Here is a 66,388-nt window from a genome sequence, read left to right as displayed (position 1 = left end):
CATAAAATTGTTTTTCATTGAAATTTGAATTTTCATTCAATTTTCATTGAAATATCAATATAATCGAAATATGAAGATTGTTTTGAATGAAGCTTTCCTTTTTTCATCACATTTTTTTATTATTCGAATTAAATTTCATTCTTCACTGTTTATTTTTATTTATGATTCATAATAATTATAGAATATTTAATTTAATAATTAATGAATAACAAAATAAAATTATAATAAAAAATATAAAATTAAAAAGATATTAAAAAAATTATTATAACACTAAAAACTATGACGAACAAATTATAAAAAAGATTGAAAAATAAAAAATAATTATTCTTTCTAATATTATATCTCAATACTATTTTCTAACAATATTTACTGTAGAAACTTGGTTTTAATATTAAATTTTAATATAAAATGTAAAAATAAAATGAAAAATTATAAAAAAATTATAAATTTTGAAAATTTTTATCCCATATTTATGTCTTTTTTGTTTTATATTAGGGTTATTCCATAACTTTCTTTTGCACGCTAGGAATGTCTTTAACTAGCTATTTTTATATAAACATGTAGACTTATTTACTAGCTATTTATGGCATCAGTTTCAGAGCTCTTTTAAAGTACATTTCGTTAATGACACAATCTCTTTTAAAACTTTTTTCTATATTCAATATAAATAGTCAAAGCAAATATTTGCAGCATGTTATGCTTCATTGCTTTAAAAAAAGTTATAGTGCAAATGATACTGCAGATTTTGTATTGTTTACATATGACTATTACAAGTCGCAATTGATTTAAGAGATTTAGAGCTGGCAATTTTGATTTGAAAGATGAAGATCGCAGCAGCCGCCCATCAGTAATGGATCTTATCAAGGCCATATTCACTGAAAATCCACAATAGATGCCATTATTATTTAAACAGTATATAATCACCTGATTAGAGAATATGTAAATCAATGTGAAGTTTGTGTTTCACAGCTATTGATGAAAACCGGCCTTATGAATTACATCTTTATGTGTGATTTGCTTGCTTAGTGATATGAAAGAAATTTCTTAAAGATTCTTTTTTAAAGATACTTGTCATTGGAGACGAAACTTGAATTTTATATCAAAATATGCATTGAAAACTTACTTGATCTAAAGATAAGAGATCTTCAACTGTTGCAAAACCTGGACTTCATCCGAAAAAAGTTCTTTTTCTTGTTCATTTGCTGGAACTAGAAAATCTAATCTACTATGAACTTCTTCCTCAAGATGAAATCATCAATTCTGTCAATAATTATAATCAATTTGATAAATTGCAAACCACCATAGCAGAAAAACGGCCAGAATTGGCGAGTCGATGAAGTGTCATTTTTTATCATATTAATGCAAAATGCAGTTTTACATGCATTAGCTGTAAGAGAAAAGCTGTTGCAGTTTGATTGGGATATTCTATCACATCCTCTGTATTTTTCAGATTTTGCTTTATCCGACTATTACTTGTTTCTGTCATTAAAAAATTCTTTTATGATAAACAATTCCAATCTGTAAACGAAATCAAAACGCATCTCGAGGAATATTTTGCAAGTAAATCCCAATAATTTTGGAAAGAGGAAGAAATGAAGCTTCTTAAGAAATAGAAAAAAGTGATAGAGGAAAACGGTTCATATATAATATAAATATCGTGTATTCATTTTGTATCAAAAAAAAAGAAAGAAATGGAACCCTAATATATTTTCGAAATATAATACATTTATAGAATGTAATTATGATTTCAAATAAATTTTGAATTATAATTTTTTTTTAAATTTTCATTTAGTTCTATAATTTTCATTTCATTCTATAATTTTTTGGATTTTCTAAAGGGTTAATGATATTAGCTGACTCATTGTTTGTAAAATTTCTCAAAAGAAATTCTCAAAAAAATTCCAAACAATCCCTTTATTATTTTGTAAAGAAATAAGTAATAATATACAGAATTCTTGGACTAATATAGATATATTATACTTAGAAGTCGTATTGAAATCCTTGAAATATTAAGAGGAAATATTAAAGCTCTTGATCTTTTTTTTATTCGTAATATTAATCTAAACATTCAAAAATATTTTTTAATCGCATTGCGTATATATTTGTTTTTTTAGGCATTTTTATTTTATCAAGTATTTGCTTAATGACAGCGCATAAGAATCTATACAATTATTTATTTTTATATTATTTATATTAGCATCAAGCACATTTGTAAGCAATATTATAATATTTAATTGATTTCTTTTAGAAACTTCTTCTTCTTGAACTATTTCAAATCTTAATTACTAACAATATTATTTATTTAGATTCTTTATCACATTCTTTATCATTTTTAATTAATTAATAAAACAATAATATCAATTATTAGCAAAATTAATTTATTTTTTACATCACTTTGTGAATCTAGTATTTGAATTAGTATTTTCAGGGCAATAAAAAATTTTAAATTTTTAATAACTAACAAAAACTTTTGATAAATCTTAAAAAACGTGTATTATTTTTTTATTTTATTTATATTACATTACGTATGGCTCTATTTGATACTTATCATAAAATGTGGCATAAAAGGAATGTAAAAAAACGTTTTTTTAACGGTGTTTAACATGTTAAAAAGATTCTGCGCGTACTTATAATATTAATATATATTGTAACATATGTATGCTATGTATAATATTGAAATCTTTTATTAACATGTAATAATTATCAGTTTTTTGCTAGTTTAAGTAATGTATGGAATTCAATCATGAGTTTTTGATGATGGTTGGCCAAACATATTTTAGAATATCTTTTTTAATATTTAAAATAGTTTTCAAGTTATTAAAAAAAAATTTTTAATTAATGTTATTAATATTTCTTCAATATGTTTTAATGCCTTTTTAAATAAAGCTCAATAAATTATTGAATTTAATAATAAAAAAATATTTATAAGTATCTTCAATTTTTAAAAAATTGAAATCTGAAATGAATATTTAACAAATTAAAATCTTTTTTTTCAACTTTTGTCTCATGTTAATATAAAAATGCATCTGTCTTAGTAGTCTATTAATAAAAAATATTCAAATTATATTTCTCTCTATAAAGTTCTTAAAATAATTTTGCTAATATTATAATTGCTTCAGTAATTTCTTCCGATAATCACTAGAAATAGAATATCTTTTATTACCATACAATTATGCAATAAAATTTATACAAGATTAATATCATTGAATGTTAATTATATAAATTTATCTATAATTTTATTTAATATATATTTTTTGACATTTATTTTATAACATATATAATATTTTATTTTATTTGATATTATTTCTAAAATTAATTCTAAGCTATATATCGTATAAGATTTTCAATCGTAATAGCAAATAATTAGCAAAAAATACTATTTGCAAAATCTGGTTTTGAAATAAATTCAATAAGTAAATTCAGTATATTTTTGAATTCTTTTTCGATTTCCAATTTGCAGATTTCAATAATTTTTTTTTCTTGAATATTTTTTCTATAATTTATTTTTTAATGAGTATCTTATAAGATAAGTAGAAATATTTAAAATAATTGAATTATGTTAAAATAATTGTTTATGTAAAATAAACAAGCCAAATTTTATTAAAGAGTTTATCTAAATCCATGTCCATTCTATTTTTGTTAAATTGTTTAAATTCTTTGATATTACTTGATAAATATATTTTCTTAAAAGCATATGTAGATAAAACATTCATAATTACATATATTATTATGAATTTTTAATATTAATTTATATTATTTTGTATATGTATTTTATATGTATTTATTTATAATTAGAAAATTTTTTCCATAATGTTATTTTTGTATATTTTAATGAATTTATTGTAACTTGAATATAATTGATTTCATTTCTGATTTTAATTATATAAATTGTGTTTAAAAATGTTGGATTTTATCATAAAAATATCTTATTATATAATTGTGTCTTGAAACATAATTTAATTGAAAAGAAACAAATGAACATTGAAAAATATATTCATTAGAATATATTTCGAATATATATCGAATTCGTTTTTATATTAGGGAATAAATTATGAAATAACTTAATTATTATAAAGAATACGCAATAAGAAAGGATATATTTAATAAAAAAAAAAAAATAAACTGTCTTATATAAATATTATAGATGTGATATCGATATAAAAAAACTTATTTGCACACAATTATCTAATCTACTATATTATATAAATATATAATTTACTATATCTATATCTAAAATTTACTACATCGCATCACACAATGATTCAAAAAAAAGAGGAGAAAATAAAATAGAAACAAAACAGCAATCAGTAATGGTTCATATTGAAAACAAAAAGATATAAATCATATTCTTATACATGTTATAAATTCAAGATTTTAAATATATATTCATTAGTTAAATAATTTTGATGATGATTAAAATCCATGATTGAAATCTATCACAATCCCATTTTGATGAAAGTTAAAAATGACTTACAATTATTTTCATGCCAAAATATATCCAAATAAAATAAACATATAATTTTACAATTTTTAAGATTTATTTCGACGCAAATACATATTACTTTATATAAATATTTTTTTGAACAATAGTTCAATTTTTCTTTAAATAAATGCATCGTTGAATGTATATAATTATGTGTATAATTTTTTTATTGAAATTTCTAATACTTAAATATTAATATTATCAGTTTCAGTAAACATCAATTTAATAAAATTTTTTTTGTAATAATTTTTCAATATTTTTTTACTTTAATAAATTTTATATTTTTTAACGTGCTTAGGAGAATGAATGATTGTTTATGTAACATCGAATGCTTAAGTCGATTAAATTTTTCTTTCCCAATGGCAATTTCATTTGAACAGAGAATATTATTTTATCTATATCTATATCTATATATATATTTTAAAATTCTTTATCTTTCTTTTTCTTTATTTTATCACTTAATTCATTAGTTAAATAGTTTTGATAATCAATCTATTTTTTAATTTTTACTAATTTAAACATGTTAATTATTATTTTTGTAAAATCGACTAATTTTATATTTAGCTTCATGTTTTATATTCAGTTTTTTTTTAAATTCAGATTTGTAAAGTATAAGTTTGTATTTAATATCTTAAATTTTTTTCTTCGAATAATTGTCATAGCTTATAATGTAATTTTTGGTATTGTTTAATTTTTCTTGAAGTGTTTTTGAGAATATAACGTTAATTAATTTTCTTCGAGTATTACATTTATTCTTAATGAATTTATTAATACATTAAAATAAATGAATTAATATTTAACTTTTATATTTTAACTATTAACAAAATTTTTGCATTAAATTGTTTTTGATAGATGAAAAAACTAATAAAATAAAAAGGAATAATTATTTTGTGTAATATAAACAAGCTTTTATAATTCATATCTTAAAAGAACTATTTAGAAAATCTAGAAATACAAAATAACAATAACAAAAAAAAAGAAAAATTAGAAAAAAGTAAAAATTAAAATATTATATTTTATATTTCAAAAGATTTCTTAATTGCAAATTATTCCAATTAAATTTTTAATTAAATAATATTGTGCTTTATACCATTCTTAACGCATATAAATAAAAACTTATTGAAAAATATTTTATAACTTAATATTTAAAGAATTACAAATATATATTTTCATTTTATAAAAATAATAATTTTTGATTATTTAATTCATTTTATTAATTTTACATACATCTTGAAAAAAATAAATTAGAATCTTTTATAATCTTTTATCTTTTTTTAATCTTTCTTTTTATTGTTAAGATTAAAAATAGAATAATTTCAAAACGATATATTAAAAAAAAGAAAAATAGTGAACAATAGAATTAATAGAAATATTAAAAAAAATTATTTCCATTAAAAACTATTGTAATTATAATAAAATAATAAATATTTTGTATCTATTTATTATTTAAATCAAATAATAATTTTTATAAAAATTTTATTTTTTATTTTATACACATTTTTATTTTTTTGTCTTGTTGAAATATATTTTCCCATCATTCGATTCCATCAGTCTGAAACAGATAAATAGATAAATACTATATGTTTCAAAACTTTTATTGATTTCATTATCACTATTAGATTAATCAGATTTTTGTCAAAGCCAAATTATATCATGTGATCTCTGTTTAATATAGTAATGGCAATGAGAATAATATGATTTTTTTCATGCGAAAATTCAATGTAAAAAATTAAGCATTTTTAGTGCTATTGCGTATTGTTTACACACTAATCTAAAACAATATAACTGCATAATAGCTAGATTGTAGTTGTTCTAAATATAATTCATAATAAGATAACTATGATACTTATTTGTATTGTTCTTTTAATATTATATATTTATTATATATTTACTATATATTATATATTTAATATTATATATTTACTGTCGCAATAAGTTCTTTTTATTCCCCGCTGTTTTTTGTTCTTCTTCTCGCTATTCTTCTTCTTTCTGCTAGTTAGCTTGGAACAAGTTCCGCTTCTAATCTTGTAGTTGGCTGATCTTTCAATTTATACAGGCTTTACAATGAGGAATGACAGAACATTTGTTCGTTCTATTCTCCGCTATTTTGCAATTATAACAGTCTTTTTTACAGTCTATCGTTTATGCATTTCTAACATGTCTCTTCTCCAGGCAACTAAAACTAAGTTAGCACTAAAACTTTCTTCTTTTCAGGTCTTCCATCTGTGCCGAAATCCAGCCGATGCACAATCTTCTGATCGTTATAATGTTCTTTGGGACTGTGATTAAATATTTATCCCAGACTGTACCCATTCTTTGGATCATTATTTTTATCAAACTTATTTACATGTCCTTGGAACATCTATCGACAGCGACCATATCATATTGCTACCATATACACAATGACAGAATCATAAGAAGCTCAGCTGTTTTAATAGCTTTGGCTATCTTTATCTTTAATTTTCTTTAAGTAACTGGCCAATATCGGTCTTGGTTGCGGCCTGAGATTTCTAAAACTATTCCATTTACAGCTTTTTTTGAACTTATCTTTTTCTATTTCTATCAAGTTATTTCTTGGCTTAAGCATATGAGATCTTGAATTATGGTTATGAACGTTACAATTAAATTGCACTTCTTTATTTTGGATGCCAAATTTTTCCCTTTCCTTTATCGCAGAAATTGTACTCTTCTTTTCACTCCTCATTGGAATAATTTTACTTGGTTCATCTATGCAAACGTTTATTACATTAGTTCGCACTTTCCGCTATTTTTTTTCTTTACCACTGGTCAATTATTTTAGATCGGCGGTTTGCGCTGTAATTCCTCGCTGCATTTGTAATCGCGCTAAAAATTGGCACGTTCATTTCGGACATTTTCATGATTTATCTTTCTTTCCTTGTTTATTTCTTTCTTTATAGTAATGTAAAATGGATGGCTTGTATTCTCTTCCTATTCGTTTACTTTTTTCTTGAATTCGAAGAACTTCTGATCTATCAATTCTCATCCTTTTCATCAAATCGTTTTTGTTTGATTATGTTTTGATTACATATCTATGCGCGAGAAGGAGCATCATGTGACCATTGGCGAAATTCATTGTAGCTAGAAAGATAGTTTTCGATTTTCCTTTATTGTGTTTCTCTCGTGCTCATAGAACATCGATTTCTTTTTGCAGATCCTTTAGTTACTAAGCTGAATATTAGGTCTTTAATTATGTAGCTGTCAATGGTTTCGCCATCTCTATCATAGCAGTCTTTTCATTCAATTATTTAATAATTTGACTTCTGTTTGATATCTAATTATATTTTCTCTTTTGTGTCTTCAGGAAGAAGCATTTGTCTTCGAAGAAGGCACTGGTATCCCACAATTAGTGATGATCTTCATCGTGATCGATCAATTGAATTGTTTCTAATAATCTTGATTTGTACAATGTATTTACCTGTCACTGGGAATCTTTTTTTCTTCCTGGATCGATTCAATGATTCAATGATTTAATAGACAGTAACTCGTTCTTTTTTCCATCAAGGCTTGTGTTACAAAAGAGTCTTATATCGATTGTTGTTAATTTAAAGTATTTTTTATTTTATTTATTTATTTATTTAATATTGAGATTGTATAAAATATTTCTTTTGCTAGTAATATAATAAATATAAAGGATATATTATTAAGATTCTGTTTTACGTTATATAGAAATGGATGAAGTGTAAAGAATGAAATTATGGTAAAACGAAAACTTAAAAATGAGACTATTGTTTTTGATATGCATCCTTTTTTTCTCAATGATTGAATAGTTTGGAAACCATTTTTGGGTATAAGCATAAAAATTTATTCACTGATATATTTAAAAATTTCATTAATGATAAAGAATCCAAAAAAAAAAATCTTCGACTTTGCTATAGTTTAGTATTTTCGCAGTTATTTTGCTACTATAGATATTTGTAAAAGATAGAATATTCGGCTGATTGCTTTGTGGATCAATTTGATGACTAGTTTTAATGTTATTTATTTAATTATCAGAACAATCCTTATTTTACCAGAATTATTCTTATCCTATCAGATTTTTCTATTTTATCTGACAAATTTTCAGATGATGACATTTGTATTACATAATATTTAGATCATAAAAATAATTATTCAATGAATCGCTATCTCCTCAACATTTTTAATATTATGAGCAACACTCTTTTTGAAAATAATCTCTACCATTATTTTATAAAATTATATTATAAAATTTATATCACACAATATCACACAAGTAATTATAATTCTTTTTTCTTTCATCTTTCTTGCTTTTACATTTTTAATTGATTGTTTTTTAAATGTAATATTTCTAATATTTTTAATCTTATTTTATAGTTCCTATACTTCTACATTGTCTACATCATTTGCAAACAAAAATTAAAACGATATCGTCATTATTATATTTATTATCCTTTGTATACATTTTATAATTCAACATTTGATGAGTAATCGCCATCTAAACGGAAAGCTCCGCGTTTAACACAAGATGAGAAAATAACTGTGCCTTGGAATCCATATAATTTTAAAAACTTTACTGGATGAAAATTGAATATTTATTAAATAGATAGAAATTTTTTTATAATATATCTCATTTTCATTAAATGAATGGAAAATTCTTAATAATTTTTTTTTAATAGAAAAATTGAAAATCTATCTAAACAATATTGAAGATTTTTTCGAGATTTATTAGCGAATTCTTAATTGTTGACATTTTTAGTTCAACAGATGTCAATTTTTTTATTGTATAAATATAGAAAATATAACGGAAATCAAATTGATATTTGATAATATTTCTGGATTAACAAAAATTAAAAATTACATTATTATATTTGTTCGTATCCGCAATATTGATATTGATTTGGTTGGATATAAGTTGGATATAAGCTAATGATTATGATTATGAATTAAGAAGTGTCTAGGAATTGATTAAATCCTTGGGATTCGACGAAATGAGATGTAATAGCCGAGAATTTATATGAGCCTCCACTTATATCAGTATTGTAAACAATTTCTCAAATGTGAAACGCGTTTCTCCTATTGTACGTAGTGTCTTTTAACTGATTTAACGGCACTTTCTCATAAGCCACCGAAATGCGGAATATATAATGATATAAATAAAATGATATAAATCGTCAATCAATACTTTCTGCGATTGCAAAATCATAAATTAATTGATTTCCTCTAAAAAAAACTCGCAAATTCGGCGTAATTTATTTCGAGCGCCCACGAAATTGATTCTTCTCCGAATAGATTTCCCGACATCAACCCCGACGCGAAAGAAATCTATTCAAGCAGTTTTTTTCAAAAAGATTTATAAGATCCCTAGTTAATTCTAAGTGAATTATTTTTGTAGTTAAACACATAAACACGCACAAAAATAGGCCTTTATCGTTACTTTAGTCTGAGGTTATTCCTTAATAAGAATCCGGCGTAATCCACGCCTGTACTATAAAAGGATGCCTGAACTCAAGAGCTAATTACAAGGGTAGATAGCCCATTAATTAGTTTGTATTTCTGGATTCTATTGCATCATACATTTACGCAGTACGTTTCGTATAGTGTTCCTAGCTGCAAGTGGCCAATACCGTCTACGGATTGATGACAAAACGGACTCATAACTAATGTGTAAGCAGTTCGTGTTCGCAATGCACAATGAGCTTAGTAATGAATTCTTCTTAATAATATAATAAAATATCACTAGTTATATGGCATATCAGCTTGACTAAGCCTTTCACCTACCTTGAAGAGTCTCTAATCGTCAAGGAAGGGATTCAGACACCGTAATATGCTAAGCTATGCGATTTTCCTATCTGCATTTATATTCGCGATCTTGTGTAAATATGCGCGATTGTGAAGAACGTCATCCTAAGATGGCGTTCTTTGCAAAATCGAGTTCGAGCATACTGAAAAGATAATTCGGTTGACTCTTAGATATTGTAGAGGTTTTTGTGAAGCTTGTCGATCAGAAACCGATCGATAGAATTTTAGATAATATGCAATAACTCGTATCAAACGCATATAATTAAAATATTTGTGGAAAGTCACGAATTCTGAATCGCATTGTATCGTTATTATCTTATAAATTAGGGTAACTTCACTGATAATAATTTGATTGTAGGGCCATTCAGCGGTCTCGTAATAACAGTAGGGATTTTTCCATCAAAAAAGCGCATCTTGTAAGGCAAATGGATGCATTTCTTATGACAAAAAATCAGCAAGATTTTTTTTGGACAGAAAATTCTGCTGTGGTGCCATTCACTTCGCGAAGCGACCTGTTTTTGCAATACACAATTAGCAACGAACGTTTTCCAACAATTCGGATAACCTTTAATCACTTACTTCAATAAATTTCACTTGCAAATATAATGTGAGAAGATATCCGTACCTTACTTGCCAATTCTAATAACAATAATTCTAATAGCTCCACACAATTCCAAACATGGCAAATTTATTGTTTTAAGGGGGATAACAATTTTGCACATAGTAAGTGAACTGTGATTCCTGAAGCGTCGAAAACTCATAAATATATATACCATAGGCCTCACCATAGGCCCTTTCTAATCCATCGCAAAATTCAAGTAATTTCAGTATAGAATCGTTACTTAGCGCACACTGTAAAATAATATGTTTTAATGATTTAAGATTAGATAGATGATTCTTGAATTCAGTATAAATATTTTGAATACCGATTTATCCTACAACAAATCTAATTGCTTAAGTGTTTGAAATAGTAGACTCACGAAACTAAAAGAATCAAATATCCACGCTGTTTCTGACAGAATAGTTCGTTTCGTAATTCGAAAAGCTAATGGATTGATTATTTCAATAATTAAATGTTCCAGAGCTGGTTTCCAACATAGACCAAGCGTTCAAGGATTTTTCTCTGTTTGTGGACTAACGAGTATATAGGATTCTCGACAATTGAGGATTTGTTTGAGATCCATTTTCGCAATTTTAAGATAATCATAGAAAAGTATCTATCTCTTTTCTAATTGTAGTTGCCTTTTTCACGGTGTTCGCGTCTGAATAGAACATCATCAATATAAAAGTCTGAATTGCGCTGTTGGCTAAACCTATCTGGTCCAATATGAGCGTGGCTGAATAAAGAGCCGACATAGTATCATATGTCATAGTACTTAGTTTATACATTGAAAATAGGTTCTCGAGAGATTTCTCTCTATAGTATGCGTTGCAAGGGTTGCTGATGAGGTGATACAAGTATTTATAGAAACATTTTTCTAATATCAGTGTTTAGAACGATGTAATATATGCGAAAGCGGATAAAAATAAAAAATCATCCTGGATTATCGATGTGACTTGCTGCACATTATTCAAAAAAACCCTGTTCGACGATTTTGCAGAACCATTGAAAACTACTTTGGTGGCTTTACTTGCGGTCTTAATAATTAGTTGCGAATTTGACGTTATTTTAGTCATGTGACCCAATGTAGTATATTCCCGCATGATTGCCACATATTGTTCATGTAATGCAGATAATTTCGCGAATTTCCGTTTCACATTACGAAATCGTCTTTCTGCCATCGTGCGAACAGTTCGTGCACTCGTTTGATGAAGAGAATATTAACAACATAGTGTCCATTCGAATCTCCTTTTATTGTTTTCAAAAATGATGACCTTCGCATGAATGATAAGCTATTTTTTAGTATGTGATATATTTTAACTTCCAAAATTGTGTTAATTATTGACTGAATTATTTGTTTGTAATTACACTGTAAATTTGTGATTCAGAATTTTGAACTACCTTGATCCATTCATTGAAAACTTAATTTAATTACGATTTAATAAGAATGGATAAACTTTTCAATCTATGTTGTCCCACGCATATAGTATTTCACAATTGATTGCCAATTATAAGATTTACGTCTCATAGAATCCAAAATTGAGAATTCGCTAAGATGACATATCATAAGCATCATCATCATCATCTCATAAGATGGGATAATTTCTGAGATTCGGAAATTAGGGATGTTAGAAATAATCCTATCAATCAATAGATATGATAAAGAGATGCGAAACCTGGTGCATCTAGAGATCTCTAGTTCAACGCAAACTCTGCCGTATACCACTCGCTTCAGCAGTGGTTCCCAATACCCGAAATAAATGCTTGACAGGGTAAAGCGTGAGGCACTTCGCTAATGCCTTTATGATATTCATTTGTGAGTTTTGATTTAATAATGCTCAACATTCCTGTATCGTCAATAATATAGACAATTGTAGTTAACAGCATGACGCATTCCGGTTCATCGATACAATATCGTTATCGCAAAATGTGGAACGATACTCATGGATCTCCTCCGTAGTAGCCTTAGTGGCCTGAGTCATTTTGGCTATCTTCGTGTGAATATGATGCTAAATTTGGTTTATACATTTCGAAGTATGACAGAAATATGCAATCACTCATTGTTCAAATTTAACAAAAGCCATAAAAATAGGAAGAGACCTCCTTTAGGGAACTTTTCCGAATAAACTGCTCATAAATTTCAAAAACAATAAGTACTCGCAAATAATATTATTAATTTTAAAACGATTTTTGTTAAGATTTGAAATGATTAAATATGATTAAATATATTAAAATTATTACCGTAATTTACTTTTTTTCTTATAATAATTATTAATTTGGTTATTTTCTAAATAAATGGGAAGTAAGAAAAATTAAATTATTAAAAATAATAAATTATTAAAAATGATGAATATGTATTGCAGATTAAAGATATTTTATAATGTTAAAAATTCCGTTAAAATTAGAAATTCTTTTGTTATTTAGTTTTCTAAGGATTTTTTTAATTTTGGTATATGAAATAAAAAAAAAGAAAAGAAATGATGGTCATTTCTTGATCGGTATTTATGTGAAATTGCAAAATATAATGTTTTTTTATTTTCTTTTGTTGTATTTTAATATATTTATTTTTTCTGAATTATGTTTTTTATTCATGTATAGGTTTTGTATATGACAATGTGTAATATTCTAAAGTATCAGTTTTTTTGAATAATTAAGAATATATTTATATCTATTGATATTTTAATATGAATTTTTAAACTGGAATTTTTAATGAGTCAATTTTGCTATCTTTTGTCCAGAATATATTATTTATTATATTATTATATTATTATATATTATATTATTATAAACATAATATATACATATATTATAAATGGAAATAGATCATTGTGATTGTTAATCAAATTTTATTTTATTTTTCCAATGATTGCTTATTGATTTTTAAAAAACTTTTTAATTTCGTATTTGTGTTTTAAGATTTTTCTCTAAGATAAAATTACAAATCAAAATATAATTTCAATTCAGGCTCAATAATCTATTAATTTTTGTAATTATATTATTTATGAAAATTTTTAATTTTCGGTATAATATTTATTCACCGAATTAAAGTTATTACTTACATATTGTATTAAATTCTATTGCTTCGACTAAATATATGTTTCAATATATTCCAATATAATTATTTTATTTGAAAAATTTTTATTGGATATTCTAAAGTTTTTTCAATTTTTTTCATATATTTTCTAACTTGTGTTGTTGAATTTATGTCGGACTAGGAGAAGCGAGAAATTGCTTTGTCGAAGAGAAATTAATTTATCGTAGAAAGGGATATTATAATTTTCACTCTATGATTATTTATGAAGGAAACATAGGAACATGTATAATATAAAATATAATATAAAATTTAATTTTATTATCCATTAAGTAGAAATCCAGAAATAAATTTTCTTTTTTTGGGAAAAATAAAATTACTGTAAAAAAGTTCTTAATGTCATTTTAACGAAGTTATTTATTTAAAAAAATTTTGTATTATACCGTACACTGTATCAGGTCTTTCGCTACGGTATTGAACACTCTATTTCAAATTAATGGTGCAAAATTTAAGTATAACTTATTAGTGTAAAAAATTATATAATATAAATATTAGTCTAATGTAAAAAATTTCACTACTGCTCATTGATTATATTTTACTTTCTATATAATTAATGTTAATTGATTGATTTTATTTTTTATAAAGCTCACATGCTTCATTTCGCTTGGGCAAAATATCACTAATTGATGAGTTAATTTATTCAGATTTATTCAATTAATAGACAAGTTGATAATGGCCACTTTCTCTTTGTAAAACATCTTTTCTTAATAAAAATAAAATGATATCTGAAAACTCTTGATAGATTCAAAAGTCTTCTTCTGGATGGAGATTTCATTTAAGATCATTATAATTTGGTTTTTAATTACTCTTCATAAAAATAATTAATTTATAATATATATTTCCGATTATCAATTCCAAGATAATATATAATCTTTGTGTTGCATCTTATCGATGTTAATATTAATAATTTTGAAGATTCTTTTTCCAAAAAAAATATGATCTTGTTCATATTTATTTTGAAACATATCTTATTGAGATATATTTATTGCTGTATTATTCATCGTTTTGCTATTTTGAATTTTCATAATTTTAGAGATTATTATTAGGATTGTATAAAATTATATTTCGTTCCTCCAAACAGTTTGAAAATGTTAACATATTAAATTCCATGGAAATGGATATCTTTTATGATGAATTTTTCATATGAAATTTTTCTATAGAATTTTTTTTAGTTTTCGGATTTGACCATCGCCAAGTTTGTACGATTATAATTTTATTTGGAAGTTTTTGAAAAACTTTTATACTATAAAAAAGAATATCTTTTCATTTATTTCTTTTATATACAAAAATTTATGTAATGTAAAAAATTAAAAGTATTTTTTATATTTATCGTATTTTACAATTTAAATATATATATATGTATGTATATATTATATATATTTTTGATTTGGAAATCAAATTACGTCCTTTGAAGAAATTTTGTTTCAATTCTTATTAGTTTCTATTAGTCTCTATTAGTTTCTTAAATTGAAACTATTAGTTTCTTCCTAGAGCTTTTTCAATGCTGATAGGATGATATATAGACAAATTGCTTAAATCATATAATCAAAATAATTTTAATCTTCTTTTATGTCAGACAAACTTTCTCAGGCTAAGATTTTCTCAAATAATTTAATTCTAACTTCAAATACTTTGATTACACTTATATGAATACCTTTCTCGAGCTTAATTTAGTTTTCTCTGTCGTATTTCTATTAGCTGTTTTTAAAGATCTATGATAAGAGTTTGATACAAAATTCTTTTAGTTTTTTTTATATTCTTCAGAATTTTTTTAGAATTTTTTCAATTTTCTTTTTGTTTTTTTTTTTTTAATTCTTTTTCAGAATTCAAAATTATGGCATTTAGAAACTTCTCTTTTTATTGTTCTTTATTATTTGTCCTTCTTCTAGTGCTTTTATAATTTTTCTTACGATTTTTTTTTCAATGTCATTTGTCTATTAGTAATGAAGTGTCTTACTTTCAGTTACTCAAGAAGAATCATTTTTTTTTTTTTTTCAATTTTTTTTGTATACCTTATACTCATAAAAGATTTTCTTAATATCAACAAATCTTATATTTTCCATTCCATTATATTATATTATAAATATATATTATAAATTCATTGTAAAATCATTTTTTTGGATTTCTTTCTTATCTTACAACTTATTTTTATCTTGCAATTTCAATTTATTTGCTCTATTTTTTTGATTTTAAGAAATTAAAATTATTATTTTTAAATCATATCTTTGATTTTATTTAATAAATGGTCTTGGTAAATATCCTTTTACCATTCTCTTCGGTCATCATAATAAATATTATCTTTCCGATAATCGATCTTTTAATATCTTTTTCACATAAGTTTTACTATTTTTTTAATTTTTAAATTTTGTTTAAACTTTTTCATTTTATTCTCTACTTTTTATATTTTTATTTAATCCTTGAATTCTTTTCTTCTCCTTTCTTCTGATTTCTGTCCTTTTCTCTCTTTTTATCTATTTTCTAGATTTTTTTTTCATTCTTTAACGTATCATTTACATGAATACCAACTGAATTTCTATCATTTAAAATTTTTTTGATAATTTTTTCTTTTATATATTTGTGAAATAGAAACAATCAAATACTTAATAATATCATAGTTAAATTATTAATTAAATTAGTTTTAGAAAATCATTTTAATCTTATATAAAACCATATATTGATTTATTAACAATTTTTTAGAAATTGGACTTTTGTGACACTAATTTCTCCATTTAATAACTTTCAAATTCTTGTATGAAAAATTCCTTTCTTAAAAAATTTCTGATAATAATTTTTTTTTAATTTTAATTAGCTCTTTTTATTTTGAAAACTTCTTTTCATAAATTCATAATAATCAGTTTTAAGTAAGAATTATTATAAAAAATATTATTTCTTCATGATTATTTTGTAGACTTTGTAAACAATTTTCAAATATTTATCCGCATAATATAATCTTATGTTAGTTAGAATTTTAATTATTCTTAAAATGATTAAAATTCTAATTAAACGAAATATATTTTCGATAAAACATTCTTTTCAAACATTATTCAATATTAATTTATTGTATCTTTTTTACAAAAGTATTTTTATTATTGTAATTAATTAACCGAAAAAGAATTTTTTTATTACATTTCTCCTGTATTTTTGTCTTTTTTATTTTTTATTTTTTTTATTATTTATTATTACCTTTAGTAAACTTAAATCGATCTAATTGTAATTATTTTGGATAAAAATTTTAAAAATTTTACATTAATAAATTTTTTTTTTAATTATCTTTATCAAACATGAGATTAAAAATTACATTTTTCTTCACAACTCTAAAACAACTACAACAAAAACTCTAAAATATAATAACTATATATTTAAATAATCTTATATTTTATTTTTTTTTTGTTATTTTTATTATCTATTTTTTTCTATTTTATCAACATTTTTACCAATTTTTCTTTCATTATTTGACAAATATTCATTATATATAATATTATTTTCTCCAATTTATTGCATATTTTGCATTTTTTTTGTTCATTTTTTATCTAATATCTGTTCTCATTGCCTATGCAAGTTTATTGGTTATTTATTTTTTAAATTTTTCTTTTTCATGCATATCATTTCGAATTATTTCATCGATTTTTTATATTTAATAATAGTATATTTATTTAGATTTTGAATTTAATGTCTTCTTCTTATTCAAATGTTTTTTGCAATCTTCCTTCCAGATTTTTATTCTAAATGTTTTCTTATTTTGTTTTCTTTCTGTGTCTTTCATAATCTTTATTTCTCTGATTTTTCTTTCTTAATCTTAATAGTGTGTTATAATAATTATATAATAATATGTTATAATAATGAACACTATATTTTACTTTTTCTTCGAATTTCATCATTCACATTCTAGTTCTCTTATTAATCTTTGTCTCTTATATTATAAAGTAACTTGATTTTCTCTAGATCTAACACTTTTCTTGTATATTTTTTCTGCAATATCTCGATTTTTTTTTCTTTTCTTGTAGATATCCGTAGATATCCATATTTATAATATATTTTTGACTATGATTAAACATTATCATTCTTCTTCTGAAATTCCCTTCAAATATTCTTTATATATGGTTTATTATCCCATTTATATATGTTTTTAATATGTTTCTTATTTTCTTATTTTATATTTGTTATATTTTTTGAATGTGCAATCTAGATATTTAAAAACGATATTTACTTTCTTCATAATTTGATTATCTTATTTCTATCTTATTGTTTTTTCTTCTTCTTTGCAAAAAACTAACACTTATTTTAAATTTGTAACATTTAGTTTTAAATTCTTGTTATTAAGAAATTTTTGTAAGAATTTAAACATTTTTTTCACTTTCTTTTTATTTCTATTAGCATTAATCATGTTACAGTTTTATTTGATTAGTATAATCAAGTTCGTTTTCGTCTGTAGGTTTGAACTTTTCTATTTGAACTTTTTAATAATTGTCTATTTCTTTCTTGTTTATTGTTTTTAATCTCTCATTTTTGAAAATTCCTTCATTTTAAATTTTTGCTAAGTTTTGCCTTCTTGTACTCTCTAACAACTCCATAAAATATTTTTTCTATTTTTGTTCTCTATTATTTTATCAATTTAAATTCTCATGATTCTTGTCTGACCTGTCCATAACATTTCATTGACTTTAATTTCTTAATCTTCTTTTTTTTTTGTTTCCTTTCCTCTTCTTCTTTTTTTAAACAATCTTTTTTATTTTTTTTTATTCTTTTTCGTAATATTTTATCTTTCTTCCATAATCTTAATGTTTTCTTAAATAATGTTTTATTATTTTTGCATTTTCTATTTCACCATTTTCTCTTTTCTCATTCAATTTTGATTTTTTTGTCACATTTTTTTATCTTCCATTTCAAAAAATTTTTTTTTATTTCTTTCTGCAAGTTTTTTATTTTAAAATTTTTTTAAAATTTTTTATTTTTCTCTTCTAACTATATAAACTTTTTTCTTTAATATGTTCGTTTTTATTTTTTGAATAACGGTTTTAATTTTATAAATATTTTTATCCGAATTTATAATAAAGTGATCTAAATTCGATCTTTCTCCAATTCTCATTTTTAAATTTCTCTTTTGTTGTTGATTTGTTATAGCATAATAAATTAATATGTTTACAAAAGTACATTTTTCCTGATTATTGTGCTCTCTTTATTGCTATTAAGAATTCCTCAATTCCTTTTCCTTTTCTATTTTTTTTTTATTATTAAAAAGATTAGGAAAATAATAATACTTTATTAATAGAAAGATTTAAAGTTATTTTTACATTATTTTTCATTAGTTGAAAAATTAATTTTAAATTTTTTGCATTTAATCTAAAAGAAGATAATAGAATTAATAGAATATAAGCATAAAAGCATTTTAATTTTGCGAAAAAATATGTAAATAAGTTATTATTATAAAAAATTTAAAAAAAATTATATGAAATAAAAAATGTATATTATTAAATAAAAAAAACATTATATGTTAAGGGAATTAAATGAGAAAATTGGTAATTTAATATCTATAAATATAATAATAAAAAAGACATATAAACAATTGTATTAATAATGACAAATACATTGATAGATTGATAAATATATAACTACATTTTAAATAAAAATTTAAAAAAGTCAATTTTAAACTTTTTAGTCATCGGATTTGAATCTGTTTTTTCTAATCTATTCATTAAAGTATTATTCACTGTTGAAAATAAATTACAGAATGGCACAAGAGCAAGAAAGATTCTTTGTTAAAACTGTTTATGCCTATCTTTGTCGCTATTATAAATCACGCATTTACCTTTCTGATATTACATATTATATAATAATAGTGGGAAAGCTATAATATTGAATATTCAAAATCATAAATGAAAATTTATTGTCCAAATAAAATGTAAATGTTTTCACTTATGAAATTATATTAAAATAATCATCTAAGACTAGAAATTGAAATAATTTCGAAATTATTAATTATTTTAATATAATATTAATATATTTATAGTATGTCTAGCTTATATAGATAATTATGTTAACTATTGATAATTATTAAACATTATATGAAAATATGAAAAATTGTTTGTTTTCATATTGAAAATTATTTAATTTTATGAAGAAAAGTTAATAAGATATTATAATTTTTTTTATTTAAAAAAATTTTTATATAATTTTTTTTTAAATAGAATTAAATATTATTATTAATTTATTGGAAACAAATATAATAATAAAAAATAAGGATAATAACAAAAATAATAGTAAAAAATTTTTTACATTAATTTACATTAATATACTAATTTACTAAATAATAACATACTAAATTTACATTAATGTAAAAATCTCTTAAACAATTAAAAAAAAAATAAAAATATTTTATTAAATTTTTTCTATGAAATTAAATAACTTTCATTGAAATAATTTTTTGTATTTTTAAAAGTTGAAAACATAATATATATAAAAATGTAAAAATCAGACATTAATATTACTAATATGATATATTATTATAATATATAAAATTTTTCCGGAGATTATCAAAAAAATATTTTTACAAATGTCTAATGTAAAAAAGCAACATGTGCAAATTATTTTTTTCCAAATTGAATTATGTGAGAAATTTCAAAGTTAAATTTATTTTTTTAATCCTATTTTTTTTATCTATAATATAGTCTTTATCTAAAATAAATTCAATGAATATCATAAAGTCAATTATTATTATTATAAATTATAATTATTAAAATATAAATAAAATATATTAAATATATTAAAATATATTAAAATATAAATATATTATAAAATCTTATAAGATATGAAATGAAGAAATTAAATAAAAGTAAATCACAATTTGATAAATAAATATTGAATTTCTTAATTTTTTTTATATTTCTGAAATGAATAAATATTCCACAACTAAACTAATTTAGTAAAGATAACAGAAAAATATCAGTGTGAGTGAGTGAGATAAAAGAGAAAAAACAAACTAAACAGTTATCAGATTATAAATTAAATTGTTTTCATTTGTTTCGGAAAAATTGAAAATGATATATTGATTCACTGCAAGAAAGAAATCTTGCGGAAATAATGTGAATCTGATTGGTTAATGTGGAAGGATGGAAATGATTATTTTCACTTGCATTTTTATTTCTAGCGTGATATTTGTCACTTATGCTAATTCGATTATGAGAGGGACAATAAAACGCTGATTTGTATCTAAATCTTGATGCATTAATATAAACATAAAATTTAGAATATCATCAATTGTATGTATATGAATAAGCTAAACTATACTATAAACTATATTATAAATATTATATATAGATATTATATTATATCAAAATATTATATCAAAATAATAATAGTTTCTAAAATATTTCAGCTTCCAATCTTAAATGACTATCTTAACATACCTTTATAAATAAAAAAATTTTTACGATGTTGAATATTCAAATTATTTTAATATTCAAATATATTTTCTACTATGTAATGTATGGTATCAGAATTGTCAATAAAGCGTTTAAAATAGACAATCCTAGAAAAAGACTTCAGTATTTCTAGTGCCTTCCGTAATTTCTTTTCAACAATAAAGTTTTTTTAAAACATTGTATCAATTATCATCGCATGTTGTTTTATCTATAAAATTAATTTAATTAATTTTTTTAATTTAATATTTTTTATTTATAATATTTGAATTTATTTTTTTTTTTATTTTAATTTAGTTTTAATTTCTTCAATATTTAGTTTTTGCATACATTTATTTTGTATAATTTTTTTTATGTTTTTTGTTTAATTTTTTTTATTTTATGTTTCATAATAAAATTTAGTATTAAAATTAAATTAGAATAAATATTAAGAAGTTTAAAAATAATATTAAGATATTATAGTTTCAGAATATAACAATAATTCTGTGTTTAAAAAAATTTTGTTTTATTATAATTTTATTGTTAAATTAAATAATTGTAATTAAATAATTTTAATATTAAATTAAATTTTCTAAAATTATTATAGACTATAAAAGATTTCATAACGAGACACGAAATTTAATTCACCGAATAATAAGAAAATGTGATGAAGAAGCCAAAAAAGAAGAGCTTCTTTATTTCAAAAAATTAAATCTTTAGATTACATTGGTGTTTCGATAAAAACAATTTCAAGAATTCGAAAAGAAGATTTAACATCTAGAAAAGTTGATATCGCTAGGAAAAAAACGACCAAGAAAAGAAAATAAAAAATTCCATTCATTTTCTGATGAAACCAAAATAATAATAAAAAATTTAATTTACAATTTTTATATATATATATATAAAAACGTGCCTATTGAATCCAAGTTATTAACAATCATCAGAGAAAAAAATTACTTTTCTTTGAGAACTTAATACATTGTACAGATTTCTCGCAAACGTATTTTAAATAGAAAAAAAAGAATACTATTAAAAAGGTTTTAGTGAAAAAATCAAATATTATAGTCTGGCGATTAAAATATTTAAAAGCAATTTAATATTATAGATTCCAAAATAAAAACATTATATACATAGATGAAATATGGGTAGATAATATTGTGTTTTCAAATATTGGCAGAATGAGAAAAGAATAGAAATATTAAAAAATAACGATTCGTTATATCAATTTTATTTTATATATTTGATTATATATGCTGGAGAAAGAAATGATTTTATAAAAAATATTGATTTAATTTTCAAATCACGAACCATAAACATAATTAGAGATTATTATAAATGAATACAAATAATTTTGAAAAATGGATAAATGAAAAATTAATACCAAATTGTCTACTACAATTCGTTATTATAATAGATAATATTCCATAATATTCTATTTAATTAAATAGGATTGCTAATAAATAATAATATATAATAAATTCTATATTATATAAATATTCTATAAAAAAAAATTAGAATCAATTGGTTAACGAACAATATATTTTTAGTTAAAAGATATGAGAAAATATCAATTAATATAATTATATAATAATATAATTAATAAATAAAAAATAGAAAAATCTTATAAAATTAATGAAATATTAAAATCAAAAGGATTGGATGTTATTACGATTACCCCCTACTATGTCAAATTCTACTATTAAATTAGTTTGGACTTAAGTTAAAAAATATTTAAGAAAGATATTATCATATGCTAAAATACAACAATTAACTTATAATATTATATATAAAATTTGGAAAAAATATGATCATATAAAAAATTTATAAAAAGAAAAATAAAAAAGAATTATAAAAAACATAACAGATAATTTAATTTTATAACAATTCAGAAAATAATTTCATTGAAAAACAATTCAAAAGATAATAACGTTTATGAAAATTATTTACTTATTATATATAAAATTTATGTATTATTATAAATATAAATAAATATAATTCTGAACAAATTATTTTTTATAAAATTTCAAGAATATTGGCAGTTAAAATGGATTCCTTACTATTATGTTGTTGATATTGTCTAATAGAATCTCAGTTATCAAACGATTTTTATCTATTCATTATTTTGAATAAATCGATTTTCGAATTTTGATGAATTATCTTATTTTGTTTTATTACATTATTATATTATATATTAAATATTATTAAATATTATTAAATATTATATTTAATATTCATAATATATTATACAATATATATCATTAAATATTTATTTTATATTTATAAATTAATTATATTATTAATATTAAATTAAATTATATTAATTATATTGATAAATTATTTTTAATTAATAAATTATTGATAAATTATATTAAATTATATTTATAAATTAATCTTTTATTATGTATTATAATTATCTTATACTATCTTATAATTATTATGTTACACAAAATAAAGTTTTTATATTATATTGTTACTTAAGAATATTGTAGATTTTATGCCTACGCTGTATCGAACTTCAAATACAGATCGTCATTTTGATAAACTTTATCACTTTGTTTATTGTCACTTTATCATATTGTCTATTACACAATTGGATTAATATCTATATTGACAAATGGTAAAAACAAAAATATGTATAAAAATATTTTCTTCTAAATCTGATTAAACCTTCATTGTTTGTATGAGATTTCTTTCCAATGAATAGTATTAGGATGTTCCATAAGTTTCTTTCGCTTCACATTAGGAATGACTTTAACTGGTTACTTTTATATGAACATGTAGTTTATCTATTAATCGTTTATGGCATCGATTTCAGTCATCCAAGAGTACTTTTAAGTATATTTATCTAAAGTATGTTTCATTGATGACACAGTCTCTTTTAAAACTTTTCTCTACACTATTCATTATAAATAACAAAGAAAGCATTTGTGACATGTTATTTTTTATTGCTTTAAAAAAAATGATGGTGCAAATGATACTGCAGATGAGATTTATACTGTTCACAAGAATTATTATACTACAACTATTATGATCATTCGTAATTGGTTTAAGATTGATTTAGAGCTGGCAATTTTGACTTGAAAGATGAAAATCACAGTAGCCGCTCACCATCAACAGATCTTATCAAAGCCATGCTCATTGAAAATCCGTGATATAATGTGCATGAGATACTGAATGTCACTAATATTTCTAAAACAACAATATATAATCATCTGATCAGGATGGCATATGTCAATCGTAATGTATAATTTAGAGTTCCACAACTATTGACGCAGATCAATCTTATGAACGTCTCTTTGTGCGATTTTCTTCTCTAATGAAAAAGATCCTTTTTTAAAGAGGCGTGTCACTGAAGATTAGACTTAAATTTTGTATCAAAATGTGTATCGAAAACGTATTTGATAAATTGAAAGCCATCATAGCAAAAAAACGGCCAGAATTGGCAAACTGATGAAGCATCGTTTTTCATCACGATAATGCAAAACTATGTTGCATTAATTGTAAGGAAAAAACTGTTACAGTTTGATTGAAACATTCTACTGTATCTTCTGTATTCGCCAGATTTTGCTCTGTCCAACTATTACTTATTCCTGTTATTAAAAAATTTTTTTCTTCATAAACTATTCCAATCCGTAAGTGAAATAAAAACGCATCTCGAGGAATATTTTGCAAATAAACTTTAACAATTTTGGAAAAAGAGAATAACAAGGCTTCTTGAGAGATGGAAAAAGATAATAAAGCAGAACGGTTCGTATATAATGCAATAAATCAATCTTAAACAACAAATATTGTATTCATTTCGTATTAAAAAAAAAAAAAAACTTATGAGACACCCTTATATAATATTTTACAAAATTCTTGGCGATTAACTTATATTATAAGGCGATCTGTATGTTTCAAAATGTGGCCTTGATTTAATTTCACAATTTATATTGTAAGAAAAAACAATAGAAATATATAAATATATTAAATATATTAAATTAATTTTTTATATCATTGTTCGTGACTGTAATAGCAGATGGAAACTCAATAAGAATATACAATGTTGGATATTTATAACGAATGATGTTTTTTTATAAGCGAACTATATTACAATTATATTATCTATACAAACATCTCTCACAATGTCACGGATAATTGTATTTAATAGTTAAAAAAAAAAGCGTAACTAAAAAAAAACTATCCATCGTATCTAATCAGAATACAACAGTACTACGAAATGTTAATTAGATTTTTTTTCTTCTTCTTTAGTTCAAGAAACTTCTTTTAAAATTCAATTAAGAGTATCACGATTTTTCAATGGGATATAATAGTATCGTAAGATTGCAGCTATCACTTATCATCTTGCAACACCCCAAAATTCGAAAAATTTTTCGAACTAATAGTCACTATCGCAAAGATATTAATCAAGAATTATATGTCTATCATAAATTTTTTCGAACATAAAGTAATAATTGTTGATTCAGTTACGAATTTGGAGAAATGTTATCTTTAGATTTGAAATCGTATTGCATTCTAATTAGATTACACTTAATTTAACGAGAAACGTCAGTAAACATAAACATGCACGTGATTTATGCATATGTTAGGCAAGGCTGATTCGCAGGTTTTAAATAATAAAAAAATCAATTTTTTCTAATAATAATAATTTGTTCTTCATAATATAAAATTACTCGATATAAATAATAAGATAAATAAAATATATAATAAAGAAATATATATAAAAGAAGTTATGTGAATGCAATTAATATTTTTTATTCAGAATTATAATTGTTTGATTTCAAAGTGTCATCGAAATTAAATTTATAATAAATGTTGATTTAATTGTTAATTCAATTATTTCATCTAACTATAAAAATTTATCTTTAAAATTTATGATAACATATACCATGTATTTTTTTGCAATTTTTCTGTTGTGACTATATTTATTGCTTTATGAAATAAATATTCCGCTTTTATTGAATAAATTTAAAATTAATTTAAAATTTTTAAAACTTTTTTTATTTCTGTTAAAAAATTGATAAATTATTCTTCTATTTTGACATTCTTGTCAAAATTGTTTACTTTTTTAGAAATTTTTTAAGGTCTTTTCATTTGTCTTATCATTTCTTTAAAATATATTTTAAAGAACGATAAGATATTAAGATATACGATATTTTTCCTGATATTTCCATATAGAATATAAAATAGACTGATCTAATAATTTTATAAAGTTAAATAATACTTTTTTTAAAATACTTATTAATAAAATATATTTTTTATTAATATTTTGTTAATATTTGTTAATTTTTGCTGTTAATTGTTAATATATACATAATCTTTATCTCTCAAAAATAAAAATTGTTTTTAACAATTGTTATTATATCAGTAATTGATTCTTTCAAATTTTTTCTTATTTTTTTTTTATAAATATTTAAAATGATATTTTCATTTGCACTAATATATATTTTTTTAACAGACAATATGCCTACGTTTTCTCATTTATAATCGAAACTTGAAAATGACATTGAATAGATAAAATCTACAACGAAAATGAAATATACGCTTCGAATGCTCATAAAAATTTGATCATTTTTTTACTATTTTTTCAATAATTAATAATAATAATTTCGAGAAACAAAATTTTTTTCTCTTTTTCTATAACTTTTTGAAGAAAGAAAAAATGTATTTTTAAGAAATTTTTTTTTAATTATATACACATTTGAAAATCATTTAAATTTCCGGCTAACCTTGTATATAAGAATCCCTGACAAAAGATCACTACAATTTCACTCTGAGATTCAATATTTGAATATCGTTTGAGGATAAATAATTGCAATAATAGCGAATATTATGTGAATAATATGCAACCATTTTAGTTATACTTTCTGACTCAATACATTGGATTTATTATATTAAATATGTACATTTATTAATAATTATGAATATTATCCAGATTAAAAGCGACACTATCATTCTAGATTTTTGTTTAGATTTAACGAGGAGCCAACAATCAATAGTAATGAAAATAGATTTCTGTACAAGTTTTTCGAATAAGCAGAGAAATTACTGGTCGCAAACAATATTTTATATTGTTTTTTCTATGTATATATTTTTTTATATATATTTTTTCATATATATACATACATTTTTTTTTATTAGTCGAAGATTTTTTTACACTAATAAATTATACATAAATTTATTTATATAATTGAATATTTTCTATTTTCTTGTGTTACATGCATAAATTTTTATAGTACATGAAAAATAATCTAAATAATTATGAAGCATTTAGAAATTTTGAAAATAATTTTTTTTTTTGAAAAAGAATATGCAATGGTGCTTCCATTATAATAAAAAAATAAAAAATTTGACATCAATAATTTTTTAAAATTTTATAAACAAAATAAAACATAAAAAATAAAAAAAGTTTAATAAAATAAAATTAAAATATTTTTTCTATGATTATTAATTTTGATTAATCTTCTTAATTATTAATTTTTATTTTTAATTAATCTTCTTCATTATTAATTTTTTTTTTTACTTTAGATTAGGTTATGTTAGATTTAAAATTTTTCTTTGATGTTATCTAATTGTCGCAACACGATAAGACTGTGGCAGATTAAACATCGAATAACCATCGTAAGAAAATACGCACATTTTTATGTACGACAGTGATGACATTAGGTTTTTTCCCATTTGTTAATGGGGATCTGCTATAAAAAAATATCTATAAAAAAATCTATGGCGCGCAGCGAAAAAAACATTTTCCAATCGAAGATACTGGTGCTCAGCAGGTGTAACCGGTCGCTAACAGCCAACGCAAGGATAATTGATGTTCTTCCCCTTCCACATAATTGGATATATAAGCTTTGCCCAGACAGGACGGTTTTATTTGGATGAACATTTTTTTACTATTTTTATGACATCTACTATGCAGAGTCCAATTTCAATTAACCCAATTTTAATCCAATTTTAACCCAATTTTAATCCAATTTTAGAGGAAAAGAAGGAGGCATTAGAGAAATGGAAAAGACCAAAGACTCTCATTTTGCACGAAGGCACCCAGCCAATTGAAAAGAGCACCAGAGTCTCCGATGTTGTTGTATTGTTGGAGAAGGCAACAGTATTTATGTCGGAAGTACAAAAGTGCAACGAATCGCATAAACGGACACGTATGCGATAATAGCGTACTCGCTAGATATCACTGATTGCAACAGAATTGAAAATGATAGCAAACCTCGATCGAAAAAGAGGAACTGACCACTCACTGAGGAATAAAATGTTCTGACTAGAACGAAAAAACAGATTGTGAAGAAGAAGTCAAGAGAAAGTCAAAATGCATAGTTAAAATCATCGAACTTTTCAACACGTAAGTTCGTTAAGAAATGATCGCTCTATCGTATGTCTAGAAAATCGCTATCACTGTTACGAAGTTTGACAAAAATGTTTGTTTTTTTTACCGATTGCAACAAATCTAATTTTTCGAGTACAATAATTCAAAAATTTTTTAACTTTTATTATTAATTTATAATATCGTAATAATTAATTACGATAAAAAATTGATGTATCTTTATTATTTTTATCGTTTTATTACGTCTTTAACAATTTATTACGATATTAACGTAATAACTATATATATTCATATATATATATTATTTTTATTATTAATTTTTAAAAATTAAAACTAAATTTACATTTTTCTGATATTAGTTTTCGATTTATTCATTATTGTATTAAGATATTCTAAATGCCATTTTACGTGAAAAACAATTATAGATTTTTTACATGTAATGAACCGTTTTATAATTATAAATTACAATGCGAATACTAATCAATCAAAGAATAACAGTGTAATATGAAATAAAATAATAATGATAAAATATTAAATAAAAATAAATATTAAATATTAAATAAAAATAATAATAAAAAACTAAATTATAAAAATTACAAATAAAAATTAGTGAAGAATAATTGATAATGTATAACAGTAAATAATCCTAATTTTGTGCTAATAAAAATTTTTGCTAATAGTTGTTACAATAGAATTTAAATAAAAATTCAAATAATCGTGCAATATTTAATTCATTAGCAAAAAAACCTAAAGCATTTAGTAAATTTACTATTCGCATTAATATATACGTGTAATTGATCGATGAGATGAACAATATTTTGATGATACATTTCCCTCAGAGATCTGTGATTGTTATTTGATTTTTTTCTTAAATCCTAAAATTACCTTCCAATCAACGTATATATATATATATATATATATATATATATATATATATATAATAATTATATTATAAAAATATTATATATAATACACAAATTATTATGGAATTAAAAAAATTATAAATTTATGCTTATTAAAATTTTTTACAAATGGAACAATAATTTTATAATAATAGCTAATGCGAATAAAAAATTAGAAATATAAAATCTAATTAAATAAAAAGAAAAAAAAAATTTCTTTTCTTAAATTAAAAGTTAGAAGAGAAATTAAGTTAAAAATTAGCTTGAAATAAAATTAAAAGTTAAAAGTTAAATAAAAAATTATAAATTATATTAAAATTAATCATTAAAGTCAAGGTAAACTAAAATCTAAATAATAAATAAAAATAAATTTAAGAATTAAATTTAAAGTTAAATTTAATTTTAAATTTAATAAAAAGTTAATTAAAAATTAAAAATTAATATAAATTAAAAATTGAAGAACGAATTAAAATAAAATTAATATTTAAATATAAATAAAATTTCAAACAAATTATAAATTAAAATTAAATTAATATAAATTTAAAAATTAATAGTAAATAATTAAAAATTAATAATAAAATTAATGTAATTAAGAAATTTAAAAGTAAAATGAAAAGTTAATCAATAAATTATAAATTAAAAGTTAGAAATGAAATAAAGTTAAAAGTTAAAAATTAAAGCAAATTAAGAATTAAATTTAGATAAAAATTGAAATTCAATGTGTTTCTTACAAAAATTTGATGGAAGAAGCAAAATCGATGATATTTTCTCTCTGAAATCGGGACGAGACGGATAAGATAACAACGGTTGGATTTGAATGTATTTTATCTGTTCATGCTCGAAAATGAGTTTTCTTTATAATTTAATTGTTGTAATTATAATTATTGTTAGATTTTTGTTTTTAATTTCTATTACTATAATACACTTAAAAATTAATATATTCTTACGCATTATAAATACAAATTAAATATGATTTTATATTATTCTTTTTAATTTATAAGTTATATTAAAATATTTTAAATGTTATTTATTAATATTAAAAATAATTATAATCATAAATTAAAATCGCCAATCAAACTATATATAATCACGATATGATGAAATAAACTTTCAAATTTTTACTATTTTAAAACTTATTGAAAGAATTCTTATATTATTTTGGTATATAATAATTTTTATTCAGTTTTATATAATTTTATGCTTTTGTTGTACTTTATTTATTTTGTTTTTAATTTATTTTTAACTTTTTCCCTATATTTTAAATTTCGTTTGTTATATATTTAATTATCTTATAATGAACTTTTTATTTTTTTTTTAACTTTGTTATTAATTATTCATTCTTATTATTATTATTAGTTGAGTTATATTTCAATTTTCGCGCAATTTAAGTGAGTATGAAACCATGTCACTCAGCCAATCAGGAAATCGTTAAAGTTCAACATTTAGACGAATCAATGCGTATGGCGTTAGTCTATTGTCAAAAATCATAGAGAGAAATTGCGTTATATCGATAAATTATATAGATATATCGTAATTTGTGGAATTTAATATTTATTGAATTGATGGTTTAATTTATAGATTATTAGTATTTTTTTTTAAATTAACATGTTTGTATTGAATCATTTTTTACAAGTATTATTACATCGAAATTAAATTGATTTTCTATCGTTATTAATAATCCATACTAAAAACATCCGAAATCCGGATTTGTATTTAATTATTGTTTTATTTTAACATTATTTAATATAAAATTGGTTTTACGATTCTAATTTCTATTTATATTTGTGCAGATCATTTGTGCAGTTTAATTAAATAATGGAGATTAAATAATTAATGGAATGATTTCAAAAGTGTGATAGGTTATGTATCACGACTTTCGTGCAACTATGGTAAGATTTGATTTTTATTTTAATAAAAGACAGTAATTATTATAAGTGTCTCTTACTTTTTAATCATATATAAAGTAATTAAGAAATAAAAGTAATTAGACGAGATTATTGTCAATCAATTTTATACATATTCTCATATATTAAATATCTATTTAGCATTCGATTCAAAATTGAGAATGTTTCTATAATAATTCTGTCTGTTTAGAAAATATTATGTATCGTTTTTATATTTATTTTTTATATTTATTTTGATATTGTGTTCAAAATAGAAAATATTTTGTTTTCGGGTAATCGATGATTCATGACTGTACATCGCTCGACATATTTCGATGAACTTCAAGCATATCTTCTTCGTTCAATTCGATAATCGAAATCGCAGTGTCAGAGATGTCATTTTTCCGTCAAGAATCGTGTTTTTGGATGTTTCGCTTCAGGTGACTAATTTATCTTGTAATTTCTTTTTATTATGTTTCCTGATTATTCTACTTTCCTTATATATTGTTATTTAATTTATTCAATAATTTATGATATTATTTTGTACATATTATTATAATTGATAATTCTTTTAAGAAGAATAATTTATTCGATTTTTTTATATTAAACTATTAAATTTATAAAATAAACTGTTAACATTGTTAAATTTATTCGTGAAATAGATATCAATTTTTAAAATAAAATTTGTGCTTGGTTATTGACTTTAATACAATAATTTTTATACAATAACATTTTCAAAAAATTTTATATATTTATTCTAAAAATTTTATTATTTTTTCTGCAGGTTATTAGTTTGCTATAAGACAGGAAAAAGTAATTTCAATATGAACAATCATTTCAACAATCATTCAACGCGATGATTAATCAGATAAGCGATAAAATTTGATTTTTTATAAGGAAAATATATACATTTTTATTTTCTTCTTCTTATTATCATTTATTACCGTAACAATATATATCTACTTGATAAGTAGATAAGTAACTCATAATAGATATAGATGAATCATTAAGAATAAAAGTATAAAAGATTAAACAAATTATATTTTTATTTCGAATATTTTTAATTACGTTTCGCATATTTATTAAAATTAGTGTAATTAAATAATATCGATTACGCTAAGAAGAAATTATCTTTATTAAATATTTTCCATCAACTTAGAGTTTCATCTTTCTTACTTCAATTTTTTTTTAAGTAATCATTATATATACATATTTATATCTTGTTTTAAATTAAAATATTTACAAAATTAACTTGAACAAAATAAAAATATGTGCAAGAATATAAATTAATTATGTTTAGTTATAATTAAATAATTCGCTATAAATAAAACTGTAGTATTATTGTTAAAACGAATGAAGCGTAAAAAATACAAAAAAAAGTCGATATATTTTTGAAAGATCGGAAATATATTAAAAGCACCGTACTAATAATTCCAATAAAAACGATCAAAAAATTAAGAAAGTAAAAAAAAAAAAGATATCATTAAAACTCCTTTATTAATATTATTATTAATATTATACAATATTAATTTTATTTATTTAAAATTATCATCGTATAAATTAATAATAATAATGAAAAAAAAAATTATTATCAAAAATATTATCGATAAAATGAGAATTAAATCATTAAATTTAAAAAAACTACAAACATTAAATTGCAATATCTATGTTTAACATACGGTAAAATCAAAGAAACGATACAATAACAATTGATACAATAATAAAAATTAATATTTTTATTATATATTATTTTTATTAAATATAACAGCGAACGTGTTTCATGGCGTTTCATGGCGTACGGTTATCATCGAATATGCATCGATTATACGTAGTTGTTTCCCGAAGATAGAGCGAAATTGAATTGCTCTCTGCTTTTCGAATAAAAACATTATCCCTACATGAAGAAATTATTAAAATGTAAATAAATGTAAATAATGTATTATATAATAATAAAAAACGACGAATAAAACAAAAATTTTAAGTTTTCGTTACTTTTGTTTTATTTTTGATTTATATATTTTTTCTTTTTTTTTATATTTCGAGTATTAAGATATCGAAAATTAAAATTAAAGTATGATTTAATCGTATTAATCACGTTAATCGTATAAACATAAATCGAATTTAAAAGATAACAATTTAAAAATGAATAAAATTTAAATACGAAACATATTTCTATAACGTATAAATATATTTATAAAGTAAAGAGAATGTAATAACAAAGAACGACAAATAAAAAAGAAAAATGAAAAAATCGATTGCGTTTATCACGTGTATTTACTTTCCTTTCGTTTCCCTTTGTCTGAAACAATAAAAAAAATAATATAATGTTGATATAACTAAAATATAGTATATATATATACTATATATATATATACTATATTTTAGTTATATCAACATTATATATTAGTTATATCAACATATATATATATATATATATATATATATATATATAAAATTAAGATATGTAAATAGATAATAGTATTTATATGAAATTAAAATTTAAAATTTTTCAAGAAATTAAATCTGCGAGTTTAAAAATCATTTGATATTAACTATCAAATAGAAAATATTACTTGCGAAATTAATAAACGGCTTATTCGGAGAAATTCCTTATAGAAATTCTTTTTTGTTATTATCGCTTGCAGATCTCTATTAAATCTAAATAAAAAATGATATTATCTAAAAGATTATGTAATTTTTGAAAGTTTGTTATTTTTGAATACTTGTATATTTTTGTATATTTCAATCTATCTAGGATGATCCTTTTTTTTTATCATGGGCGGAAATTCTTATTGGATACTTCAGTCCTACCTGGAGAACAAAAAGGACGAGATAGTGCCGGTTAACACTTTCACAATGACCTTCTCTGATGTCTCTGTGGAACATTCGGCGAATATTTCTATTCCTCGAGCGTCGCCTATTTCACTTAGGCACATCATTAGGAGGGCATAATATTGCCCATCGAATTATGCTTTTCGGTGAGGCCACATCAGGATCGATACGAATTCGTGCTCTCATGACAGTTCTCGCTGATTAAAACATCACAAGACTCCAAGCTAGGAAGGACTGATAGAAAATCAGATTGCACTCCGCAGGCAGTGGCAATGACTTGATCAGACTCGATTATTGTTTATTGAATCGAAACCAGGAAAAGACCATCACTTCTTTCATTGTTCCTATACTGCGAAATAGAGTGGAAAAATATATATAAACTGCAAAATTTAAAAATCTAATTTATATTTAAAATGTATATTTTATATTATAAAATATGCACTCTGTTTCATTTCGATATACGAAAGAAGAATTTTTGTACATGTAAAATATGCATATTATATATATATATAAAATATGCATATTATATATATATAACATATAAAAATTGAATCGAATTTTTAAAAAATAAATTAAATAATGAGAATAAAATTTGAAATCCTCTCTTGATAAAAATTTTGCAAAGTACATAGGGATCATCATGTATAATAAGAAAAGCAAATAGTAGAACGATATAATAAAGAATAAGAATGGACTACCAACGCCATCTCTAAACCTCTATATGTATTCTTTGAAAGAGTGAACATAATTGATAAACGAGAAGTACAATAAATGTGAACAGATCGGTATTTCAGAATATAAGGTTTTGTTCATGTCATATCTTCTGAAATACCGACTTTAGATTATTTATTGTATTACCTAATAAGTTATAATCTAAGTACCCATACAAAATTAAATATCTTCAAAAATATGAGACAAATTTATATTTATACTTCATAATTTTAAAGATTAAAACGAGAACGTTATTCGTTATTTCATTAAATTTTTTATCTATGAAAATATCGAGCTCGCAATTGAATCACATTCTTCATACAATATATAATTATATTATTCGTATTTAATATAACTACATATTGTATATTCCAACTTACACTGATGAAGATTGGTTAATTAATAATCTATCTATTTTCCTCCTAACCAGCACTTTCATCTTCTTTTAACATGAAAATTTATATTCAAATAAATTCCTTTTTGAGTATACAGTTTGCAAAACGTTCAAACCACTATTGATCATTTATACAAGATAAATACAAGAAATTATAAGAAAAGCGAATATGAAATATTAATTTCTATCAATATTTTACATATTCAACATTAAGAAAAATAATTATAAATAATTATATAAAAGCATAAAAAAAGAAAGTAGAATAAATAAACAATATATTACATCATTTTTCATTTACTTACATTATATTCTTCTATATAATTAATTAGCACACGCAATTACTAACGCACACTACCACACACAATTAATTATCCATGCATTAAATTATATATACATTTCGTTTCATCAATATTAAATGTCATCCCTGTAGCATCTTAAAATTATGTTGCATAATTTTTATTCCCAGTCAAATATCCTGAAAGATTCTTAAACTTAATATCGTTCCAGAAAACTTAACATTTGTACATAAAAAGTTCAATAATTTCTTCAAATATATTATCTATTAAAAATCAAAATAAAATTACGCATTTTCTTCATTGTATTCCGTTGAAAGCTGAAAAGTTCTTGAAATAAATTATACAAACAAATTAGAAAAATTCAATAACACGTAATTAAGTAATAATTTACTTTCCCATATTTCTTGTTTATCTTCATTCATAAGTATCTATAACAATTCTTAAAATAATATACCTGAAGAAAAACATTCTAATCTGGAAAAAAGTTATTAATATATTATTAAGTAATCCACAACTTTCTTTCAAGCAGAATTATAAGATCAGGATTATAACATTAAAAGACTTAAATTTTGAATTATAACTAAAATTTTTTTATAATAATAATTTCAAAAGAAAAATTTATATTGAAATTTGAATTGACTTAAACATTTCATCGTAAAAATAATTTTGTATAACATCATAACAATTAAAACAAATTCAATAATGACGAAAGAATGTATATTTCAACTACATTTTCTATAACAAATGCTTTGTTAATACAGGAGCTGAAAAAAAGACAAAAAAATAACCAGAAGGACGACCTACGTCGTCCACTCAATGCGAACAAATCGTGAGTGGAATACTTTATTTCGCAATACTAATATAACAAATTTTCAAAACAAAACGCGAAGAGTTTATGCCTTAATGTATAAGCGATAATTAATATATATATATATATATATATATATATATAATTAATAAGAAAAGCAAATAAAAAACGAAGAAAAAAAAGAAGGAAAGAAAAGACAATTCGCGAAAATACATCCCAATTAAATTATAAACTTATGCACTCATACTTTAATATACGCAATACTAAATGCGAAAAATTATAGCCATATCAATGTTATATTATCTTTGTGCAATTCGTTGAGTTGCAATAGGTGATTCACAAATAGGAACATATTTCTACAGTTTAGGTGGAAGAAAAGTGGGGAATTATAATACGCAATGCTATGTTATCAACGTAAAATTAATTCTTAAATTTGAATTTAAACCAAATTATTATTATTATTATTTTATAAATTAAAAATGATTTCCAAGATCTCGATATCATAAATTGTAACTTTATATGATACATACCAAAATAAAAAAGTAATCTACTTCATATTCAAATTAATAAAAAGCAATCCCGATATTTCTTATAACGCAACACTAAAACAAATCCGACCATCATTTTATCGCAACGCTAATTCAAAACGCGAGATTTGTAAACTACAACTGCAACATTAATCAACAAAATTGCGAATTTTCCACGATAACCGGATCAAGACGACGGATCAGCATGCAAATAGTCGAACAATACAACAACAATTAGTATGGAAAGGAGCACAGTGATATAATAGTAACAATGACTTCCCATTCTTTGGACCCCAAAAAAAATCCAAAAAATGAGAAGCTATTCGTTGCAGCCCTCTTCGCAACAGTTTGTCGGCTCTCTTCGGTCTTCTTTCTTCGAGCGCAATGTTTGCTGAAACTTATAATTCGAAATTTCCTAATCGCACAAAAAAAAAAAAATAAAGAAAAAAGAACTACATCGCGAAAGTTGAGTGCACATGGATAACCAACGATCGCAGTGATCGTGCCCATACATGTGCAGAATCTCGAACTCCGCGTTCGTTTCGAAATTTAATTCGCAACCACGACCACGGAATTCGAAAAATCGAAAGCAAAGTCAGAAACGCGTGACCATTGATAACCACTCGTCTCAAACTCATATTCGATCTTTCAAATTTGATTTCCTGAAATAGATTGTCACGTAAAAACGCGCCTACCCGACAAGAAACTATGACAACCTGTCCGGCCTTACCTGCTTATAATTATAACAGGCAAACCCGAAGTATACTATCTATCCTACCTAACCCTATATATATTTAAAAAATTGCAGAATAGGCATACCAACACATTCATTTCACGATTCTCACGCATAATACTCGAACGTAAACGAGTAGTCCTAAAATCTACTCTAGGAAAAACGTCCCGGGACGCCTCCGGCACCCGAGTTTGACACACTATTTTCACACTCTAATTTTACGTACAATTTTCCTTAAATCGACTAACGATGGCTAATTAAGACCATTGCGTAAATCTTGTATAAATAAGCATACGTTGATTTTATGTAATATGCTAATATAATGATTAAGAAAATGTCATTTCAGGAAAAATAATTTTGCAAAAAAATAAATGGCATGTTATTTCATACCATTAGAGAGAATTTCATAATAAAAATTATAAAATTATTATTTATTACTATTTCGCATTGTATAGAAACGAATATAAAAAATGGTAAATAATAATTCTATTCATTAAAAACTGAAACGACGCAATTCTACACGTCTAGTCACACGCATAATGTGAAAAATACATCGTGCACGATACATTAACTAATTGTCAATCGCGAAAAAATCTTTACTAGCTTATCAATTATGATTATCATACCCATCGCCTGTCTTTCATTCAGTAGTATTTGAGCACGTGAGTGAAGTTCTGATAATATATTTGAAAATGGTTAAATCTGAAAATACTGATAAGAATATTAATTTTTGTTCTTAACTAACGGATTGATACTTCTTAACTTAAAATTTATTTACATATTTTATTTATTTCATTTTAAATAAATTTACTTTATAAATTTAATAAACTACTAAATACTAATTTAATATTAAAATATAGAAAAATTTCAACAATGTGAACAATAAATTTATTTACTATTTGATTATAACAAATAATTGACTCTATATATCAGTCAAAATAACCTCAGGTGATTTTTTCGTCAAAGCATATTATCGAAAATATAAATGCAATTTTTAAAAGTTTCGCTTTGATTAAAAAATCTACTCTTTCTGTCGCGAAATGTCTTCTTGCACATAAAATTCATTATTTTATACGCATCAAAAAAAGAATGTCAAATTTTTAAACATATTATCATCACTAACACTGTATGATAATTGTAAATTCTATTTAAATATAATATATTATTAAAATCGGAAAACATCCGATTTTTCACTAAAAAATACTTACTTCAATACTTTTTATGTATTTTCAAATATTAATTCTTATTCATAAATATAATTAATTATATTGTAATAAAATTTTATCAATATAAATTCAATTATAATTTATTTATTTTATTAAAAATGCTTACGTTGTACAAGAAAACCTATCCTCATCTAATAGATAAAATATTAAAAAAAAAAAAATGTTACTATTCACGGATATTGTACATATCCATGGTCACTGTGTTCGTAAAAAATTCTACGTATACAGCCAGTTACCCGTGTCGGTTCGGATCTTTCATTCTGCAACATGATTAAGTAACCAGAGGAACAAAAATGCATGCGATTCGTCATTAGATGCGAAGAATCTGTGTTGACATCAATCGTCGTGATCCATGGGAAGTCGTTCTTTGAGAAATACCTATAATAAAACACAATAACTTACAAATATGATAAAAATATTGAAATTTAAAAAAAAATGCAATAGCAATGAAAATAACTAGAAATTGAAATGACTCTATTTTTTAAAAGAAGTAGGAAATTTTAAACAAGTATAAAAATTTAAATAAAAACAAAGATAATTATCTCATCGCATGATTCGAATAATCGCCTTATTATCTTGAGAGAAACATTGATTCTACCGAAAATGAATATTTTGAATAAAAATATAAAAATAAATTACTATTAATATTCGTTAATATAATATACTGTGTTATCGGCACAAACACTTACTTTAATTTCACGTGTAACTATTATGTATGTTATATTATATAAATTAAATTGAGTCACACTTTAAAAGATAAATAATATTACTACGAACCAAGCATGAATCTTACTAATCGCATTGAGCGCGATTACAATTTTCTGAAAGAAAAGTTGTAATAGCAAAGAGAATTGGATAAAAAAAAAATATAATATTTACCTCTTTGTTATGGAAAATATTATTATTTTTCTAAAACTGTTAATTAAAAATGATCAAGGAATAATGAAATCATTTAAAATAAAAAATATAATCTAACATATGGAAATAAAAATGCAATTTGTTTAATATCCTTTTATATCAATATTCATAAATATTGATATCTTGATGTGTTATGAATTACTTAACAAATAAACAATAAAAAAATTCATACAAAAAAAAGGAAAATAAAAATATATTTATTTTTAATATAAAAACAAACATTACCATTTCTCCGTAAAAGAACTATTGATGAGGAATTATATCAAACCGTTACTGTGATATCCATATTGAAATACATTTTCCCGTCTTGAGGTTTCTCAACAACTGTCTATTAATGTATATAAAAAGTAATCAAATTTTTATAGAATAATATACATAATAAATATACATAATAAATATTCAAAAATGTATGAAATAACAAGTACCGCATTAAAAGAAAGAAATAATCCAACCTAAAATTCTTTTGTATAAGTACAACAATTTGCGATTTATCGTAATTTTAATGACGAAAAAGATTAATAAAAAGAAATTTATTCCCTCAAAAATTATCGATTTGAACAATCAGGTTAAAATAATCATCAATTGAAATACGCATTAATTTCGTAATAATAATGTATATAAAGATAAGAAAGTAACTATTAAAGTAAATTATATAAGTAAGAAACAATTGCGTACCTGTTGCGAAAGAAGGACTACTAATTGTCGCGATTTTCAACGACAAAATGGTGGACTGCGATATAATTTCGATTACCGAAATTAGTAATGGCGATGAGAGGGAAAGGGCAGCGATGTTCGGTAGGTGATCAACAAAAGCCAAGCATTCACGAATACGAATCTCCAATTTAGTAAAGATTATCGAATTTCTGGTACAAATTATAGTAAAAACTATACGTTATGTTGCACTCCGAGCAAAACAAAAACATAACATACAGAAACTTATAGATGTAGATTTAGAAATGGAATATTTGAAACTATTTTAAATATATCTATCTCTGTCACACTAGATACATTACCAAATGTTCATATCCCTAACCACATCGGCTATCACTTGTTAAGCTATAATCGAGTATAATCTGTACAATTGGAAATCAAAATCGTAGAATAAATGTAGATTCAAGTAATACTGAAACAAAACAATATTTGAAAGGAAATTCTCGTTCAAATTTATGTACAAACAACCGGTAACTGTCATATGAAGATGCAACGTAGAAACGATAAAAAGATGTAAAAAACTATTTAATTTTGGAATATTACTTTATACACGATTATATAAATGTGTAATAACTAAATAGGGTATTGTATGTAATAAATTACATGGCAATATCGATAAAAATTGCACAAAGTTACGCACCTATATCGGTACTATACCTCCTTTGTCCATGAATTTCGTTGGTAAACAGGTGCATGCATATTAAAACGCGCACTGCTTCATCTCGTTATTCCGCTGTTGCAACTTTTTGATTGGCTGAATCTTATGTTAAAATTTCTTATATTAAATCGCGCGAAAATTTAAATATTATATATTATAATTTTGTTGAAAATTCATATAAAATTCCATAAATTCATAAAAATTGATAAAGAATATAATAAAAATAAAAATTAAAATTAATTTAATAAAAAAATTAACCAAAAATAGCATTATAATGAAATAATTTTAGATAAAAATTAACTAAATTTCGAATAACGATGATACAAAAGAAAAATTATGACAAAATATAAATAAAAATAAAAAAAAATTAAACATAAAAGAAAAAATTAAGCGCATTTCATTTTAAAAAATTTCTTCTTATATTCGTAACATATAAAAATGAAAAAGAAAACTAAAGTGAACAAATGGATGGATAAATAAATAAAATATATAAAATTTACAAATATATTAAACTAAAATAAGAAAATTTCATTCGAAAATATAGAAGAACAAAAAAGAAAAAATTTATTAATTAAATAAAATTAATATTTTGAAAAATTCATTTAAAATTCATTTTTAAAATTGTAATATTCTAATATTAATTTTAACTGCGTATATAACGAAAAAGAAAAAATATTAATAATAAGATATATATATATATTGAAATAATTTGATGAAATAAAATTTATTAGAATTAATTATTCTATATTCATTTCGATAAAGAAATTCATTCTACTTCTATTCTATTGTTAAGAAATAAATAAAATATTATTACTAATTTGTTGAAAATTATCAGTAGAAATCGTCGTGCTATGTACATATTATCATAGCATGTTTGTTCTTTCAATTTCTCACATTTGAACTATAATTTGTATAAATAAAAGTCAAAATCAAATGTAAAACAAATATATATGATAAAATTATAGTTGGTAAAACAAACCTAATCTTCAAAGAAAATTATTAATGAAATATTTTAACCAAAATTACTGAACCTTTTAAATAAAACATATTTAGATACTTTTTATAAACAATAATTTTGAAAAGCAAAATTTTGAAAGTATGCCAATTACAGTTTCACTAACAGAAGTGACTACGCATCGAAATCTAAATATTAAAATTAATATTTAAAGTAAAACAAAACATATTAAAACTTGATTAATCAATCAAATTATTATAAAAAATATATATATATACTTCTAAGAAAAGAAAAAAGAAGCGCAAAAAAAAGAAACGAAGAAAAAAAAACAAACCTTTTCTAAATCGCCAGACAAATGATACTTATTAATGAATTAAAGCGATAGCGGCCTAACAAGAACTATTTGTTTCAATGGCATAAAAATATAGTGTAAGAACCTCCCGCGGAAGTTTAATAAAATAGTATCAGCTCAATTTAGATCAAAATATCCAAAAAGAATTTAATAATTTAAATTGAGTCGTAGGCACAGCGTAATTCTTAGCTTGGTATCGTTTTTTTAAAGAATAATCTTTGGAAAAATTTTCAAAGGAAAATTTTCAAAGATTAATCTAATACAAAAATCGATACCAATTACCAGGTCTCACCAACGAGGAGGTGACTACGCATCGAGACCCCAAAATTAAAAAAAATAAAAATAAAAATTAACGATTAACATTAACAAATTAGAAAAATATAAAATATATAAAATGAATTAATGACAAGAGTTAAATAAATTATAAATAAATATATAAAAATTAAAAATTAAATCTGAAATGTAAAAGAAATATTAATTATAAATACGTAAAATGAAATAATTATTTGAATTATTATACAATGATATTTGACAATGATCTTTACAGCATTTTTTAAATATTTATTACAATAATTTATCCCACGATGTTCAACGATGAGACTAAATCTACCTTAATTTAGATCTAATAATAATACTAAATCAAAGATTCATGCACTTTGTTATCACTGATATTAAAGATAACCACGTTTTACTTCAAACGAAAAAAAGTTATTGACATAATAAAAAATAATGAAAAATAAGAAAAAAAAAAAGAAATTAAGAAAATCTAAATTCTATAATAGTCGATTTACAAGAGTCATCAAACAAGTGATAAATATGTTGATCAGCAGAGAGTTGCGATAACGGTCTAGTAATTGAATGCATAGTGTCCACGAGAAGGAACTAGAAATCATTTCAGACTCACAGGAAGGAACTAAAAATCATTCTAATACCACTGAAATCGAATTACCGAAGATGACATTCAATATACAGGACTTATCTCTGATCAAATATCCAAAGATATCAATCGATCAGAGCGCGGAGCTTCGATTGATCACCGGAAGTAGAGCTCATCAGTCCGATGAACTCTTGCAATTTTTTCATGACGATTCACACGAAACAAATCACGAAAATAATGAATTATAAAACATGAGAATAAAGACATGAAAATAAAATTGAAAAAAAAATTAGAAAACGATTCCAATAGTCATGAGAAATGAGAAATTCGATTTATTAATTTTTATTAATGTCTGTAGTCCAGTTTGCCTAAAAACTTGACGAAAAAATAATTAAACGGAATTGTGGAAAGTTTAAACTGGACCACAGAAGGAGTTCTTGACTTGTTTTTCGAAGACTATTATTCATAAAATGTATTCGATATTTTTAAATTTAGAATATTTCGAAAACTTTCTACGAAATAAAATTTATAATAAAGAACAAAAAGTTTAGAAAGCGATGTTAAACCACCAAAGAGATGATTACGCATCGAGACCTAAAGCTAACAAATAAAAAACATACATAAAAAAAATATTATATAAAAATTAAACAAATCTGAAATAAAAAATAAAAATTAATTATATAACTTAATGGACATGCAATAAATTTGTACAAAAATTTTTTACATTTTTCGATATGTAATATATCTATATCGCATATAAAATTTGCATTAATTATAGGAAATATATAATAAAATTAAAGATTAAGTCCCACGTCGTCCCATCTTGTCCATCGAGATATTAAATTATCTTAAATTAACTTAATAACTAATATCTTAACAGCGAAGTTCGTAATATGTAACATTTCTATTAATATAATATCCGTATCAAAAATATTATCATGTAACTTAAAGCGGAAAAAGAAAAATTAAAAATATCATTATTATTAAACGAAATTACAATATAAAGTGCAAGTAGAAGAAAGTAAAAAAAAGAAAAAAAAATCGATCGAATAATCATAAGAATAGAAAATTGAGATGAACGTAATGAAAACGAAAAAGAGGGAATAAAAAATTGAGAATTTTTTATTTCGCTTTAAATTAGGGAATATACTTTTGATACGGATACGCTTATAATAAACTTATCTAATTATTATAACTTAGTTATTAATATCCGCATTCCAATCTATTTAATTAATCGAGATAATTAAGAAAAATTATGGAAAATTTGGACTGGATTGCAAGTGTACGTAGTTCTTAGCTTGCCATTGTTTTTCGAAAAGTATTAATAAAATATATATTGTAATTCTAAATTTCGAAAAAATTTCGAAATTTTTAACAAATTTTAAATAGAAAAAATGAAAATCAATGCCAATTACCAGGTCTCATCTACGAGCAGATGACTATGGCATCGAGATCCATATAACAATAATAAAGAATAAATAAATAAATAAATACATAAATAAATAAATGTATGAATAAATAAATGTATCAATAAATAGATCAAGAAACAAATGATTAAATAAATAGGCAAATAATTATATTAATTATATTAATAGCAAATGTCAATAAAGGATAGAATAAATTAAAAATTAATTTGATTGAAGAAATAAATTTAAATAAATTAAATTAAAAGTTAAAGCAAATTAAAAATGAAAAGTTAAAGTAAAAGTTTAAAATAAAAATAAATTAAAGAAATTAAAAATTGAATGAAATTAAAATTTAGAAATAAAAGTAAATTAAAAAATAAATAAAATGTAAATGTAAATTAATATAAATTACTTATTTACATTTAAATAAAATGTAAATTAATGAATAATTCGATAAATAAATCTATAAATAAATAAAGCAATAAGAAAATATTAATATTAATAAACAAAATGAATGAGTAATATATAAAATATATTAAATTTTAATTTAGAATAAATTATATAAATTAAAATAAAAATTTTAAATAAAAATAACTTAAATAAAAATAAAAATAAAAAGTAAAATATCGTGTAGTAAAAATGATTAAAAAATCAAAATTTTAGTTAAAATTAAAATTTAAATTATATTGTATTTAAAAATTTTTCGAGATATTATTTAAAATTTAACTAAAGCGTACTTACTAAAGTTTCGATCTGTCTATTACAAAGATTCGATAATAAATGACTTTCTTCGCCCGACTTTGTTGGGTACGATGAAAGAGAGCGCCGAGTGTTACAAAGCCCGGCGAACATATACGATATTTGCCGTACGTATCAAAATCAATTTTCTTAATATAATAGTCAATGATTTATTAATTTTTACTTTTTTATTGTTCATTTATGGATTTTATAATTCATTACAATAATATGTAACAATTAACATATATCTTTTTAAAATTAAAGTTTATTTTGCTATTTTACGATATTTTACTTTTCTTATTTGACTTATATCTATATGAAAATATTTTAAATACTATTTCTATGTAAAGAACTTTAGATTTCTAATTTATATATACAACAACAGTATTTTAAAATAATAAAAATTTAATGTATTTTAAAATAATAAAATACATGATTAAATTTAAGATACGTATTTAATTTTTGCGAGTGAAAAATAATTTTTATATTTATATTCATATTTACATTAAATTTTTATATAATTTACAAAATAGTTACATTCATATTATATTAAATTTAATATTATTAATAATTAGAAGTATTTATATTTATTTCGAAATATTATATAAATGTTACAATATTTTATATAAATAATTTTAATAATTTTTTTCATAACAATATAATTTTAAATTTATAATATATTAATTTATAATTAATATTATATGATTAAGTGTATAAAATTTAGTTTGTATTTTTCATATTTTTTCATAGTTTATAATTTTGATTTAGTTATTATATTTACATATTTAAAAAATATAATATATTTTATTTAAAAATCATCTTTACCAAAAGAAAACCTCTTACTAATATAGAATACGATGATACGATTCAACGATAATGATGTGACAATGATTCTTCTGCTTCTTTAATTCTAAGATTATTTTCTAATCAATACTTATTAATGTAATGTAACTATAATAAATAAATTTTTTAAATTTGACTTCGATTCGAGAAATAGTAAATTCTTTCATGTTAAGAATATAATTTTTAAGAATATTTCTATTTATATTTTTAAGATATTTTAAATATATAAATAGAAAAATAATTTAACTGTTATAATATTGAATAAAATCTAAAACAATTAAAAATTAAGTTGAATAAAAAAAGATATAATTAAATGTTAAAAGTATAATTGAAAGTTAAAATAAATGTTAAAAGTTTAAAGTATTAGTAAATTAAAAATAAATTTAAAATAAAAGATTAAATAAAATTAAAAATTAAAAGTAAAAATAAATTAGAAGAATAAAAAAATAAAGATTTAATAAATTAACATTATTCACAATATATACATATATATATTTGCGTTTTCTTTTGAAAATTTGTTATATTATTGTTGCGAAATAAAGTATTCCACTCACGGTTTGTTCGCATTGAATGAAGGATTTTAGGTGGTCCTTCTTGTTATCTTTTTGTCTTTTTTTTCAGCTCCTGTATTAACAAAGCATTTGTTATAGAAAATATAGTTGAAATATACATTCTTTTGTCGTTATTGTTTTAATTGTTATAATATTGTACAAAATTATTTTTACGATGAAATATTTAAATCAATTCAAATTTAAATATAAATTTTTCTTTCAAATATGAATTACTATCAAAATTTTAATTTATTATTTAAATTATTATTCTAATTATAATGTAGGAATTCTTTTTCAGTATAATCCTAATTGAAAAAAATTATAAATTACATAGCAGTATAATAATTGTTTTTCTTAGGTAATAATATTTTTTTTTCAGTTCTTTGTTATGATTTAATTTCTAATTAAGAATTGAGTTTGTTACAGATAATCAATAAGATGAAAGATAAAAATCAACAAGGAAAAGAAATTAGTTGTTATTTATTGCAATCTTATTATCTATTATTGCATTTTATTGCTTTTTTTGTAGAATGTATTTCATCATTCAACATTTCAACAACATAACAATGAAAAGATATTATGTAATTTTATATTTATATTTAGATTTCTGGTAGGTAGTTTGAAAAAATTATTAAATTTTTATATATTAAAGTTTAAGATTTTTTGATAATATAATATAATTTGATAATATAATAAAATTGAAATTTATACTGAATACAGAATATTTTATATTGGGATAAAAAATTATATATTTTAAGATGTTAGAAGATGGAAGATTTTTTGAAATGTGTTTATAATTTAATGCATGTATATAATTATTGTGTGGTAATTTGTGTTAATTAAATGAATAAATTAATGTAACATAGATAAATGTAAAATAAGTGGGTGAAATATTGGAACGTTTTTTTGTAATGTATTTGTAATGTTATACAATTATTATTCTGCTTATTTGATTTATTTATTTATGTATATATTTTATTTCTTAGGTATAAATAATTTTACATTTTCATAACAATGAAAATGTAAAATTTTCTGTATTTTTATGCAGAGAATCACCTGGCAAATCATTATTATTTGATATACAATATATAGTCATACCATTATGTAACTACTAATAACGATATAATTATATATTTTATAAGTAATAATATGAGTTGTATTCGCTATTTTATATTTTTATAGATAGAAAATTAATAAGGTGATGGATATCAATTCTCATTTCAATCTCTAAAATATAAGTGCAGCTTTACCTCATGGTTTTTGATTAATTTTGTGTACCTATTTAGATTATGGCATGCTAGATGATGTTTGATGTATTTTGAGGTCGATATTTCAGAACATGTGGCATAAAATCCAAATCCAATAAGATGTCATATCTATGCCATTTCAAAGAATATTAATTTTTCATCGCTCTATAGTAATGATGAAATATATATCAAGATTCGAGAAAAAATTTACTTTAAATATTTAGTAAGTTATTTAGTAAATAGAACACGTATTTTTTAAATACGAAATTTAAATTATACGCAAAATCGAACACGTTATTTTAGGATAGGAATGTAAAACTGATGTAACTTTTCCTCAATCTCCGCTTGGTAGGCAGAGTCGAGCAACTCAGGGCAAAGTGGATATATTGTTCGTTTATTGATCAATGATTACTATCTTCAAAATTATAGTGATTTAAAATTAATCTTAATTATAGTGCTTAATCAGATTTTAAAATAAATATATTCATTTCTAGAGAAATATCGTTTAGAATGACCTTACTGAAAAATATAATAAATTATTTTTAAAAAATCGTTTTACCAAAATAAAAAAAAGTATTAAAATAATATATATAATAATTTTATAAATATGATTTTATTATTTTCCAAATGGATAATATAATATTATCAAGGAATATGTTGAATGATAATAATAAAAGAGGCTTCCGTTTATTAATAGGAAATAATGTTTATTGTACAGTATATATTTATTATACATATCTATTAACTTCATTTGTTTTATTTCTCTTATAAATTTTATATTTATAATTGTATTATGCTTTGTCGAACGACGAATGCTTTGATCAGTATGCGCTTAATCTATAACAATCTCCGTATATAAAAGTATATATAAAAGTATAGAAACTTCTGCTTTTTTTATTTTGTTCATTTGTTTATTTTCGATTCTTTCCCACCCTTTAATCCACATTTTTTTCCATCAATTCTTCATTCATTCCCTTAAAACATTGATCACCGTGAGTTTATACCACTAAAGAGTATCGCCAAAACGGCATAATCGTTCGGCACATACAAATACTAGTACTGTCGAAGTTAAAGTAATTGATAGATTATTCATTTTTTTCCTTTGTTCACTTTTGCCATTTCGCTCGAAATGGCGTACAGCCGCCTTCGCGCCATCTGTGGTCGCGTTATTAATTTTCTCAAAATTTCCTTTCTCTCGAAATACTTCACCCTAGGATTAGTATCTGTTATTAATGATTTTTATAATATGCGTAATAATATAAATGTCGTTAATATGGCTATAATGATTACCGTTTCTTTAATGATACTGACTATCTGAATGATACATTTTCTCTGCTAATGGCCATGTCCTTTATAGCCAATTACGTAGTCTGTATGCGAGCTTCAAATGGGATAAGATACGTACACAGAACTCTTCGGCTCGGCGTAGTTTCTTTCTTTCATTCTTTTATTTTTTTTTCTCGTAATTTAATGTAAGAAAGAAACGAAGAGAATTTAACCAAGAAAGAACAAGAAAAGAATTGTATTCGACGAATACAGGAACACGTTTGTAGCGCGAATAAATGCGAACATCGAAGAACCTTGGTTCGTTTAATCGATTCATGACACTGTTCTTTCATGGCGATTGATTATTCTTATTTCTTTTTCTCTTTCTATCGAATGCTCGCGTCGATCGCATCGATCGACGAATCGACTCGCTGACCGAAGAAATTTGAAGAGCGTTCTTCCTGCGAACTGAAAAGTGAGAATTCGTGGCTCGTGGCAAAAGCAACCGTTTGCAAATGAAAAGGCTTTACGTTAAAGTTTTGCATGCCGAAAAACGAAAGAAAAAAGGAACTTTTTTTTACGAATCAACGATACGCAAAACTATTTCATCCACGATCCTCGACGAAACATAAGTTCCCTCGAAGTGCGCTAAAAAATTCTCTCTCTCTCATTCTCTCTTTTCATGTTTTTCGCTCGTTTCCCCCTACACTCTCTTCCTTTCTATTTCTCGCACACTGTGCTCTAGTCACCGTGTTCTAGTCTTTGATATATAAATGTACGATGTTAATACATGTCACCCAGATTTCTGTGTCGGTATGTGTGTATGAAATTTCATTATTTTTTGTTTTTTTTTTTTATTATTATTATTTGTTCTCGCTTGCTTGAATCTGTATGTATCTAACTTCGTAACATAAGTATTAAGTATAATTATTTTTTTATTTTATATAATTGTATTAATTCTTTTCTTGTTGTAATTATAATCATTATCATCATTATCATCATTCCATAATAATCGATAACCATAATAATAGCAATAATAATGTTAACCATCATCATCGTCGTGATCATAATCGCGATGATGTCGTTAATTTGTCATATCGATATATATATTTACATATTTATATTACACGTTCCTTATGAAAATAATAATCCTAACTGACGTATCTTCCATTCTCCCAAGTTTCACCGATTTCGTGTTCTCCGATCATCCCTTATTTGTCAACCGCCGCCCCTCTTCCTTCCCCTCCTTACTCATATTTTGTTTATTTTTCGCCCTCATTTTCATTTTTTTCTTTTTCTTTCTTTCCTACATTTCTCATAGACTTTTACAGTAACAATTCTATTTTTTTTTTTGCCGGTAGAAACGATCTCAACGCGGAATGCAATAACGATATCAAATCGGGATTCGATACAACTTTATTTTACACCGATTTTACACTTTTCTTGCCGTGAAATAATTAACATTTCGTAACACCACGTCATTCCCAATTTTCTCAAGTTCTTTTTTCTTTTTTCTTTTTCTTTAAAATTTTACCAACAACCCGCCACGGTTACGAAAACAATTTAGAAAGCCGTTACTATTATTTACAACTACGACGAGAATTACTCGCGTTAAACATTCTTTCGCGTTTTACGTTATTACATTATATATCATCGTATAATAATACGAATAATAAACTAGACGTATGCATACATCTTTCTCTTTCTCTCTCGAGGGAAAAGGAAAATCGTTTAAATCATCGAATCGTATCAGAGAAGAAATATGATTTTGTCGAGAAACAATATTTCGTATATTTCGTATATTTCACCGTGCGCTATGTTTTGTCTTCGAAGCCTCAGTAAGCTGTGTCAAGTCTCTCCCGTTCTAATTTCTTTCATCTCTAAATTATATATTATATATTATCGAAATATTTCTACATGTTATCATTTAATTACAAATCGTTGCATTTATTAATGGCAATTGAACAAATCCATACGATATTACCTCGAACCTTTATCTCGACTTTATCTTCTATAGAAAAAAATTGAACAATTTAATTGCCCGTAATAAGTTTACATGTGCTTCGGTTCATGAATTTTCTTTTTTCACTTTAAATATAACTTCTTTAAATATTGCACCACAGTATTTGTTTTTACAACACAAACCACGAGATTAGACCATTATAATTTCCACATTGTCGATTTCCATTTAATACAGTTAAATAATATTATTTTTTATTAGTAATATGGACTATTAAATCTTTTTATGGAACAAAATATATTTGAAATGAATAATTATTAGTAAGAATGTTTATCAATATATTTAACCACAAAAATTATTATGATTTAAATATTTCTGTATTATTATAATTCTCAATTATGTGATATAACTTTTAAAAGAATGTTTGAAATAACGATACTATGAAATTTGATATGGATTGAAACTATATGTAAGATTTATTTTTATTTATGTTCTAAAATTCTATTGTATAAACATTTGTGAATTTTATAATATAAATCTCTAAAAACATTGAAGAAAAAATAGTTAAATTATTTACACTTTCACAATTTCAAATTAAACAAATAAAGAAAACTAAATAAAATTAAAATATTTCACTAAACTCTTATTAAAATATTTCAAAATGGTTTATTTCAAACCATTGATTTTCTTTTTCTCATCTCTTTTTACTGACAAATTTTCAACTTTCATATAGATTATAATCATTAAGGTTACGTAAAATTGTTTCGTATTATTCATAGCAATTTTTTGAAATTATGCATTAAATTTATTTAAAAATTTTTATAAATTATATTTTAAATATATATTAATATGTATGTATATATGTGAATATATATATATATATATATATATATATATATATACGAATATTATTTACAAAATACAAATTTATAGAATATCTAATAAGAAATAATGGTGATTAATCGTGACGAAAAAGAATATTTAAATTAACCTAAACATATTTTAGCTTTTCTATAACAATATTCGATTTAAAGTATTATATATATATCAATCACATTGTTATAAATAATAATAATGTACCACCTATTAACAATATTACTTTTAATTATTTTAATTGTCATAATTTTGATATATATTTAGTCCCAATAAATATATAGTATCACGAATTTATTTATCGAACAAATAATACTAATATTACCAAATGATATATATATATGATAGATTTTCATAAAAATATAAATTATTTATATTATCAAAAATCTTTATCTTTCTTTAATTTTCACCTTTATAAAAAGATACAATGCATACTATATTCATGTACATATATATATATGTATTCTTTCATATATACATACACACACACACACATATATATAACACATCAAATTAAATCAATCTTTAATTTTTTTAAATTAATTTAGATATGTCTGAACAAGATACTTCTTTTAATGTAAATATAACCCACTTTGTGTAAAATTTATTTATTTTTTCATTATTAACTTGTTAATAAAAATATTATATGTACACTTAGAAGTTCGCAGAAGTTTTTATACACTTTGCACAAATTCAATTGAATTTATGTTATCAAAATTAATGATAATTTTGTTTTATATGAAATATTGCGATTATAACAATATGAAATCATTTTTTTTTTATTATGGAACATCATTTAAAAACAAATCAATCAAATCAATTGAAATCAATTTCTCAAGTTTCAATATTATTTTTCTTTCTATTCATAATTTCATTTTAATAATAATTTAAGATAAAACAAAATTTTTAATTATCAAATATTTAATTCTATCTCTATTATCAGAGATTGAAAAAAATATATTTCCAGAAGAAATTATATGGAAAAATTAAATTTGGTTTCACGTACTCAAGGAAATTTTTTCTCCAAAAATACATTATTCTATATATAACATTTTAATATATTGCTATAATATATTTTTCATTGAAATCAAATCTTTCATAATAATTGAATTTCTTTACAAGATAGTATAAAAATATTTTTGTGACTATATATTAATTTACAAGTAAGACATCGAATAATCAAATTAATAGTAGTAATATCAGTTGTCTAAGTGTGTAATATAATTTTTTAGATAATCCAATAATTTATATTATTGCATTTCATGTGAAATATGACAGTTTTATATATGTATATTATCCGTTTATATATATATTATATATCTATCATTGCCTATCATTGAATATATAAAAATATATTAAATATAAAAATATAAAAATATAAATAGATATCATATTATCCTTCAATAAAGAACGATCACACACAACTTCAAAATTTTCAATGATACTATGTGGTAAAATTGTAGATCCTAAATTGAGCCATTGAATTCAAATATAATCTATTTCCATCTTAACTTTCAATTGTTAAAATATCATCTCGAAACATGTGTATCCGCATCATCCGTAGTTAGATTATCGAGATTATCTAAAATTTTATTTAAATAAAATTTAAATATTTCATAAAAATATTTCATATCAATCTTCTTACCAATGCTTACCATTTTATCTTGTTCATCCTGTTACGTGATATGTTAATGTTAATGTTCTTTTGATACGCTTGAAATCATTTTCAACTAAATATAATATTTTAAATATAATATTTATATAATATTTCAACTAATTATAATATTCACAACTTTCTTCAAATTCTTCTGAAAATAAAATCATCGTTGTAGTTGTATTTAAATGCACAAATCAAACGTAAAAATCATAAAAAATGTATGCAAATGTACGTTTACTATAATCACAGAAGAAGAATAAAAATAATGATATTAGATTCTATCTGTTTTAATTTTCTAATGAAAAGAGAAAAATAAATATTTTAACTTGATGGATGTTTAATCCAAGCTTAGTATTTTACTGCCATTATATTTTTAGATACACGTTGACGTTTAGATACAAAAGAACCGAAAGTTCCGATATCTGGTAATCAAATTTCTTGCTTCGTTTCATTACGTTGATAGAATAAAATAAATGATAGAATAGAATTTAATCGCTTTAAAGTTAACTGTCGTGTTTCTGCATGACATCTTAAGGCTGCCCGTGTACGTTGAAAGTGCATACAATCACGGTGTGCATATTGGATGAATTTTTTCCTTGTAAAAAAGAAAAAAAAATATTGATATATTTATTACATAAAAATCATTGGTGTTAATATTTGTCTTATTCCAATAATATATATAGAGTTTAATTTTTAATTTTATGATTTAAGGAAAACTTACACATTTAAAAACACTAGAGAATTTAAAACTTCCTTCACCGTTTTCACAAGAAAACACAATGCAGTGGATTCTAATGAAACGACTAATCTAAAGGACTCGAATAAATTCTTTAAGAAATTAAAATTTTACATGTAATTAAATAATTTTCACCTATTTGATTATTAAATAATATCCTTGATATATTCAAAATTTTTAGATAGACGTCAAACATTTTATAGTACTTTTATCGATTGCAACAAATCTGATTTTTTGAGTACAATAATTCAAGAATTTTTTAACTTTTATTATTAATTTATTATATCGTAATAATTTATTACGATAAAAAATTGATATATCTTTATTTTTTACTTTTATCGTTTTATTACGTCTTTAACAATTTATTACGATATTAACGTAATAACTATATATATTTATATATATATATATTTATAAATTAATGATACATATTATATATTTTTATAAATTAAAACTAAATTTACATTTTCTACCATTATTGTATTATTCCACTATTATTGTATTAAGATATTCTAAATGCCATTTTACGTGAAAAACAATTATAGATTATGTATATGTTTAGTTATGTAACGGACCGTTTTATAACTATAAATTACAATGCGAATACTGATCAATCAAAGAATAACAGTGTAATATGAAATAAAATAATAATGATAAAATATTAAATAAAAATAAATATTAAATATTAAATAAAAATAATAATAAAAAACTAAATTATAAAAATTAGAAATAAAAATTAGTGAAGAATAATTGATAATGTATAACAGTAAATAATCCTAATTTTGTGCTAATAAAAATTTTTACTAATAGTTGTTACAATAGAATTTAAATAAAAATTCAAATAATCGTGCAATATTTAATTCATTAGCAAAAAAACCTAAAGCATTTAGTAAATTTATTATTCGCATTAATATATACGTGTAATTGATTGATGAGATGAACAATATTTTGATGATACATTTCCCTCAGAGATCTGTGATTGTTATTTGATTTTTTTCTTAAATCCTAAAATTACCTTCCAATCAACGTATATATATATAATAATTATATTATAAAAATATTATATATAATACACAAATTATTATGGAATTAAAAAAATTATAAATTTATGCTTATTAAAATTTTTTACAAATGGAACAATAATTTTATAATAATAGCTAATGCGAATAAAAAATTAGAAATATAAAATCTAATTAAATAAAAAGAAAAAAAAAATTTCTTTTCTTAAATTAAAAGTTAGAAGAGAAATTAAGTTAAAAATTAGCTTGAAATAAAATTAAAAGTTAAAAGTTAAATAAAAAATTATAAATTATATTAAAATTAATCATTAAAGTCAAGGTAAACTAAAATCTAAATAATAAATAAAAATAAATTTAAGAATTAAATTTAAAGTTAAATTTAATTTTAAATTTAATAAAAAGTTAATTAAAAATTAAAAATTAATATAAATTAAAAATTGAAGAACGAATTAAAATAAAATTAATATTTAAATATAAATAAAATTTCAAACAAATTATAAATTAAAATTAAATTAATATAAATTTAAAAATTAATAGTAAATAATTAAAAATTAATAATAAAATTAATGTAATTAAGAAATTTAAAAGTAAAATGAAAAGTTAATCAATAAATTATAAATTAAAAGTTAGAAATGAAATAAAGTTAAAAGTTAAAAATTAAAGCAAATTAAGAATTAAATTTAGATAAAAATTGAAATTCAATGTGTTTCTTACAAAAATTTGATGGAAGAAGCAAAATCGATGATATTTTCTCTCTGAAATCGGGACGAGACGGATAAGATAACAACGGTTGGATTTGAATGTATTTTATCTGTTCATGCTCGAAAATGAGTTTTCTTTTATAATTTAATTGTTGTAATTATAATTATTGTTAGATTTTTGTTTTTAATTTCTATTACTATAATACACTTAAAAATTAATATATTCTTACGCATTATAAATACAAATTAAATATGATTTTATATTATTCTTTTTAATTTATAAGTTATATTAAAATATTTTAAATGTTATTTATTAATATTAAAAATAATTATAATCATAAATTAAAATCGTCAATCAAACTATATATAATCACGATATGATGAAATAAACTTTCAAATTTTTACTATTTTAAAACTTATTGAAAGAATTCTTATATTATTTTGGTATATAATAATTTTTATTCAGTTTTATATAATTTTATGCTTTTGTTATACTTTATTTATTTTGTTTTTAATTTATTTTTAACTTTTTCCCTATATTTTAAATTTCGTTTGTTATATATTTAATTATCTTATAATGAACTTTTTATTTTTTTTTTAACTTTGTTATTAATTATTCATTCTTATTATTATTATTAGTTGAGTTATATTTCAATTTTCGCGCAATTTAAGTGAGTATGAAACCATGTCACTCAGCCAATCAGGAAATCGTTAAAGTTCAACATTTAGACGAATCAATGCGTATGGCGTTAGTCTATTGTCAAAAATCATAGAGAGAAATTGCGTTATATCGATAAATTATATAGATATATCGTAATTTGTGGAATTTAATATTTATTGAATTGATGGTTTAATTTATAGATTATTAGTATTTTTTTTTAAATTAACATGTTTGTATTGAATCATTTTGTACAAGTATTATTACATCGAAATTAAATTGATTTTCTATCGTTATTAATAATCCATACTAAAAACATCCGAAATCCGGATTTGTATTTAATTATTGTTTTATTTTAACATTATTTAATATAAAATTGGTTTTACGATTCTAATTTCTATTTATATTTGTGCAGATCATTTGTGCAGTTTAATTAAATAATGGAGATTAAATAATTAATGGAATGATTTCAAAAGTGTGATAGGTTATGTATCACGACTTTCGTGCAACTATGGTAAGATTTGATTTTTATTTTAATAAAAGACAGTAATTATTATAAGTGTCTCTTACTTTTTAATCATATATAAAGTAATTAAGAAATAAAAGTAATTAGACGAGATTATTGTCAATCAATTTTATACATATTCTCATATATTAAATATCTATTTAGCATTCGATTCAAAATTGAGAATGTTTCTATAATAATTCTGTCTGTTTAGAAAATACTATGTATCGTTTTTATATTTATTTTGATATTGTGTTCAGAATAGAAAATATTTTGTTTTCGGGTAATCGATGATTCATGACTGTACATCGCTCGACATATTTCGATGAACTTCAAGCATATCTTCTTCGTTCAATTCGATAATCGAAATCGCAGTGTCAGAGATGTCATTTTTCCGTCAAAAATCGTGTTTTTGGATGTTTCGCTTCAGGTGACTAATCTATCTTGTAATTTCTTTTTATTATGTTTCCTGATTATTCTACTTTCCTTATATATTGTTATTTAATTTATTCAATAATTTATGATATTATTTTGTACATATTATTATGATTGATAATTCTTTTAAGAAGAATAATTTATTCGATTTTTTTATATTAAACTATTACTTTGTTACATTTATTCATGAAATAGATATCAGTTTTTAAAATAAAATTTGAGCTTGGTTATTGGTTTTAATACAATATTTTTATACAATTACATTATAACATTTTCAAAAAATTTTATATATCTATTCTAAAAATTTTATTATTTTTTCTGTACGTTACTAGTTTGCTATAAGACAGGAAAAAGTAATTTCAATATGAACAATTATTTTAACAATCATTGAACGCGATGATTAATCAGATCAGCAATAAAATTTGATTTTTTATATGGAAAATATAATTATAAAAAATATACATTTTTATTTTCTTCATTATTATTTTTTACCGTAACAATATATATATTCTTGGTAGTAAGTAATAAGTAAATAAGTAGATAAGTAACTCATAATAAATATAGATGAATTATTAAGAATATTACAATTAAAGTACAAAAGATTAAACAAATTACATTTTTATTTCGAATATTTTTAATTACGTTTCGCACACTTATTAGAATTAGTGAAATTAAATAATATCGATTACGCGAATTATCTTTATTAAATATTTTCCATTAACTTAGAGTTTCATCTTTCTTACTTCAATTTTTTTTTTTTAAATAATCATTATATATATATATCTATATATATATTTATATATCTTGTTTTAAATTATGATTTTTTTTTTTATACAGATTCCATTTTCCTCTATTTTTTTTGGCATTTCCATGGATCAGCATCGCTGGCAATACGTAATTTTTCCCATTTAATGGTCAATCTTATGCATTTTTGTTCCTTTAATCATTCGTCGTAGTTTATTACGAAAGGTCCAAAGCGATATGAGTGACTATTTATATACGTAGATTTTTACACAGGGACCGCGGATATTTATTATATTATATTTGTATATACAATAGTAATGTTTTATTGTATTTTATTTATTAATTTTTATTGTAATTTATTTATTTATTTATTTTAATTATTAATTTATTAATTTATTTATTTATTAATCTAATTTAATAATTGGTTATAATAATTAATATTTGATATATTAAAATTGAAATATATTTTTTTATCATATTAATTATATATATATTGACCTTTATAAAAAGGTAAAGATTATAAGAAACAAATAAAATCTAAATTGAGAATATTGTAATATGTAATGTAAAATCGTTTATACGTTTAAAAAAAGATATATTAATAAATAAAAGAAAAAAGACGGACAGAGAAATAAAAAAAAATAGAGAAATTGTACAATTGCATCTTGTTGTTTTTTATTTTTCCTTCTGTCTTAAACAACAATAATTGTTTAGATACTGAAGATATGATGTCCAGATAATTGAACATTAGGCATAGGATAATGCTGCAAGGACAATATAGTTTTTGAGGGAAAAACTTGATAAACTTTTGTTTTGTGTATTTAGTAACAATTCAGTGTAACTGAAGTGTCTATCTGGTTTGAAACTACACTTCCAACCATGTCAATCTCAACGGCAATCAACTCATCCTACTTGAGAAGAATTTACTGCAAACATGTGCGGAAGAACTTCCTGGGAAACGGACTTGTGACATAATTTCTAAACTCATATTAGAAATTTTCTTTGGATTGGAAGTATCGCTTAATGATAGAGTTGATCTATTATTGAACAATGTATTTTACTGCTTGCGAGATTAATATGAAGAAAGCTTTAGAGAATATCACCGTTTTGGGAGAAATTTTTGATGTGTTTGAGAACCAATCGTCAGTATTTTTTGAACCGTTAAATCTTTTGAATTTTTACAATTCTCTATCTTTCAAGAAACTTTTTGAATTTAGAACTTCTTTCGAATATAATTTCGAATTTTAATGACAATTGAGCCGTCATTAGCATATGAACTTTGTTTTTGATCATTTTGTTAATTGAACTGAATGTTAAATAAATTTGGTAATAATTATTTTTATTACTATTCTATATCACAGTTTCAGGAACGTTCGAAACTAACAATAATGTAACATTAATTATAAATATTAATTCAGAATTTAAAAAAAAAGAAAAATTAAAATTCTATCTTTTTTCGAATGTTGATGTATTTAAATATTAATATATGAACTACATAATTTTTCAAAAATTAAAAATAAAAATACTAAAATCTCTATACGTATATTCACTGCTAGAAAAGAGTTTCGTTGAAAGAACTGTTTGATTAATTTTGTGATTAATGAATTTTGTAATATGGAAGTAAACGCCTATTTTTATATGTATTTTTGTTTCTAGCGTGGTATTTATATATTAATCCGATTGTTACAGAGAGAGAGCAATAAAATAATAATAATAATATAATAATAATATAAAATAATAATAGAAATAATAATAATAGCAATAAAACAACAATCTAAACCTCGATACATTATTTTAGGCATAGAATTCAGAATATTCTAATGTATCTATATAATATAAAACAATTTTTTAAATATTTTTTATATTTTTTTATAATATCTCATAATATGTGTAGACTAATTTTAATAATAGTTTAATTTTTTAATCATTTCGTATTTGAATAATTAAAATAATAATTATATATATACGAATAAGTTAGACATATTATAGGTATTTTATTTTTATATCGTTAATTTATAGTTTCGAATATATTTTAGTTTTTAATCTTGGATGATTATTCTAACATAATTTTATAAATGGAAAATAATTCTCACTATTTTGAATATTCAAATTATGATAGCTCTTTTATTACTAAGTATGGTATCAGGATTGTCAACAAAATATCTGAAAAATAGTTAGTCCTTGCAAAGAACTTCTCTTGGTTCTATGGTCCTATATTCGTCCCCCGAGATTTTTTTTTTAGTGTGTTTTTTAGTGAATTATAAATATTTCCATCACTTCGTCTAAGTTTCAAATTTGATTATTTTATTTCAATATTTCCTCTAACAAATTTTATTCTTTTCTTTTATTTCGCTTATTTTTATATATTTTCTTTTACTTACGACTAATATCTTCGAATGTCATTTTCATCTCCCTGATCGAAATCTTATATATATATATATATATATAACATTCTAAATAGTTTGATTTATATTGAATCAATTTTTTTTCCAATTTTTTCCTCGCTAATACAATGAAGCATCGCGTGACCTAAGCGAGGAGTGCTTCCGCAGGATGGCGTGATGATATGATTAGACCTAATTATTATTTATTGAACCGAAGAAAGGGCTGCTACTTCTCCCATTATTCCTGTACTGCAAAATAGAACATGGGTGTCTTACTTTCCCTTCACCGTCTTTTTATGCGAAGTATATTCTTATACTTACTATATTCTTATGCGAAGCTTATACTATACTATAGTATAACTTATACTATAAAGTCTTCTTATAAGAAGGCTACTAGACGCCAATTATTTCTCCCGCCAGTATGAACGGAACAATAATTGAAGAAAGATCCGCTTCTATCTTCACGATTAGAACACGGCGGTCCTCCGCAAATGCTTCATTCTCGGGAAATATGCCAAGTCATATTGTAAGTGGAGGAGGGGCTGAGTACTACTCCGTAGCCTTTCTTCTGATGCGACACAAGTAAGAACTGAAGCAACTGTGACCAGTTAGCACATATATCGTATGAAAAATAAATCTCACGTCGAAGTCGATATATTCATTCAGAACGGGCAGACAGTTCTGATGCGCTGAGAAAGAGCAGTTGCGGACTTCGTCACCCAATAGTCTCTGCTAGCAAGTCACCGCCGCATCAACGTATATCTTGGCATTTATAAATCCTCCAAGAGATGCGAAGGTAATAGTCCGATACAATGTTATCATTTAGAAACTCGCGACTTTGATGGCGAGCTGGCACTGCACTTGCCGAAGAGTGTCGACTCTTCAACGATTCGCCATCAGATCAACCAACACGAGACACTGTGTAAAGTCACACGACCCAAGTAAAAGAAAGGAACATTTTTCTCAGATTCTACATTTTTAAAAATTGTACAATTACTCTTCTTTACTCCGAAGATGAAAAATAATACCGAAGATAATAAATCCAAAAACTTACTTTACTTAATAATGATTGAGACTGCGTTTCAAAGAGGAATGTTTGCAACTATCTCAGAAAAATATATGTATCTTTTCTATGTTCAGAAATACAATAGCTCAAAAATTCCATGATTTTAAAAATTGCAAAATTATATCTTCTTTGATAATACATCAATCCAGAGGACAATAACGGATGTAAAGTCGATTTAAAGAGGAATGTTTTCTGGTTGCCATGAAAATCGTTCAAATATTCTACAATTTAAAAAATTATAAATTTACATTTTCTTTTTCCTAATATAATCTCTAAACCCATAAACGTAAAGAAAGGATTGAGAATTTGTTGCAAAATGTTAAATAATATTATTTCAAATTAATGATATAAAGAAATAAATTTCGTTATTGAAAAAATATATTTAAAATGGAATATTATAATTAAAAATGATTATTATAATTAATTACTAATATTTATAACTATAAAGAATATGAGTTACATTATATTTACATTTTTATAATTAAATTAAATTTATAATTATAACGTTTAATTTTAAAAATTTCACCAAATCAAAACTATGTATATTGATATGAAATGAGACTCTATGTGAGATTTATATTTTTTTATATTTTATATTTCTATTATATAAACTTATTATATTTTTGTAATGTAAATTTGTAAAAATATTAATAAGGAAAATATTTCAATTATTTACTCTTTTAAATTTTCAAATTAAAGACATAAGAAAAGAACAAATAAAAATTTGATAAAATATTTATTTATTTCATCGACTGATATATGTTTTTTTATTTTCTTTAATGTCAAATATTATACTTTCATATAGATTATGATCATTGATTATGTATTATATATTCATTACAATGTTTTAAAATTATGCTATAAATTTAGATTTTATATTTTATATTATATACTTTATTTTTATTGATATTATTATATATTAAATAAATATGAATATAAATTACACATTATATATATGAAGAAATTATTAGAAAATAACTAAATGTGACGGCCGAATACATATTTAAATTTAAATATACAATATTTAAATTTATATTATTTCTTAAAATAACACTCGATATGTTATAATTTAAAAATTAAACATATATATTGATAATATTATTTTAACATAATTTATTATATATATAATTTAACTAAATTAATTAATAAATATTAAAATAGGTAAATATCATGAATTTGTTTACCGACTAAAAAATACTGACATTAACAGATATACAAAAATTTTTCATAAAGATAAAAATTATTTATTTTGTTAAAAATATTATTTATCATAATTTTCACTTATATAAAAGAATAAAATATATATTATATACATATATATATTTAATTCATTTCTGTAGATAATTTCATTTCATAATAATTCAAGATAAAGCAAAATTTTAAACTATAAAATATTTAATTCTATCTCAAATATCGGAGATAGAAAAAAATATATTTTCAGAAGAAACTGTATACAAACACATGAAAAAATGAGAGTACATTTCAATTTTTTATCCAAAAATAAATTATTCTATATATAACATTTTAATATATTGCTATATATAAATATTTTCATTGAAATCAAATCTTTCATAATAATTCAAATTCTTTACGAGATAGTATAAAAAAAAATTTTGTGACTATATATTAAATTACAATTTCGATTAATCAAACTAATAATACTAGTATAAATCTAAAAGTAAATAGCAGATTAAGTGTGTAATATAGTTTTATATTTTCCAATAATTTATATTATTGCGTTTCACGTAAAATACGACAGTATTACAATATATTACCCGTTTATCCATCCATACATATATATACATACATATCTGTTTCAAACAATTTTTTTGATATGCCCTTCTTTTTACCAAATTAATTTTCAAAATTGCTTCTACTATATTGTATTTCTTCCTTTTTTATTTTTCTTTTCTTTCGAATAATTCTAAATGTGTAGAAATATTGTCAACGAAAATAACATGAGATTTATATTTATCTTCAAGGAAAAATTTATGTTCAATTTTTACCTATAATCAATTTTTGGCAATTATATATCATTTATTACATATTCAAACTTCTATCTAATATCACCTTACAAATCGCTAAAGATTATATTTGATATAGATACAACAAATTAAAATATACCAGATAGATATTATATTAACTATTCCTTAAATATATATATATAATAAGAATATATATATATATATATATATATACATATATATATATATATATATATATAAATAATAATATGAATATATACATATATATGTTTTTGTGTGTTATCTATTTCTAATAAGAAAAGATCACAAATTATACCAACATTTACGACGAAATTGAAAATATTAACAAAAACACAAATAAAAGAAAATTAATATAATATAAAATTAATAATTAATATAATATAATGAGAAAAATACAATATATTATCCATTTCTCTATACAAATTCTAATAGAACTATAAAGATGCTAATCCAAACTTTTCCTGAAATATTAAATTAATTTATGAATTAAATGTATAAAAAGCTTAAATTTTTCAAGCAATTATAAACATTTCATAACTTCCACTGATTATAAGTATAAAAAAAAATAAATATTTTTAGTTAAGAATCGTCGAGCTCTTAAGAACACGAAACGAAAACTTGCGATTTTGATCAAAATTGTAGCTTTTCGACGCTGAAATGGCTGTAAATCGCGAATTCGGGTTCGAAAACAAACAGAAATACGACATCCAACAAAAACTCGCCAAATTATGTAAAATTCTGCCATGAAAAATTGATTTTGATTAAAATTGTAACTTTTCGACACGAAAATCGCTGATCGTTGAGTTACGGCGAATTGGGAATCGAAATTGATCAGAGAGACGATATCTAAAATAAACTCGCATTGCTATGACTAAATTCTTCCATGAAAACTCAATTTGTATCAAAATTGTTGATTTTCGTCACGAAAAATGCTCTTACGGCGAATTCTGCATCGAAAACGTTCAGAGAGACGTTATCCAACACAAACTCGCCCTGTGTTACTCAAATTCTGCAACGAGAAATTGATTTCGATAAGTTATGTAGAGTATATTTTCGTCACGAAAATCGCAGTTTCGGCGAAAAAAATCTGCTTTGATATCGTTGAGAGAGTCGTTTTCAAGCTGATACTCGAGTTACGTTGAATTCTGACACGAAAACTCGCGATTTTGATCAAAATTGTAGCTTTTCGACGCTGAAATGGCTGTAAATCGCGAATTCGGGTTCGAAAACAAACAGAAATACGACATCCAACAAAACTCGCCAAATTATGTAAAATTCTGCCATGAAAAATTGATTTTGATTAAAATTGTAACTTTTCGACACGAAAATCGCTGATCGTTGAGTTACGGCGAATTGGGAATCGAAATTGATCAGAGAGACGATATCTAAAATAAACTCGCATTGCTATGACTAAATTCTTCCATGAAAACTCAATTTGTATCAAAATTGTTGATTTTCGTCACGAAAAATGCTCTTACGGCGAATTCTGCATCGAAAACGTTCAGAGAGACGTTATCCAACACAAACTCGCCCTGTGTTACTCAAATTCTGCAACGAGAAATTGATTTCGATAAGTTATGTAGAGTATATTTTCGTCACGAAAATCGCAGTTTCGGCGAAAAAATCTGCTTTGATATCGTTGAGAGAGTCGTTTTCAAGCTGATACTCGAGTTACGTTGAATTCTGACACGAAAACTCGCGATTTTGATCAAAATTGTAGCTTTTCGACGCTGAAATGGCTGTAAATCGCGAATTCGGGTTCGAAAACAAACAGAAATACGACATCCAACAAAAACTCGCCAAATTATGTAAAATTCTGCCATGAAAAATTGATTTTGATTAAAATTGTAACTTTCGACACGAAAATCGCTGATCGTTGAGTTACGGCGAATTGGGAATCGAAATTGATCAGAGAGACGATATCTAAAATAAACTCGCATTGCTATGACTAAATTCTTCCATGAAAACTCAATTTGTATCAAATTGTTGATTTTCGTCACGAAAAATGCTCTTACGGCGAATTCTGCATCGAAAACGTTCAGAGAGACGTTATCCAACACAAACTCGCCCGTGTTACTCAAATTCTGCAACGAGAAATTGATTTCGATAAGTTATGTAGATCTCTCTCCC

At 22.6% G+C, this 66,388-nt stretch overlaps 4 long non-coding RNA genes across 16 annotated transcripts; 2 read left to right on the top strand and 2 right to left on the bottom strand.

The window, feature by feature from the left end:
• Positions 1 to 27,896: 27,896 nt before the first annotated feature.
• LOC100578019 lies at positions 27,897 to 32,389 on the top strand. 7 transcript variants are annotated; one of them, XR_003306403.1, is made up of 4 exons: positions 27,897 to 28,698; positions 31,373 to 31,471; positions 31,741 to 31,905; positions 32,250 to 32,389. It is a non-coding gene; the product is annotated as an uncharacterized LOC100578019 (long non-coding RNA). The 7 variants fall into 7 exon arrangements; XR_001706166.2 differs by lacking the exon at positions 27,897 to 28,698 and adding an exon at positions 30,249 to 30,388; XR_001706169.2 differs by lacking the exon at positions 27,897 to 28,698 and adding an exon at positions 30,260 to 30,401.
• Positions 32,390 to 49,340: 16,951 nt separating this feature from the next.
• On the bottom strand, positions 49,341 to 51,846 carry LOC107965873. The gene is made up of 2 exons (XR_001706316.2): positions 49,539 to 51,846; positions 49,341 to 49,458 (listed from the first exon to the last, which is right to left on the bottom strand). It is a non-coding gene; the product is annotated as an uncharacterized LOC107965873 (long non-coding RNA).
• Positions 51,847 to 53,643: 1,797 nt separating this feature from the next.
• Positions 53,644 to 54,869, bottom strand: LOC102654390. The gene is made up of 4 exons (XR_003306410.1): positions 54,726 to 54,869; positions 54,237 to 54,599; positions 54,003 to 54,155; positions 53,644 to 53,929 (listed from the first exon to the last, which is right to left on the bottom strand). It is a non-coding gene; the product is annotated as an uncharacterized LOC102654390 (long non-coding RNA).
• A 1,537-nt stretch (positions 54,870 to 56,406) lies between these two features.
• Positions 56,407 to 59,103, top strand: LOC100577767. 7 transcript variants are annotated; one of them, XR_003306405.1, is made up of 4 exons: positions 56,407 to 56,548; positions 57,534 to 57,632; positions 57,884 to 58,053; positions 58,896 to 59,103. It is a non-coding gene; the product is annotated as an uncharacterized LOC100577767 (long non-coding RNA). The 7 variants fall into 7 exon arrangements; XR_003306409.1 differs by having other exon boundaries at positions 56,415 to 56,561; XR_003306406.1 differs by lacking the exon at positions 56,407 to 56,548 and adding an exon at positions 57,098 to 57,273.
• The last annotated feature ends 7,285 nt before the right edge of the window (positions 59,104 to 66,388 follow it).

This window comes from Apis mellifera, unplaced genomic scaffold (assembly GCF_003254395.2).
Source record: "Apis mellifera strain DH4 unplaced genomic scaffold, Amel_HAv3.1 GroupUN_248, whole genome shotgun sequence".
Classification (NCBI taxonomy): Eukaryota; Metazoa; Arthropoda; class Insecta; order Hymenoptera; family Apidae; genus Apis; species Apis mellifera.
The sequence above is the reverse complement of the archived record's forward strand: the minus strand, read 5'-3'. Positions and strand labels throughout refer to the sequence as shown.